This window comes from Esox lucius, chromosome 11 (assembly GCF_011004845.1).
Source record: "Esox lucius isolate fEsoLuc1 chromosome 11, fEsoLuc1.pri, whole genome shotgun sequence".
Classification (NCBI taxonomy): Eukaryota; Metazoa; Chordata; class Actinopteri; order Esociformes; family Esocidae; genus Esox; species Esox lucius.
In genome coordinates this window covers 32,820,793-32,874,710 of record NC_047579.1, presented here as the reverse complement: position 1 = coordinate 32,874,710, position 53,918 = coordinate 32,820,793, and the positions used below count along the sequence as shown (strand labels likewise).

At 39.4% G+C, this 53,918-nt stretch overlaps 6 protein-coding genes across 11 annotated transcripts; 3 read left to right on the top strand and 3 right to left on the bottom strand.

Annotated features, from left to right (window-relative positions):
* Positions 1-11,421: 11,421 nt before the first annotated feature.
* On the bottom strand, positions 11,422-13,211 carry LOC105026137 (small integral membrane protein 10-like protein 2A). The gene is made up of 2 exons (XM_010897393.3): positions 12,807-13,211; positions 11,422-12,536 (listed from the first exon to the last, which is right to left on the bottom strand). The coding sequence occupies exons 1-2, from the start codon at positions 12,984-12,986 to the stop codon at positions 12,516-12,518; spliced, it is 201 nt and encodes a 66-aa protein (XP_010895695.1). The 5' UTR covers positions 12,987-13,211; the 3' UTR covers positions 11,422-12,515.
* A 1,507-nt stretch (positions 13,212-14,718) lies between these two features.
* On the top strand, positions 14,719-19,770 carry rac1b (Rac family small GTPase 1b). 2 transcript variants are annotated; one of them, XM_029123187.2, is made up of 6 exons: positions 14,719-15,063; positions 16,562-16,633; positions 17,146-17,263; positions 17,480-17,542; positions 17,649-17,815; positions 18,130-19,770. In XM_029123187.2, exons 1-6 carry the CDS (start codon positions 15,029-15,031, stop codon positions 18,191-18,193), a joined length of 519 nt encoding a protein of 172 aa, XP_028979020.1. In that variant the 5' UTR covers positions 14,719-15,028; the 3' UTR covers positions 18,194-19,770. The 2 variants fall into 2 exon arrangements, with proteins under 2 accessions (XP_028979020.1, XP_010895696.1); XM_010897394.4 differs by having other exon boundaries at positions 14,720-15,063; positions 17,649-17,808.
* A 106-nt stretch (positions 19,771-19,876) lies between these two features.
* On the bottom strand, positions 19,877-24,871 carry stk19 (serine/threonine kinase 19). Of its 2 annotated transcripts, none has more exons than XM_010897396.4 (7): positions 24,749-24,871; positions 24,426-24,524; positions 24,185-24,330; positions 22,208-22,443; positions 21,808-21,905; positions 21,502-21,649; positions 19,877-20,133 (listed from the first exon to the last, which is right to left on the bottom strand). In XM_010897396.4, the coding sequence occupies exons 2-7, from the start codon at positions 24,520-24,522 to the stop codon at positions 20,088-20,090; spliced, it is 771 nt and encodes a 256-aa protein (XP_010895698.2). In that variant the 5' UTR covers positions 24,523-24,524; positions 24,749-24,871; the 3' UTR covers positions 19,877-20,087. The 2 variants fall into 2 exon arrangements, with proteins under 2 accessions (XP_010895698.2, XP_010895699.2); XM_010897397.4 differs by having other exon boundaries at positions 24,689-24,785.
* A 28-nt stretch (positions 24,872-24,899) lies between these two features.
* Positions 24,900-32,995, top strand: dxo (decapping exoribonuclease). 3 transcript variants are annotated; one of them, XM_034295123.1, is made up of 8 exons: positions 24,931-24,981; positions 25,521-25,550; positions 25,734-26,233; positions 27,282-27,508; positions 30,324-30,543; positions 30,841-30,976; positions 32,315-32,409; positions 32,535-32,995. In XM_034295123.1, the coding sequence occupies exons 3-8, from the start codon at positions 25,740-25,742 to the stop codon at positions 32,686-32,688; spliced, it is 1,326 nt and encodes a 441-aa protein (XP_034151014.1). In that variant the 5' UTR covers positions 24,931-24,981; positions 25,521-25,550; positions 25,734-25,739; the 3' UTR covers positions 32,689-32,995. The 3 variants fall into 3 exon arrangements, with proteins under 3 accessions (XP_010895700.2, XP_034151014.1, XP_034151013.1); XM_010897398.4 differs by lacking the exon at positions 25,521-25,550 and having other exon boundaries at positions 24,900-24,981; XM_034295122.1 differs by lacking the exons at positions 24,931-24,981; positions 25,521-25,550 and adding an exon at positions 25,551-25,637.
* A 6,208-nt stretch (positions 32,996-39,203) lies between these two features.
* On the bottom strand, positions 39,204-46,739 carry LOC105026142 (peroxisomal membrane protein PMP34). Of its 2 annotated transcripts, none has more exons than XM_010897400.3 (9): positions 46,343-46,739; positions 46,105-46,165; positions 44,233-44,299; positions 40,861-41,015; positions 40,359-40,475; positions 40,095-40,240; positions 39,893-39,988; positions 39,694-39,776; positions 39,204-39,467 (listed from the first exon to the last, which is right to left on the bottom strand). In XM_010897400.3, exons 1-9 carry the CDS (start codon positions 46,415-46,417, stop codon positions 39,320-39,322), a joined length of 948 nt encoding a protein of 315 aa, XP_010895702.1. In that variant the 5' UTR covers positions 46,418-46,739; the 3' UTR covers positions 39,204-39,319. The 2 variants fall into 2 exon arrangements, with proteins under 2 accessions (XP_010895702.1, XP_010895703.1); XM_010897401.3 differs by having other exon boundaries at positions 46,307-46,398.
* A 324-nt stretch (positions 46,740-47,063) lies between these two features.
* On the top strand, positions 47,064-52,920 carry anks4b (ankyrin repeat and sterile alpha motif domain containing 4B). Its single transcript, XM_010897402.4, has 2 exons — positions 47,064-47,929; positions 51,169-52,920. The coding sequence occupies exons 1-2, from the start codon at positions 47,769-47,771 to the stop codon at positions 52,310-52,312; spliced, it is 1,305 nt and encodes a 434-aa protein (XP_010895704.1). The 5' UTR covers positions 47,064-47,768; the 3' UTR covers positions 52,313-52,920.
* Positions 52,921-53,918: the final 998 nt, after the last annotated feature.

Below are 53,918 nucleotides of genomic sequence, written 5' to 3'. Positions count from 1 at the left end.
GGGAGAGCTGGCCGTTTCAACTATGGCCAGTTGCTATAATGTCCAGATACTTTGAGCTTTTTCTCCTGTCTGACATTCACAGTAGCCTGTAATGACCCATCCATGTCCCTGAACGAGACGGTTAGGCTGGGGGATCATGTCACTTTGCTTGGAGAGAGGAAAATGAAGAGAGGGAGTGGGTGAGCGCTGTGAAAATGTGTGTGTTCTTGTGTTTAGGAATTTCAGGGAAGGACTGGGAAAGGGGGAGCGGGCATACAGAGAAATGAGGGAGTTTGGGGGGGTCTACCAATCAAGCCCACGGTGTGAGTGTGTACGTGTGTGTGTGTGTGTGTGTGTGAAGAGAGGGGGTGGTGTTTCCTGTTTGGGGCCCAGATGTCCAATCCAATGTGTTTTCTTAGTTTTTCTCTCTTTTTCTCTTCATCTGGTGACAGGAACAGCAGTTTTAAAACATTTAAATATAGCACAATCTTAAGCAATTTTAAGTGGATTCATATATTTTCTGGTGGAAAAAACAAAAATACAGTCTTAGACACTGTTAATTTCTGACATTGGCACAGTGTAGTTACTGAAGCAGAGAACGGTTAAAACGCCTATCTGTCTTTTTTTTTTCTTTCCGTCTGTCTTAACCCCAACTCTGTATCTCCAACCTCTTGTTCACACTATTTCTAATTATCTTTCCCTCTCTCCTTCTCTCCCTCTCTCCCTCTCTACTTCTCTCCCTCTCTCCCTCTCTACCTCTCTCTCCCTCTCTACCTCTCTCCCTCTCTCTCCCTCTCCCCCTCTCTCCCTCTCTCCCTCTCTACTTCTCTCCCTCTCTCCCTCTCTCCCTCTCTCCCTCTCTCCCTATCTACTTCTCTCCCTCTCTCCCTCTCTCCCTATTTACTTCTCTCCCTCTCTCCCTCTCTCCCTCTCTACTTCTCTCCCTCTCTACTTCTCTCCCTCTCTCCCTCTCTCCCTCTCAGCCAGTTTTTTTCTCTCCATCTCTTTCTCATGTTGTGTTCCTTTATATAAATGTCATGTTTATGTGTTGATGAGACACAGTCATAACAGTGAGCGCTCAATAAGGCCCAGATATCCTGAGTGTAGGGGGGAATGTAAGCCAGTGGTCACTGTAAGTCATTTCTAAACTAAACTCAAGTGGTTAACCCAATTTGTGTGTGTGTGTGTGTGTGTGAATGCGATTTTTGTTTTTAGTATGTGTATTGGTAATATGTTTGAGTATATCTTCATCATATTTTTCATATTTTCTTTCAGTGACATTGTCCCTAAATTGACCCAATTACAGAAGATCTGGATCATGCAACATAGTAGATGGTGCAGCTGTCAGTAATGACACAGTGGATTGCCTTCGGTACACATTAGTGTGTAATGTATAAGTATTAAAGTAACTAATTATTTGACTTTGACAAACGCTGTAAATGTTTCACTTACACTGCAGTCTACGATGAATAACTGGCCCAACATAGACAGTAATGCATTTAATCTACAGTTGTGCTCAAACGTTTGCATACCCTTGGAGAATTAATAATATATGTACCATTTTTAAAGAAAACATGAGTGAGCAGGCAAAACACATTTTATTCACATTCAACTGTAGGTCATAACAGAATGGCACAATCATAAAACAAAACATGGCAAAAAAATGTCTGCATACCCTTAGTTCTTAATACTGTGTACTGGCCCCTTTAGCATCAATGACAGAGTGCAGTTTTTTGTAACAGTTGTCTATGAGGCCCCAAATTCTTGTTGGTGTTATAGCTGCCCATTCATCTTGGCAAAATGCCTCCAGGTCATGAAAAGTCTTTGGTCGTCTTGCATGAACCGCACGTTTAAGATCTCCCCAGAGTGGCTTATATTAAGGTGATGGCCACTCCAGAACCATCCACGTGAGAGTTAAACACATTGACTATTTTTATACAGACACTGATTGCAATTTAAAAAGCCACAGGTGTGGGAAATTCACCTTAAATTACCATTTTCACCTGTGTGTCACCTTGTGTGTCTGTAACAAGGCCAAACATTCAAGGGTATGTAAACCTTTGATCAGAGCCAATTGGGTGATTTCTGTTATCATTATGATTTAGAAAGGAGCCAAACAAATATGTTATAATAAATTGCTTCATATGATCACTATCCTTAAATAAAATGGTCAGTCATATTTTTAAAATCAATGCCAAAATATCGCAATTTCTGCAAACTTATGAGCACAACGGTATGTTACACTAAACCTCTACAGCAAATACGGACACATTGGTTTTATATTGTAACAGGGAGAGACACAGCAACACATGACAAGTGTTCAAGACCCTGGAGAACATACTATTAACAAATTAGTTAGGAAGATGGAAAGTAACTCCCAACCAAAAGATAAATGGCTGGGGCTGGGTGGAGTGGCTTTATTCACATTTTGTTGGGTACCTATCATACTACTACTTTGTACAATGGTATTATAATCACATTAGATATGTTCTCGATTAGGACCTGAAAGGTTTAGATGGCTCAGATGCATTATTGTTTTACACAGCATTCTCAGGAATCTCACGGTAGATTCAATTGACCAACATGGAGATAGATTTGAGATGCTTGTTTTTGGGTGAAAGCTATAGTCAAAATATGATGAGATTGGGCTAATTTTATTTTGTAATCTCTAGGCTATCAATATCGACAGTATTTATTTAACAACATATCTATCTATCTATGTATCATATTTCGATCATCTATCAGTATTTGAAAGCTAAAACTGGTAGACAAATGTGTACTAATTAAATTCCAGATGCATGTGAAGGCAGACAATTCAGTTTTTTCTCACTAATTGGTCTTTCAAGATTAGGATTAACTCTGACAAAGATATAATTAGAAATTATCTGATGTGACAGATCAGATACAAATGAATGGAAAAAATATCAGCTTTTTTTCTTGTATAAACTCAACCTTAGCTCAGCTGATTTACAGACTCAGATGTGACGGAGTCATTGGCATTGAAGTGAACACCTGCATTAAAGTCAAGTTAAATCTTTGCAAGGAATTGCTTCTATTCCCTCACTTCGTAATTTGGGAAGTAGTGCCACAGCAATGGCAGTGATCCTGATAGACCATTGGCCATGTAAACTTACTGAAAAGGAGCCAGGGGTGGACTGGGACAAAGTTTCAGCCCTGGCTTTGTAGCCACGCCAGCCCACATTACCACGCCTGCTCATCTCCACCCACAGACACACACATTCACTACTTACATTTGGGTACATATGGTAGAGCCACTACAAGAATATATAAGCAGTACAGTATATCACAGTTATTTAATTAATCTATAAGTGCCTGGCAGACGATGCTCACTACTTTTTAAAGAGCACATGTTTATAACAAATGCACACATACAGTACAATATGTAAAAAACAATGGCTGTTCATCTGAGTCTGTTATACCACTGCTGTATGCAGTCTGTCTATACATTTTGTCTGTTGTGTGCAGTCTGTCTATACATTTTGTCTGTTGTGTGCAGTCTGTCTATACATTTTGTCTGTTGTGTGCAGTCTGTCTATACATTTTGTCTGTTGTGTGCAGTCTGTCTATACATTTTGTCTGCTGTCGCTGTCTTGACTGTCATTCAACAGCAAGTTGTTCTTTGCTGTCACTGTCTGTTTGTTTGGTTCTACTTGTTCCTCTCTGTTGTCATTCTCTGTGAACTTTGTCTGTCTGTCTGACTCTCCTTGTTCCTCTCTGTTGTCACTCTCTGTGAACTGTGCCTATCTGTCTGATTCTCCTTGTAATAATGTCCAGTTTAGTTTAAATGTATCTACATTGTAGGTATCATTAGGATTATTATTATATGTGTTCCCCTCTACACTAGAGTTAATTACAAACCCAAAGTACATTTGTGTATCACTGTTTTCTTCCTACCTCTACCACACTCCTCCATGTCTCTGCTAGGCCTACATTAGCATCATTCCTCACAGAACTGGTACTAGAAGACCAGGGGATTCAGACAAAGGAGAACATGAGTAGGCCAATGGCTTATAATACCTTATCTAACAGGCTATACAGCAACTATTGTAAATTAGTGCCTTTCATGGAAGCTTATGTTCCATCCTAATTAAATAATTAATTACGTACTGTTTGTACCAATTTATTAAATGTTTTATTACAATAGATGACTAGCTACTCATGTTCAATGTAAAGTTCTGTACAAATGTAGTAGTAGTAGTAAACGACTATTGGTAACGTTTTCAACGTGTTAGACTATATTGCAAGTAGCCTAGTCTGTTTACCCCAAATCCCGCCTTACCTGCTGATATTTCAGTTATGCAATTCAGTAACACCCTAGCGAACACTTGTAACTACAAAAACAATTATCACAAAACAATTAAATATTGATATGGGAGTTCTACACTAATTAGCCTAAGTAGTTTAATACAATACACCTTTAAAAAAAAACCTGGAGCTAACTGGCAGAAGCAGCATGAACTGCGTGAAAATGACTTGAGCTAGCTGTCTTTTCTCTGTATTCCTTCTGCCTCTGCCGCACTACTGTCCTCCGCTGCAGTTTTAGCAGCAACTGATCTTTCATCTGTCCCAGTCTCAGACACAGCACTCAAAACAGACCAACTTAAATATTAACCTAAACAGCACTCAAAACAGCTGAACCTAAACCTTGCAAAAATTGTTCAGTAAATGTTACGCGTTTGGCAGTGTCAGACTTAAGAGCTCTTTTTATATTGCTTTCTTAAACTTATTCAGCATCGCCTTTCCTTTTTTTACGGTCAATTATCTAGCTATTGTTTTCCGTTCTGACAACATTAACCCAGCTTTACTGACTAGCAGCTCGTTTTGTACTCTCTTTGATGACGCGTTTGATTTGGACTGAAAGCCCCAATTTGAGCAACCTCTGATCGGCCAGGCCCATCTTGGGACCAGGCCGGCCGTTGCCTACTGGGACAAATGCTAAATATGGATTTTTACAACCACATTGATATTGTGCAAGTCTAAAATAACTTATTTATATACATTTAAAAAGAAATCTGACCAGTTACAGCTTCCATGTAAACTTACTGAAAAGGATCTACCATGTAAACTCACTGAAAAGGAGCTTCCATGTAAACTCACTGAAAAGGAGAAGCCATGCAAACTCACTGAAAAGGAATAACCATGTAAACTCAGTGGTCTTTAATATGCCCAGAACAGTGCTCCGCTTGTCTTTACCTATACCACCCCACACGAAAAAATCCCTTTTTTATCTACTGGCTCCTCCTCATGTGATCATAAATCCTGGATTAGGCCTCCCAAGTTGCGTAGAGATCTAAGGGGCTCCTTCATAGCACTCAGCTGGCCACCACTGTTCACACCCACCAAACACTTTATTAGGCACCTGCTTATTAACATAAATGGCCAAACAGGAAATCATGTGGCTGCAACTCTATATATTAAGGTCAAGAGGTTTAGTTGTTGTTCAACTAAACATTAGAATGGGGAATATGTGTGATCTAAGTGACTTTGACAGTGGATGTGGTGGTTCCAGCGTCTCAGAAACAGCTGACATCCTGGGAGGTTCTCACACCACAGTCCCTCGTTGTTTCTGAGAGAGGTCAGAGGAGAATGGTTGGACTCGTTCAAACTGACAGAAGCCACAAATACTCAAACCACTAACCACTCTTTAAAACAGAGTGCAGAAGGGCTTGGTTTTAAAGACATCAAACCTTGAATCAGATGGAGACAAATGAGGCTTTGACACGATACTAGACACCTGTACCTAATGAAGTGGTCAGTGAATGCATGTCCAAGTCTTCAAGATTGCTATTAGTGGAACAGTGGTTGAGAAGCCCCATGGGTGATGGAAATTGGACCATGTCGTACAGCGACCAGTATGACATTATTAGTAGGTATGACAGGATGTTCTCAGTCTCTGGCTTCTCCTTCAGGCTACTTGGATGCCTGCAAGCTAGGTGAGGTTGCCAGGTAAGTGAACGTGCCTCAAATACTGACCCTTGTGACTTCCTCAATGGAAGAAACGGTGCAGTGGCTTGGCATGGATGCCCATGAGGAAAGCTTGGTGGTTATGCCATCTCCTTCTACTAAAAACTATGGGACTTTCAATAGTTCCTCTGCTGTGGAACACGAATTCCAGTCAAAGGTGATTTACAAATTATAGAAATGATTATAGTTAGTTATATAGATATGATGTCTATGTTGCCCCGTATAGATGCATTCTGAGATTTCTGCCTCCTGGTTGTGAAGTGGTGCTGTCATTCTAAAACTGTTCCCAAATGCTATGTATGTGCCAGTATGTGCACCATCATCAAAACCACTTGGTTTTAAACATGGAATTTAATAGCTGAGGTATGGTAGTGATTCTACTTATATTTTAGGCACATATAAATAACATATTACACATCCAGGCCAAAATGGGAGGTTTACAAAAAAAATGCATCTTTAATCTTTTACCCCTATCACACTAACAAAACCCCACCACCACACTGCCACCCCATAATCCTTTTCTCACTGTATGCCTCAAGGGTCCAGCCTAGAAAAATCTGTTATGACAGCAACCCCATGACTCCATACAATACAATACCTTAATTATCCATTTACACACAAAATACATTTGGGGAACTGAATACAGAACATATTGACCTACTGCTATCAGTCTATCCATTGTATTGCATGAGCACTTCCAAAATAAACCAGAGGATCTTCAAGCATTAAAGGATATTGATGTTGGTCTAGACTGTTAATTTTAGGGCACCCCCAAGCCATTTTAAACCCTGACCAAAGGGTTTTTGGAGAGGAACAGAACTCATCAAAGCCATCCTTTCATTCTCCAATGTAAAGGAAATTACCATTCCATCTCAGAGCAAACATATGGTCCCTTTGGTGCAAGGCGAGTTGTTTGGTTCCTCTGATCAGCAGTATGGACAAGACTGACATACCTAAACCTCACATTTACAGAAATGACTCACTCTGTCTACATTAAAGACTAAGGATTGTCTGTGTTAAACATTTCAGATATGTTCCGTTTATTTTATGAATATAGAATTTGTGAACCCACTGTGTATATTGGGGGTGATGTATGGGAAGCAGCTTCCGCTTGGCTGGGTCATGAGGTGAATGGGTTGTAGGGGGTTATTTGGGTATGGGGATGTTGTTCAGCAGTTGGGGGTTGATGGCTAGGGATTTGATGGCTGATGGGGGAGGTGACCGCTAACCTGCCCTCCGGCGTTACAGTGGAGACTGAAGCATATGAAGTCGTCATGTTTCTCTGAGTGCTCAATCAGGTCACGTGAAGTCGGTCAGGAGTCCACTAAGCCCTGTGTCTGTCTCCCCTAATGGGAGGGAGGGCGTGTTCTCACCCTCAGGGAGTAAGCCAATCAGCGTCAGCTTGCAGTGACACAGGCAAAGCGGAGCAAGACTCGATTACAGAGGCTTATTCTGCCTTGCACATTTGCCCCTGCTTTGCATGCCCACCCAATCTAGGACAGCTTTTTCAATCGAGAATTGTTCACTCAGCCATATACGGCAAGTGTACCTGGATGCAAGTATGTAGAGATGTGGCATGAAGTTTTTTTTTGCCAACTTACAGCTGCCAGTGTGGATGGCGATGGTTGTAGCACTCTGTGCTCTGCCCTTCATTTCAGCCCTACAATTCTTTGTTCTTTGAGGTATGTTGCCTGTCCCAGCCGGGCCGGGAAGGGCAAATTCAGTGAAGCACTATTCAAAGTCATTTTGTTATTTTGCTCTGCTAGGACTTAGATGTGGATAGATGTGGAATACACAAAGTGAATGGGTCCATGCTTTTGACTGGTGCTGTATATTTCATTATTTCAGACATAATAAAATCAGGTGCTTTGCCCACTTTTTGGAACCACAGTATGTATCCTACTCTGTCTTTAAATTTGAATAATTAATTAACTACAACCGTTTACAGTTTAGTCATTTAGCAGACTTATCCAAACTTATCCAGACTTATCCAAACTTATCCAGACTTATCCAGACTAATCCAGAGTGTATACACACATTTGAAGAGATCTAGCTGGAGCACGTATCTCAATAAATGAGTTATGGTCAGAGCTACATCTATCTTGGTATTTGGTTAAACCTCTCAATGTCTTGCCAGATCCCTATCAGCTACCTCCAGTCTTAAATAATAAACAGAAGAGTTTTTCTGTTTTGCAATAAGGCTTCTTTCACCCATGCCACTCAAAACAACCATCCTATCAGTCCTTTACATTGGTGAATAGCTACTTCAATAAATTAAAAGTAGTTAATCCACTTTGTTACATATATTACTGTGATCTTTACACTCTGGTAAACTGGTCTTGCTACACATGCAATGCCAGACTCACTGACTGGTACCATCTTATCTATAAGTCCCTCTTGGGCAAATCCCTCCGCTAAAACAACTCACTCCTAACAGAGCTACTACTAACAGAATAGCTTCAAGATAGCTATTCCAAACAATTAAGCGTATAGAAATATAACAAATAGACCAGAAAAAACAACAAAACTGAATGGAGACTCAAGTTACATTTTCTGTATTCCTTGTAATCCAGCAGGAAAACGTCTGAAAAACCTTCCCTATAATAAAAAATGATGACTTTTGTAAATACATACTGATGAAGATGCTGTAATGTGATGGTCAGATGTGCAAAATCCGCTTTGAGCCAATGTGTCTCTTGAATATTTTGTCGTTAAGTTTCACAAAGTTACTATCTGATCTGATTTTGTCAATCTGCAAATATTTAATGTTTCAAATGTTTGCATATTATGGTAGATGTTGTCGCAGGTGTGAAATGCTTGTGTATCAGCTGTTAAACAATGCAGTCTATGTCCATTTAAGCTCTATTCCAGTTCAGTTGCACAGGTTGTTGAGGTCTAGCCAGTCTGACCACACTCCAAAGCCCAAGGCAAAAGTATCCTGTTTTCCATTGGCCGTCCTCCTGAAGCTTTTTAAGTTGTTGTGACTATCAGTGCCCAGTGGGTCCTTCCTCTTCTGTAAGTACACACACACACACACACACACTCGCACACACACTTGCTTCAGTTGTGATCAGTTACTATGTCAGATTTACATGCAAAGTGCCTATCACCTGTTCTCATCGTTGGTCAGATTTTGCATATTTCTGCCTCTACTTCCTTCTACCTTCTGGGTTACCAAGTGCCCGCCACAAATAGCTGTCTTTTAAGTTGAACCACTAAGTTAAATGATATACACTAATCAGCCTTATTGCCCACATGTCAGCATGTTTAGTAAACAAAGCAAACAGCATTTAAAATGATAATATAAATGTGTGTCTGAAGATTCCACTATACTATATGCTGCTCAGTTGAATGTATGGTTTAATCCTTCTGTCTAAAATAAATCACAAATCTCATAATCATATCCATATTACTAAGACTCAGTTTCCAATCTAGAAGGATCTTGTGACATCACAATTTTGAACTAATGGATTTGGGATTAAATACACTGGATTCAAAAATGTTTTCAATATACAACCTCAAATACATGTTTCATGCATGGTGAATTTAAAATAGTAATGCAGGACTGTATTATTTAGAAGTGTTGAGTGAGTGAGATTCTTGATCTTGATGAAGTAGTACGGCGTCCCTACAAAGCACTGAAATAGTCTAAAGTGTTTTGCTAGGAAAACATCCAATAATGAATGATGACATATTTAAGCAGGGAAATGCAGCTCAGAGCTATAGATATTTTGACCTCTGACAGAGACATCGGACTACACATACCAACAGTCTACACTTGCAGAATGTTTTGAGGAAAAATACATTATTAAATGAAATATTATGTAGAATTGTCACACTATATTTATGCTAACAGACATATAGACACTCACTGACACATGCCCCAATGCACTACTGTGCATTTGTGAGACCTCGTATGAACAAACGCACACACCCCCTGGAATAATAATGATCACTCAGAGGGATCAGGCCAAATCACATAGAAGTAGCAGAAAGCAAATAACCTTGTTGCGATAGAAGCCAAAAGTGAAATAAAATATTTTGCATCCTTCGTGTTTTTGAGTGAAGCATGTATACAAAATGTGGGTTGACTGTATTTGAGGGAAAATATAAAACGACTTATCCACTATCTATCTCTCTCTGTTTTAGCCGGTCCTTCATGTTAACCCTATTAAAATATTTTCCTATAGCAAATCCCAGAGATATAAATCCTCTTTTTTTGCAGAGGGGTTGGGGTTGTCTCATGGAGAATTATAATGCAGTTGCCTTGGCAACTCTTGATGGTTTTTACATGAGCCTGCCACTAAAATGACTGGGTCAGAAGTTTTCGTTTGGGTACAGTTTAACTGTGACTGTTCAGAGTCATCAGCAGTTTGCAAATCTACTTAGAGTGCAAGCCATAAGCCACAGAGAAGAGCCAAGAAGGACTGTTGGCTGGAGGTTACAGTAAAGGTTATGTTTCACCCCACACTAACACATTTTCACTCCAAGGCCATCTAGTTAAAGAGTTTGGGGAGGAGAGTATCTGAGATGAGGTGGGGGGGGGGGGGGGGTCACTATATCAAAATGGGACCAGATGACTCATGGCACTTTTTTAAAACACCTGCTTTTTTGTTCTCGAGTCTATTAGCCAAATAATATGATTAGGCTAATAGACTCAAGACCACTAGGCTAGACATGGACCACCGATCTGGCACGTCTGGCAAATCCACCCCTGCTTTCTGCCTAGCTGCCCCTGCTAACGATAATAATGTTCTGTTATAATACAATGACTTATTTGTATGGCTTTTTCCAACTACACTATACTTTCAATGTTATATAAGTTGTAAACATGATTACTGACTAAACAAATAATTTCTTTCTGATGTCCTTATTTTCCATCAACACAAGATCTAGGCGGCATGAGTTATTACTTTCAGGGTGCACCTAATTTGTTGGTTAGTGAGGAGCTGCTGCCCTCATGTGGACTAACATTGAACTTCAGGTTAGGTGCAGACAAAAGGATCAGAAATGCCTTGCTCCTAGAGAGCTAAGAAGGGGGAAAAAAACATCTTCCGGTGTGCACATAAAAAGGGTTACTATTCCAGTACATTTTCAAGCATATTCTTGGCCAGATCAGCTGCAGAAAATGTTGCTGTTCGACCATTAAGGAATGTATTGCCTCATTAAATGAAACCCTCTTTAACTTAGCCGTACAGTGTTTTCTTTGGATAAATGACCTCAGTAATCAGTTTTCTGTAAAATGATATGTGCTATGCCCTCTGGTCACCTAATAAGAGATTAAATGACAATATGAGTTTCAAAACAGGGTTATCAAAAATCGAACTACGGGAGAACTGACCAACTTACGTAAACATTACTATGGAGAATGGTAGACAACAGTGGTTATTGTGCAAGATGATGGAACTTTGTCATTTCAATACAATATAACCTGACACCATTGCAAAATTTCAGAAATGGTTGTTTAATAATTTATTGTTTTCAAAGGGGTACAACCATTTTACATTCATTACACTTTAAAACAGTGACTACATTAATAAAATTTAAAAAAAAACAACACCAAAAGGTATTACCAAGGAGTAAGACTGAATTAGTGTAGACCAAAGACGAAATCAACCATTTATTTGACCAAACACTTCCAAGTGCCTTGTTAGCTCTTTTACTGGTAAGTTTGTGACGTGTGTATCATGCAGCTGTCATATCTTTCCCGAATCCTTCATCTAACGTATGTTATAAGATGTTGAGAGAGGGATAGGCTTTGCTTTGCTTACATATACACTGCAAAATCCTATACCAAATCATTGTGAGGACATTACATAAGCCAACTGCTGTTTCTATTAATATAAGCAGAACAGTCTCACAGTGAAAGCTGAATATTTAACAGTAACCTTTCTGACCTATAAGGATCTCCCCACTTCTACTTTCCAACTTCACTGTTCTACCCCTCTCAAATGCAGACATTTCCCAAACTGCTCAAAAAGTGCCAAAACCACTGAGAAAAGAAAACATGCACTGATTCATGTCATGCTGTGGAAATACAAGCTAGTTGATAATTTCAATGAGAAACTAAATTGCACAGTTCTAGTTATGCCTTCGAGGATGACAAGTCAGGGCACCCATGAAGACACACGTCAAACAGAACTCCAAGAAGTAACAGAAAGGTTCCAAAAACATTGATTCCATTGTTGTCATCATTCATGTTTCTCTTCCCTCCTTTGGTCTGTAACAAACAGGTAGTGTCAAATTACACTGGTCACAAATCTCCTCTTACCGGATGGGTGGCTCAAGAATATCTGCCTATGAGAGTCTGTATGAGATGTACCCCAATACAACCACACAGACCTTGGCGCATCCCAGCAACCAATGTTCATGAAATCATCAGTGTTTTTCCGAAGCAAAGGCACCGGGTGTCTATTACAACGGGTGGCAGAGACAAATGTCGAGACATACTGCACAATTTCATGCTCGATTCCCATACTGGTACCCTCTTCCACATGGCTGATTTGAATGTGTAGTCAAGCAGCACCTAGGCCACTTCAGAAAGTTCCGACTCAGTGAATCTCAATATGAACCTGCAAACAGGAAAAAATGACATCGATCAGGACAATGATAACTGCAATAGTCAGTTTAATGCGTTTTCGTTTTATATTCCCGAACCAAACATGGGTGGTAGCTTGGTAAATCGGCTTCATCATACCTACATTTTATTGGATATTCCTAGTTTCTTTATTTAGCTGTCGAGTTAGCAATCGACCAAAGTTAGCTCAAGCAGCTAAAATGAAATGAGATTAAGATGTGTAAGAGTAAGGTGCAAGGTTACAGATATCGTTTGCTAAATGTACCTGTAATCGCACATTAAACATCATCGAAGCGATCAGGTAGAGGTATGGAAATCTGATTCTCAGTCGCCAGGCGAGATCAAAAAAAATCAACAAAGTCCTCGTCAATCCTTTTGAAAACACCCCATAAGTCCGACCAGCGGAGCCCGAAAAACGGAACACTAAATAAGACAGACCCGCCATAAGACGATGTCTGCCACGACGATTAGATTGTCCTTCGGAATTGAAACGAGCTTATTTGCTTGTTATCCAAACATGACAGTGCGTATTGCAATGTTTGTCTGTCGCTTGTAACACTCATATGTTCGTCTTGACGAGTTACAATACTCCACCCAAACGGAGACATACAGCGTTCTGTTACTGCTAGCTGCTTTAGTATTGCAGGACATTTAACAGTGTGACCCGCGGAAGCCGCAATCCAAATACATCCGGTAGCGTAATTATTGTGTAACAGTCTATGGGGTTCGTATAAACCAGATACAGTCCAGCAAGGGAGACATCACACTCTCAAATCTCCACCAGATTTTTTTTTATCCCGTCGAGTCGGGCAACTCCAGTAAACCTATTTCACTCGCACAAGACAGAAGCGTCCCCCGTCCGATCGCCAATTCCATCCGCCTCATTCGCCCTGTTCTGACCACAACGAAAATAATCCAGTGAGATAAAGTACTCTGATTTGAGTATCCTCCATTAGAAGGCCAATTTGCCACAAAGAGTTGCGAGAGCACATCGAGGCAAGGCAACCTATTTTTAATTATTATTACTATTATTATTATTGAAAGTAGGCTGTTTGGTGTTAAAATATTCCACAACAAAGATGGACAAAAAAGCACTAAAATTACATACACAGTAGATTAACAAAATACACAGAGGATTTTATTACAAAGGTCAAATAGTGATATTGGATAATAGTTGTTTAAAATGTTTTGATTTTTCACAGGTCATGCCAATTATAGATTCCAAGTCAAACAACCTTGTCTGACCCAAAACATAACCCTGAGTGGTGCTGACCCAATATGCACCACCAAGTGCAAAGCAATGTTGACAACCTATAAACCAGGATTTGTATTCTAAAGTTCTGGACCCATTGTGCACTTCCAATAAAATCCCAAATTGTAATTGTATTTTACAATTGCAGGATGCATTTGGACATTTACATTTTTGCATTATAACATCATGCCACACACAAAGCATCTATTGATGAGAGAGATTCAAACAAAAGAGTGCAGAGTGCAGTCTAAAAAGTACATTCTACCCTGCATCTCTCTCGAAAGTCTTGTAAAAATGTCAACATAGTTAATTAGTAAGGTCGAATTTACTCTGTAGCTAATTTAATAATTTACTAATGTAACAGGTTTATACAAAGAAGTGATTGCCAAACCCATTGCTCTAATGTTTTCATTCAACCAAACTTTTAGCTACTTTTTATTTTTTACATTTAAGTGCATTGCATTCTCTGTTGGAATTTTTTAATTGTTGTGGTAGCAGGATTGAGAATGATCAATGGAATGAATAAGAAACTTACACATAATTTATCAGAAACCTCTACATTGACTTTACAGTCCACTGTGAATTAATAACATTTCAATATTCTCACGTAAAGTATGTTAAAGCTGGAATACTAAGAAGGGACTTCCGTTTTGAACTTGAGAAATACTGATGAAAACAGCTTAGGTCTCCAATCCATCAAATGCACATTCATAAATTGTTTTATATATATATAGATAATTAGTGTCAGTTTCTTTATTCTGTCCCCCGCGGTCGGAGTTTATTTTATCCTTTTAGTGCATCCATGGGTTTAGGTGGTAATTTTGACATTTCATTGCGGTCTTTATATAAAATCATCTTTGGTGGTCCCGGAAGTGACTCGGTGAACAGATAGTTTCGGACGATTTCCTGTGCGACACGACTGTTGTTTTTTTTAACTTAGGGGTGGTGGCTGGTCTTTGCTCCAGAACTTCCAGTTAGAGAAAGCGTGGGAATGTAGTACTATAACAGGCTGAACAAAGTTTAATTTAACTTACCAAAGAATTTTGTTTGACTTTTTTTTATAAGACTCAGACTAACCTTGCTGATCAGTCATAGAGCAAATCATTCCAGACTTTCTTCAGACATTTCAAGTGTGAGGAAGTTCACACAAGAGTGGGTAGCGAAAAGCTAGCTACCTAGTTCCTAAGTTTAACAGACTGAAAGACGCCTCTGGCCCAGTTTGGTAGTGCGGAGCAATGCAGGCCATCAAGTGTGTCGTGGTTGGGGACGGGTACGTTTATGAAAGTTTACTATGAATACCTGTGACGCGTTAAAATCTGTCTACTACTCTCTTTGTAGGGGATGAATATAATTTAGCTACAGTACTAGGGTTAGTTATAAATAGCCAGCAATATGTGTGTTCATTTCTTGCTACTTACCTAGCTAGCTGGTATACTGTAGGTTTGTTTCTGTGCTGTTAGGCTAATTTACAAACTAACTTTACTGATATTGTGACAACTGTTGTTCTCCGCAAATCAGATGGTTCCTTGATTTGTGGTGCGTGACGTAGGGCTGGTCGTTATAGCTATATATATATATATATATTCCGTCTATTTTTTTCAATATACCATATGGGTGACAAAGCTTGTCACCGGTTTTTGATACGAGTTTTCTAGACAACGTTAGCACGTTACAGTAGTTGTTTCCCTATAAAGCTTTTACGTCATCTGGAGTTATGGAATATTTTAGTTGGTGTCTGAAATCAGACAAATCCATGAAAATAACTTCGTAAATCGAACTAAACCAATAGCCGTGTTTCACCAAGCAAAGCTAACATCTTAGCAGATAACTTAATTGTGCGTTGTTTGATTGCTCTGTTCTAAATGCACAACCATCATCGGTGGGACATAAAATAGTAAATTCAATAAGTACACCACCATAACTGTAAAATTACGTCCGGATTCTGAGACGACTTTACCTTGGACCAATATATCTAAGAAGAGTGGATTCACTTGAGGGGAAAAGCAAAGCAAGAGTTGTTATTCCCGGTTACTTGTTCACATAAAGCATGTACTTGTCGTTAAGCAGATCATTCGTTTTCTTGTGGATGTCAGTGTGGTGAAATTAAGTTAAGATAATGAATTACTTCACACAATCGTGGCTACATTTTAGCTTAATGCTTGATCTTTTTGAAGAGGGCTATTCCTCACCTGACTGGTAGTTGACCACTATTAACTGAGCCCTAGTAGGTAATGGACTTTAACTTGGGTATGGAGTTTTTCCAAAGAAAGACTCCTGGCCCTATATGTTGTAGTGTAAGTGCTCTGACTTACATATTGCATCCCAGGATTTTGCGGACTCAAATAATGGAAGTGAGAGTACACTATAAAGTATAAAGCCTCTGGTCTGGGTGTGGTGTTTATCGCAGGCAGCAGGAGAAATACGTCATTTGAACTCTGATTCATAGAGCAGTAATATAACTCTGTCTGTCCACTCCCATCTTTTGGCATCAGACATCTTGGCCTTTGCTCAGTCTCAGCCTAAGATCAAACTAAGATTCTGGGTTCCTAGCTGCAGGGCATGCAATCATTCAAAGTAGATTACGGAAGGTATGTTTTCTATCCACCCTGAGTCACATTTCTGAGGGAACTCTGTAATATACTAAGTGTTGTGGGTCTTTGAGGACCAATAATACCAGCAGGTCTGGTACCAGACTGTTATATTGACATGTAGCATAAAGGCCTAGTAATTGATGCAGTATGTTGATATGTGTTGTTTTACTCTTCCAGAGCTGTGGGTAAGACATGCCTGCTGATCAGCTACACCACTAACGCCTTCCCTGGGGAGTACATCCCCACCGTGTGAGTATCTCAATAGACCTGGAAGAGAGGTCTGGCCTGGGGACCCCGGGAGCCAAACACCTCCGGCACCACACCTTTCCACTTACTCTTAGTACAAGTTAGGGATGTGTGATGGTATGAGATGTTTGGTCTGCACTGTGAACACATACATAAAAGTATTACAAAAATTACATGGTCCCTCCATGTATTGTTCTGTTTTACCTTTTTAAAGAAATGGTTTTGCTGGTAAATCTATATATCTGTTAAACCCCTTGGACACTATCTCCTCAATTATTGTTCAGACATGGTAGAGCGGGTACATGGTTGTCTTTGCCTCCCACCTAAACCTGAAAAAATAATGTAATGTACAAAAATCCTTAGTCAAACAGTTCTTGACCAATTGAATAGTCAACATTTATTTTTCAATCTAATAGAGATATTGTCTGTTTTAAGACAATCAATGATATGCTTTGAGTTAATCTGATGCTTCAAAGCACACTGAATGCGGAAATATCGTTGACTGTTCCCTACAGGTTTGACAACTACTCTGCCAATGTGATGGTGGATAGCAAACCAGTCAACCTGGGTCTATGGGATACAGCAGGACAGGAGGACTATGACAGACTCCGCCCCCTGTCCTACCCACAGACGGTAAGACTGACAGACCAGACAGTGCCATGGGAACAGCTGAAAAGTGAATGTTGGAAATGAAACGTTTGTGCAGTTATGGAAAAGTCTTAACAAATATTCCTTTAATCTGTGGGTAAAAAAAGGGGAAGTTAAAGACAAGTGTTCATAAACACTTCTTTGCATTCAAGAAACATTGAGATTACAGAAGTGATTATTCTCTGTTCTCTTTCTCTCTAGGATGTGTTCCTTATCTGTTTCTCCCTTGTGAGCCCTGCCTCATTTGAAAATGTCCGGGCCAAGGTCAGTGGCCTTTGTTAAAGAACTTCCCATTACCAAATAACTAGTCAAGACAAAGGTCTGATTATAGCTTGTATATTACAACATCCGCTTGGTTGTCTCCTCCTAGTGGTACCCAGAGGTGAGGCACCACTGCCCCAACACACCCATCATCCTGGTGGGCACCAAGCTGGATCTGAGGGATGACAAGGACACCATCGAGAAGCTGAAGGAGAAGAAGCTGACCCCCATCACCTACCCCCAGGGTCTGGCTATGGCCAAAGAGATTGGTATGTTGTTTGTGGATTTGCCAGCAACCGCCTACAGTAATAAATGAAAGGAATGCGTTTGGGGTTAACACAGGTTTGGGGTAGTATGTTAAGGACAATGTCAGAGTGTGCATACCTTTCTAATTTTACCAACCATAAGGAGGTATTTTGGTAGTACTCATACTTTACTGACCAAATATTAATACTCTCGTATTCATATTTTATTTTGTAAAGTACATTCTCAAAGGTAGTGAGTTAAGAGTAACAGGATTCTCTTTTTTGCGCTTCGAGACCCATGCATTTGTGATAAGTCTCCTCGCTCTCTCCTGTCTTGTGTCCCAGGTGCAGTAAAGTACCTGGAGTGTTCTGCCCTGACCCAGCGCGGCCTGAAGACCGTGTTCGATGAGGCCATTCGGGCCGTCCTCTGCCCACCACCTGTCAAGAAGACGAGGAGGAAGTGCAGCCTGTTGTAAACCGGCAGATGGCACGTGTCCGGATCTGGGTTCCGGCCCGGGTTAGACGCTGACAGAAAAGCCTTTCATATAGCCACTACTATGTTAATCTGACAAACTCTTCCTTGGTTGAAAGAAACCGAACATAGTTTTAGGAATGGGTTTTGTTGATGATACCCAGTGTTTGTGCAGACACACATGAAGTTTATGAAATTCTTGAGGCCTTCAGAAAATCGATTTCCACCTGCTTCAATAAGATGGAGTTTTTCCAATTCTGCTTATTCCACCAGTAGTCCATTTTGTTTATGGTATTAAGAGGTTGTTTTGAGCAGAATGTGACATTGCCAAACTGCATACTGCAGATAGACATTATAGACACTAATTTTCAAGGTTTACACCTTAACACTGTATTAGTACTGGTAATATTTTCGCTTGAAGCGTACAGGGAATGCTTACATTGGTAGGCCGGCATATTTCTAGTCGGTGTTCTGTATGGAATTCTATGAAAAAATCAAGTTAATAGTAACATTAGTTTTATTGGCTCTGAATAATAATAATTTAACTACATGAATCAGTTTTGTGTTTTTGAGTTGAGCTGAGATTTTGAAGTATGGAAGCAGTGGTCCAATTTTCTACAACACTGTTGTGTACACATTTTGTTCTTAAGTGTCAGTTACTAACATGTCTGTCCCATAAATGTTAATTCAAGTCAAACCTGGGCATATTGATGGGGCTTAGCAGTCATCGATGAAGAAAAAGTGCTTTAGACCCACAACCTGAAGCCGGTCTTGACATTCTTTTACATCTGTTTATGCTAACAGTTGTGCTGTTAGACCACAGACTATCAGTATTTCATGTAGCACTGCACAGTTGGACTTACTAGTTAAAAAAATAAACTGCTGTGTCCACCTTGTATGACCTAAATGATATAGGTGCCTGGGAAATGGGAAGTCTGCAACTCTGATTAGGGTGTCTAGAATGGAGAGACAGTATGTCTCTTTATTTTTCTCTGCATTTATCAGCAATTATTTGTGCATCAATTTGTGTATTTTTGTAAGCCCATTTTATTGCAATCACCATACTTGGAAAACAAATTCACCAATAATGTATCATTTTAATGCTAGAAGAATTCTGATTACAAAGCTACTGTCATCTGTTATAATTACATGAATTACTTTGGCATTTCCACTGATGTTATTTATACATTGCTCACTGTATCTTTAAACTAACACTATGACTAGTATTGTTTATCTCCTAAAAATGTCTCTTCATTTCCCTGCAAGTCTTGTCTCTTAATTGTGCATATCAATGTGCTACATGTCCTGAAGAGTAAAACATCACTGCATACATTTATATTTTTTTTTGGCATTTATGAACTATTATATATCAGATGTACAAGTTATGATGTATCCATTGTATTTAGGCATCAAGCTATGCATCAACTGAAAGCCAATGTTGTGACTGGTTGCTTTTATGGATGAAGCTGTTGTCACTGAGTCAATATATTTGAATTAAACACTGTTCTACCTTGCCCTAAAGTGTGCATTTATATTTACTTAAAGCACATTTTCAATTTGTGTTTCTACCTACTAAAGACTATCTTGAGTCCACATTTCAATTGTTTTTATTACAATATTTCACAAACCTGACACTTTTGTATTTTACACATCAGGACATTTATAACCTGATACCTTTGTACAGTTGGCAGAAAATCCACAAATAAATTTTTCTATACAAGGCAATAAAGAATAACTGGTGTAACATGGTCACTTGCCATGGTCAGTTGCTCTGAGGGGTTCAGTGGAACATAACGCAGTTGTTGTATCTGTTAAGTTACAGTAGTTGAGTTCATTTGTCCACACACCTTAAAAGTGTTCCAGAAGTTGTGGGAATACTAAAAATAGAAAAGAGATGGTTAGTAGGCCAAAACATGACCAGTTGAATTAACTTCAGTCAACAACATTAGTTGATAACTAGGCACATTCGTTTTTCTTTGTCCAGTCATATATGCAGGGATACAGTATCTCACAGAAGTGAGTACACCCCTCACATTTTTGCAAATATATGATTTTCTTTTCATGTGACAACACTTGGGAAATGACACGTTGCTACAATGTAAAGTAGTGAGTGTACAGCTTGTATAACAGTGTAAATTTGCGGTCCCCTCAAAATAACTCAACACACAGCCATTAATGTCTAAACCGCTGGCAACAAAAATGAGTACACCCCTAAGTGAAAATGTCCAAATTGGGCCCAATTATCCATTTTCCCTCCCCGGTGTAATGTGACTCGTTAGTGTTACAAGGTCTCAGGTGTGAATAGGGAGTAGGTGTGATAAATGTGGTGTTATCGCTCTCATACTGGTCACTGGAAGTTCAACATGGCATCTCATGGCAAAGAACTCTCTGAGGATCTGAAAAGAATTGCTGCTCTACACAAAGATGGCCTAGGCTATAAGACGATTGCCAAGACCCTGAAACTGAGCTGCAGCACGGTGGCCAAGAACATGCAGCGGTTTAACAGGGCAGGTTCCACTCAGAACAGGCCTCGCCATGGGGGGTGTCATGATCTGGGGCTGCATGAGTGCTGCCGGCACTGGGGAGCTATAGTTCATTGAGGGAACCATGTATGCCAACATGTACTGTGACATACTGAAGCAGAGCATGATCCCCTCCCTTCAGAGACTATGCTGCAGGGCAGTAATCAAACATGATAACGACCCCAAACACACCTCCAAGACCACCACTGCCTTGCTAAAGAAGAGAAGGGTAAAGGTGATGGACTGGCCAAGCATCTCTCCAGACCTAAACCCTATTGAGCATCTGTGGGGCATCCTCAAACGGAAGGTAGAGGAGCACAAGGTCTCGAACATCCACCAGCTCCGTGATGTCGTCATGGAGGAGTGGAAGAAGACTCATGTCTACCTGTGAAGCTCTGGTAAACTCCATGCCCAAGAGGGTTAAGGCAGTGCCGTAAAATAATGGTGGCCACACAAAATATTGACACTGGGCCCAATATGGAAACGTTCACTTAGGGGTGTACTCACTTTTGTTGCCAGCGCTTTAGACATTAATGGCGGTGTGTTGAGTTATTTTGAGGGGACAGCATATTTACACTGTTAAACAAGCTGTACACTCACTACTTTACATTGTAGCAAAGTGTCATTTCACATGAAATAATCAAATATTCGCAAAAATGTGAGGGGTGTACTCACTTTTGTGAGATACTGTTACTCCTGGCCCCATTGACATGACAGTCTTACCATTCTACCAACTCTGCACCAATGATGTCATGAATGTGGTACTTGATCTGGAATTTAATGTGAGAGTTGGTCCGTCTCCCCTCCAGTTCTGCCTTTAAGACTTCATTATATTTCGACTTCTTGACCATGCTGAGGACAGCTTTACGGCCTGGGGAAGAAGGAACATAAACAATCAACATTCCCCTAAAGTTGTGCAAATAACTCACTGTGGACTGGATGCATATTAAAGACTCCACACATACATCTATCATAAAGAAAAAATGATTAATTTAGAAAGTATAAGTCTATATTCTTTTGGTGGCTGACCCTGTATTAGGTATTTGGTGAATTTGCCAGAGTTGGGGATGGAAAGCCACCAGCTGCCAGCATCCCTCACAGTTAGAACCCCTGACTTCACCAGTTGCCTGCGTAGGTTTAAGAAAATATAGTTAGAGACTTGCAATGGACTAAATGCATCTAAAACAGACTTTCTGATACATGAATAGGACAAGATGCAGCACAATTAGCCCCCACAAAACATTAAGGGTCTTACACAATGCCAGGTTCCAGTAAGGAGTTTATGCAAACACCAGGACTGAAAAGCATGTATATTAAATTGAGAATCTGCTTTGCAATTGCCTTTTAACCCAGGATACGTTTTAATTTGTGTCTGGTAAACCAGCCCTTATAGAACAGTAGAAACAAACAATTACAAAAGGCTTTTTACGTTATCTCTGAATCTGTGAAGAGGAACTTCTTGAGCATATTGTCTTTGTTGAAGCTCAGGTCACTGCAGGAGGGCAGCACTTTCTCCAGAAACTTCTCCACTGTGCCCTTTGTCGCTCTTCCCTCCTCTCCTGCCAGGACTTTATCCTTGTAGTCCGCAGTGAACACCAACCCAAAGGCCTCAGCGTCAAAGCCCAGCTGGAACATTAACAGCTCTCCCTGTTCAATCAAGTCGCTCTGACAAAAAGATTATGAAAACAAATGTTGTAGCTAAACAGAGGGACCACGCAATGCATTTAAGGCAATAGTCTATAACCAATTTGAATATTTCTCTAGGACTAAAAGTGTTAATCTTCCAATACGGTCCTGGAGACTTGTTTCATCCCATCACTTACAGAGTCTGTTAGAACATTCACTATGTTACAAAATGGTTGGTATTGAACAAAAATGGTTGGTATTGAACAAAAATGGTTGGTATTGAGGTACACAGAGTTTTTCAACTCTTTGAGTGTACAACATCGCAAGATGTCCGGGAATGCTTGCAAAGCAGACTGGACAGACCAGACCAAGGTTTGGGGTGTCTCAATATAATTGGCAAGTTGAGATCAAAATGACTGCATGCAACTAACAACTGACTGATCAACAAATCCCCTTTCATCATAAATAAAAAAAAATATATTTGTGATTTTATTTTGTTGCTAGCAGGTAGAGCTGTGTGACATGACCAAAATCCCATATCCCGATATAGGTCATTTCATATCTCGATAACAATACATATCACAATATAGAACATTCTGTAAATACCACATGGAAAGGCCGATATCTCGTTACATTTTGAATTACATACGCGACAAATAAAAGGTACTTACTCATGACTAGTTCTCCTTTAATTTAGAACATTTGTGAAAATGTTCAATTAAGCATGTAACAACACATCAAATCTTAATGTATAAAACAGAAAACACGTTTCAACTATAATTGCAAACAATAAATACAGGCCTAAAATGTGAATATGGTCAAAAATATCAAAAACAAACAACTATTTACCTTGTAGAACTGTTTGAATTGTAGCAGCAAACAGAAATGAATACAGCATAAGTATTGGTATATAAAATACCAAATGTAAACATGGAACACAAAAACTCACAACGCAAATACATAAAATATAACAAGTAAACAAAACACTCCAAGTTTGAATTATAGCATTATATGAAAAAAATCTAAGATATTTGGCCACAATGCTTCAAAAGATTGGCCTTGTGTTGCCGAATCTTAAGTAAGTATTTATTTGCTAGCTAGGCTACTAGTGGGAAATGTGCCTCATGCTGCTTCCACCATTCCAGTGGGTTTGTCTCAGGACCAGCCTCCAGGTGAAGATAGAGGTTGAGCTCCATTTCAATGGACTCTGCTTAACTGAGGGGTCATTTGGCTTTGCTTTGCTGCTTTTTTCCACATGACGATATACCATGACCTTTAAAAACATTATACGTTCTTAAGTCGTTTTTATAACATGCGCTCTGTCAAACGTATTTATAATCGTCAATCAATGTGGTAGTAGTGTGCTGGGGTCCAGTCAGTCAGAAAGAAGCAAATGTTAGCAAGTGGATGAAAGCAAGTGGACAACAAAATAAACAACATAAATTGTCTATCGTTTCTTATTACCCTATCGTCACACGATATATATATCGTCATATCGCACAGCCCTATTAGCAGGTAATTTACTTCAAGTACTGTCAATCTTTTCAATAGCCTACTTTAATGGTAAACACCTGAGTTGGTCTACTGCCAGCTGATTGTTGTCACAAACTAGGATTTAGGGAAGACCAATTTGGCATTGTTTTGGTATTAGTGCCTTTACTGGAGGGGTTTCACCTCTGCTAGGCAGACATCAGAGAATGTAACTAATGTCTTAATGATTTACAGCTGCATTTTTAAGTGGTGGAACTGTTGCCCAAACCAAAGACAAAAGTGTGCTTACCAGTTGCCTGTCCACTTGCGTCTTATCTTTGTGAATACTGTAGAGTTGGTGTTTTAGAACAATTTGTGGCAGAGCATCATTAAAAAGTTTGCGTGGGAAGAGTGTCATAATGTCCTGCAGGGTGGTTTTGACATCCACTTTTCCCTCTGGGAGAAAACAGGAAACAGATCAGTCAAACATACGCTGACGTTTGTGACTGACTAATTAACGTGATACAATTTGTATGTTTGAAAAAATATACCTTCTCCATTGTTGACTGCTCCAAACTGCTTCTCCTTGCCACCTTTACGTTTCTTCACTGTAAACGTGTCTGATATAAGGGCCCTTTTTCTGTTCATAACTGTATGGAAACAAAACATGCATCAACTGTTACGGACATCTAATACAAGGGCAAACACGGCAGCATTCCTGTCTACATAACTAACTCAGTTATTACAGTACTAGCTAGTTACGGTAAATGTCTAAATAGTTTTAACTGGGGTAAACGAATAGGGGTATTATTACATATTGCGTTCCTTTTCCGTAGCTACGTTAGTTCACCAGAAATAAAATGAATGTTCACACCTGATTAAAGTGGCGTGAACCATTACATTGGCAGCTCCGGATCTAACAAGACTTCAGTCAAATTTCCTCTTTTTCTTCTTTTTTTTTAACAAACAGCCTGGCAAAATTCTTCTTCTGTCGTTGAATGAAAACGTACCGCACGCTGGCCTCGAAAACTACCGCCACCTATTGCCCGGGTGGAATTATTGCACATCCCGCAAAACAGAAGTAGGCAGCTAGTTAATAGAACGACGGTGAGTAAATGTACATTTGCCACTATATCGCCGCTATCTGTTTTATCCTAAAATAAAATTGAGCATGCCTAAAATATTTTTGCATGCATATTGTTTGTGTTAAAGGCCATTGCTATATGTCTTTGTGCACTTAAATCAACTGCAGCTAACGCGCGTTAACTAGCCTACTAACGCATAGCTAATGTAGCCAGCTAGCCATATATTTGCATAATCTAGCTAGCTATATTGATATGTAGTATTAGGTGTTTAAATAATTTTATTACATCTGTTGAAGTGTGTTACCAATACATTGATGTTATCATCATTCTGTCTACTTCCATCACTGAGACTACTTTCAGATTAAATAGGAGACAGTAGCAGTGTTTGAAGCCGAAAGGGGTGGGTCCAACTCGCGTGGGGCGGTGTGTGTTTACGCTAGTAGTAGTAGTAGTAGTAGTAGTAGTAGTTAGCAAGACTTCTGTAATGTGGTTTGCACAGAGGTCTTAAAGTTGTCTTTTTATGTTCCTCTTAATCCTTCCTACCTACGATTCCGAATCTAGCATACAAAAATGCTGGTGACTACTAGCTAGGTAAGACAAATAATATGACTGACACATACTAGCTCCATCTATCCTTTAAGTTCTTCCAGATCAGTTAATGCGACAGGTATACAAATGGTAAGGAGAGTGAGTGACACACATGATATGAAATTATTTCTATTAGGTTGTTGTTTCACTTAATTGATAACCAGATATATTTATGCCCACCTATAGATAACCATGGACCGGCGCAACCAGCCCCAACACAGACCACAACATCCAAACGCTAATCACCACGACAACCACCAGTCTACTTTTAAGAGAGACGTGGATGACAGTGGGGGAGGTCACTTTCAACACAAGCGGTTCAGAGCGGGTCATCAGCGCCATCGCCAGGCTGGCCCTTCAACACCCCCATCCAGCCCCCCAAACCAGAGCCTGAGCGTACAACGACAGTTGTACGAGAGAGACTTCCCCTTATACAAACAGCCTGTGGAGGTTGGACATTTTTCCCTGGACTCTGAACGAAGGTTTTTTAATGACGACCGGCAGCTGCGTTACTATGTTGAGCCTGAGAAGAGCTGTCCTAACTTCAACCTTAGGGATGGATACAGAGATCGCTTCATCAAGAGGGATGACGGAGTGAAGGAGAAATTAGACCACATCCTTAGGTGGATCCTGGCAAATCGATCCAAGCTACAGTCAAAAGAGGTGGCTGCTTCGTCTTCACCGTGGTAAGCACACAAGGGGGGGTTTGTGTTGTCATTTCATTCACCAATAGCGACACGTGACTAAACCCTTGTGACCTTTTCCCACATTTGTTGTGTTGCATTTATATAATATAGTTACTATTTTTATTAGTACTTTTCTTGTGAATAGCTACACAAAATACACAAATTGTAAGATTTTATTAACGTTAATTAAAAAAAAAAAAAGTCTTGCCATTCCTTGTTTTGCCAAGTCAGTTCTAGTAAGAACTGTTACATGGCATCTCAGTAGAATTCATTGTGGTCTTAAAATTCAGGGTTGTTTTATATTATTGTCCTGTCTACAGGTGCATTTGCCTTCCAGCATCTTTTAGAAAGCTGACATAATCAGTTTTTTTCTCAATATTATTACCTGTGCTTTGCTGTATTATTTTTCTTTTACTCCAAAAACCATGTTGCCAATAACGCGCATACCCATAACATGATGTAGTCACCACCATGCTTGAAAACATGAGTGTTGCTCTGTAATTGTTGTTGCGTTGTTTGGGATTTTCCTACTTGGCATTCAGTCTGTGTATTGACTGGGTGTACTGATACACTCGACAGCGTAATTGTTCAGAGGCGTATGTGGTGCCTCCAATTATGTTTTTAACCCCCTTATTTGCATTAGGGGGCATTAAGAAACCTCCCTGCTCTTTGTGGTTGAAAACGTGCCTGACACTCATTACCTGACTAAGGAACAGATAATTGTATGTGTGGATAGGTAGTCATAAAAAATGATTGCCCACAAAAGTGACCCAATACAACATATTATGTGATTTGTTAAGTAAATGTTTTTTCCTTGGCTTGCCATAACAAAGGAATTGAATACCTTCTGAGGGAAGGTGAACAGATATTATCATCACTCAGTAAGGCCATAAAGATTTAAGAATAGGAATAACTTGTGATGGACCTGAAATTCGGCAAACATTTACAGTCCATGTCCTCAGTCATATCTGGGATTCCTAATCCCAAGTAATGACTGCGTAGAGCTGTGTGTTGTGTCGGATGCATAATCTTAGACTTCTCCTCGCAGTGCCTTAGGTGTAAACGTTGTAACATGGCGTGGCCACCTGACCAAGCTTTTGACCACGCCTTATGAGACCCAGGAGGGCTGGCTGCTGGCTGTCACCAGGATGGGGGGGACACTGTACATAAGCGAGGTGGAGACGGAGGCTGCACGCCGGGACCAAGAGGACCGCACTGAGAGGCACGAGGAGATGATGTACTGGGGGTACAAATTCGAACAGTACACCTGTGCAGGTAGGCTGTGGCTCCATGTACCTCCGGCTACACACTGAGGTGTTGTCACGCTTAAGGCTTGAACGTCATCATACCAGGGATATCACAATAAGATACCATCGCTCTTGGAGCAGGTGTCGATGCAATGTTGTTGTTCTGACCATTCTGTGTGTGTTGGGATTCGATGTTCCAAACATACATAATGGCTTACCTTATGTGTGATCCAGAGGGACAACACAGAGTCGTGGGAAAATTGAGTCAGGAATATTTGTGGGTTTTTGAGCAGGAACAGTTTGTGTGTGGCACCGACCGTTACAGTTAGCATTTGAGTCATTTAAACGACTCTTATCCAGAGCTTCTTACAGTTAGTGCATTCATTTAAGGTAAAGCAGCTAGTTGGCACAACCACACAACTCAGGACTGGTGAGTACATTTTAGGCCTATTCAATATTTTAGTTATCAGAAAAAGTTAGTGCGGGACTACAATAAATGTAGCAAGCATTAGTTTACAATTATGTTATGGAGGGGTTGGTTGTGGAGATATTTTACGTTGAGTTTTTGATTTTTTCAAAGAATTGGCAGAGTCTGCTGTCCTAGCTTGAAGTGGAAGTTGGTACCACCATTGGGGTGCCAGGACAGAGTAAGAATTTGCATAGGGGAGATTGTGAGCTGCCTTTCACAGGGTGCTATATCTTATTTGGGTTTAGGTCATGACTTTGACCATAAGATTTCTATACTATTTAAATGTTTTGCTTTTCAACCATTCTGAATTAGACTTGCCTGTGTGTTTTGTTTCATAGTCCAACTTTGTCCTGTAGAATTCACTTATACAGAGCAGAATTCCTAGTTCCAATGATTCTTATTCTTCTAGGTCTTCAGGCAGCAGAGCATTCCCAAACCACCACACTACTAACACCATACGTGACCATTAGTATGACTACTAACACCATACGTGACCATTAGTATGACTACTAACACCATACGTGACCATTAGTATGACTACTAACACCATACGTGACCATTAGTATGACTACTAACACCATACGTGACCATTAGTATGACTACTAACACCATACGTGACCATTAGTATGACTACTAACACCATACGTGACCATTAGTATGACTACTAACACCATACGTGACCATTAGTATGACTACTAACACCATACGTGACCATTAGTATGACTACTAACACCATACGTGACCATTAGTATGACTACTAACACCATACGTGACCATTAGTATGACTACTAACACCATACGTGACCATTAGTATGACTACTAACACCATACGTGACCATTAGTATGACTACTAACACCATACGTGACCATTAGTATGACTACTAACACCATACGTGACCATTAGTATGACTACCAACACCATACGTGACCATTAGTATGACTACCAACACCATACGTGACCAGTAGTATGACTACTAACACCATACCTGATCAGTAGTATGACTACTAACACCATACGTGACCATTAGTATGACTACCAACACCATACCTGACCAGTAGTATGACTACTAACACCATACCTGACCAGTAGTATGACTACTAACACCATACCTGACCAGTAGTATGACTACTAACACCATACGTCACCAGTAGTATGACTACTAACACCATACCTGACCATTAGTATGACTACTAACACCATACGTCACCATTAGTATGACTACTAACACCATACGTCACCATTAGTATGACTACTAACACCATACGTCACCATTAGTATGACTACTAACACCATACGTCACCATTAGTATGACTACTAACACCATACGTCACCATTAGTATGACTACTAAACCCATACGTCACCATTAGTATGACTACTAACACCATACGTCTCCATTAGTATGACTACTAACACCATACCTGACCCTTAGTATGACTACTAACACCATACCTGACCATTAGTATGACTACTAACACCATACGTCACCATTAGTATGACTACTAACAACATACGTCACCATTAGTATGACTACTAACACCATACCTGACCAGTAGTATGTCTACTACCGCCATACCTGACCATTAGTATGACGTTCTTACTTTGTAAGAACAGTTTTTTTTGTTTCTCATATCCAGAGCAAGTTTGATTTGGTGCATTTTAAGAAGTATGGGTGGAACAACCAAGAAACCCTCTGTGCTTGAAGAAAACGAGACATATAATAAAATCTGCGAGCGTTCATTTGGTTTTGTACACTGCAACATGCTTTATATTTAATTTACCACAGTGGTAGTTAGTTACGGAAATGGTATTTGATGTTATGTCTATAATTGTCCCCCGCAATGAAATCAGTCATGTTAATCAGGTAAAGTTATATAGGAATATCATGTAACATTTCTGGATGCCAAATCTAGCAGAATCATACGGCCTACTAATACTGAATGCAGTCCGGTTTAGTATAGCGAAAAATGAAAAGGTACATAAAACTGTATAGCCTATCATTATTTTTGCAAATATAGGTCTGTAGTTGACAGTATTTTATATGTCTAATATACACGCAAATTTACACTGTTTTTGTCATGCTGTACTGGGGAAAATAAACATTAAATCTTGACACTTAAGAGTGTATACAAACCCAAGCTTGCATGCCAGTGCTAGTGACTGGACAAGATTGCTATGCATAAAAAAAAAAAAAAGTTCTAATGTGTCCCTATATCTGGATAAGCACTGGCATTGTTTTAAATAAACATGAGGTAATGATGAGTCCGTCTTGTCATAGATCAGGAATGAACAAGATGACAATGAATTACCCTCGTCGTCATTTACCATCATCATTCATGGGGGACAACATGTTTACTCTTGCTTTCTTAATTTAGATGATGCCCATAGTCTTCCAGACCCAGGCGGGGTTGTGAACACCAACGAGGCCTTCTGCACTGTAGTCCAGACACGGCTAGCCGAGCACAGACTGCTTTTCTCTGGCGAGGTGGACTGCCGGGATAAAGACCCCAAAGCCCCACCTCCTCCTGCCTGCTACATAGAGATGAAGACCTCATTAGAGATCTCCACTCCCAAACAACGCAGCAACTTCCACAGGTAACTGGGAAATTGTCTTTTTATCCCAGATACAGTAAGGTGCTAAATTATTGGCACCCTTGATGTAATTAAGGCAGAAAATGCAGTATGAAATAAGTGATACAAAACTGATATGTTTTATACAAGTCTTGAGAAAATATTATCCTATCTTATAATACAATTTCTCATAGAACAATATGTTGTTTTTGAAATCACATGTTTTTAAATTATCCACCAACCCTTTCTTTGTGCATTATGATTTTTTTTTCTTGGGGGTTATTGTCTTGCTGGAGTGTTTCTTCTGTGTCCTTAATGCAGGTTTAAACTACTGAAGTGGTGGGCTCAGTCATTTCTTCCAGGGGTGCCAAGAATTGTAGCAGGTTTCCGTGATCATGACGGAGTGGTTGTGTCAGTGGAGACTTTCCACATCTCCAAGATATCTCAGCTTATCAAGGTATGGTTTATGTATTATCTTGGTTTTTTAAAAACAACTCTTAATTACCCCCACACACACCATATTTTTTTTTTTTAAATGCATGATAATTAATATTTATTTTTTCAATATTTCTGATTTATTTTTTACATAAAAATAATAGTACATTCATTTTTGCTGATTCCAAGCATACTCATACTATGACGGAGTTATCACCATAATGTGGAAGTCACTAAATGATTGTTTGTATTATTTGTTGCAATATTACTTATTGTGCTTCATTGTGTGTTTTACATTGTTTGTCCATTAAAATAACATCAGATTTATCAGTTATATAAATCCTTTTTAATGTTGTAAATGACAATTGTATCTGGAAACGGTTGATTTTTAATGGAATATCTACATACAGTAGGAGTACAGAGGCCCATTATCATCAACCATCAGTCCTGTGTTCCCGTGGCATGTTCTGTTTGCTAATCCAAGTATACTCAAACTCATTAGTCTTGATCTAAGAAATGAAGGCTATTACATGTGAGAAATTGCCAAGAAACTAAAGATCTCATAAAACATTGTGTACTACTCCCTTCATTGAACTGTGCAAACTGTCTCTAACCAGAATAGAAAGAGCAGTGGGAGGCCCCAAGTGAGCAAGAGGACAATTATTTGAGTATCTAGTTTGAGAAACAGATGCCTCACAGGTCCTTAACTGGCAGCTTAGTTAAATTGTACCAGCAAAACAAGTCTAAACATCAACAGTGAACAGGCGACTCCAGGATGCTGCCCTTTACCCCCAGTATTCTTCTGTCCAGTGTTCTTTTGCCTATCTTAATCTTTTCTTTTTATTGGTTAGTCTGAGGTATGGCTTTTTCTTTGCAACTCTGCCTTGATGGCCATCATTATTAATACATTTTCATGACAACCTATTTTAAACAAATTGTAAATGGTTTAATTAATCATTATTCAAATTATATATTTTTTTTCAAATTAACAAATGAGAGAAATTATTAATAAATTATTACCCTATTTAAAAATGCTTTATTGTGTAGTTATATCTTAAATTAATTACCTATATTTCTGTTATTCACTTTTTACTAATTTATAAAAGTGAAAAGAACATTCCAATTATATATTATGGGAGATTTTGTTTAGGCCAATAAAAAAATCACACAAAATTCTTTCAATTCTGCAGTGTAACAAACTCTGTGATCAAACTCCGGGTGGAGTGAAAACCTATTGTACTCTCTTATCATATGTAACCAGTCTTATATCAGTGTGTCCAGAGGATTCCTGTCTTTTTTACTTTTAAAATAATTAGTGCATGTTCGTCATAAGTGCTTGTCTCTCTTTTTTCCTAAATAGAATGAAACCAACTGCTGGAAGCCTACAGTCTGCATGAACTTCTGTTGTGACTTCTTGTCCTTCGTGAAGAGCATTGTCACAGAAGACAATCCCAGGTGATTCTCTTAGCCTTTCCTTTCTGCCACAATGGGGGGGGGGGGGGGGGGGGGGGCTTTTGATGAGAGGTTTCCTTAGAAATTGTATTTCTCTAGTTAATGTGTTGGCTGTTGTTTTCTGTCAGGGAGGTGCATCTGTTCTCATGGGAACCACACAGGGATGTAACCTACTCCATCCACAGAGACTCTCAGTACTCATTCCTACCAGACTGGTACATCAGGGAGATGACCAGTCCCGCCAGTCGTGAGATACACCACCACCACCCACCTCAAACTTGATTTAGACCAATCCGGACCAGTACCCATGTTCGCAAAGCATCTTCGAGTTGAAGTGCTTAACTAGGATTTGGTCTTTCCACCTATTTGTTATGATTTAGAAGGGAAATCTGATCTTAGATTGGCACTCCTACTGTTTGATTTTTTATGCATACATCCACCGGATTGTCACTTTTTTTAACTGTTTGGACTTGAAGCAATAATGCTGAAATATGCTAGTTGAACATGATGTAGAAACACCTTAAGCATTCTGAAAGAGTTGGAGGACTATGACAGGATGGATTTTTATAATAAAGAACTGAATATTGAACTTACTGTATATTTTTCTCCCCCAACTTTGCTTAGTTATGTAGTGTGGAGTCAGCAGTCACAAACCAGCTATTGGTTAATTCTTACATATAGTAGCCAAATGTCATAGAACAAATGTCTTCCTAATGGTTTGTAACAGCTTTTTTAATGTGATGTACAGAATCGTGGAGAAGTATTTTGCTGTTTCCGATTTTCTTTATATTTGCATATTTTGACAGTGAATGTTAAATGGTCTTCAAGCAAAACCAAATATTACATACAATGAACTTGTGAGAACAATATAAGCAACCATGTCATTATTCACTTAATTAGCAAAATGATGCACCCATGTGAAATGGTAATTGCCCTCTTATACTCTTTAACTGGTTGCAGCACCTTTAGATTAAATGACTGCGACCAAACACTTCAAGTAGTTGTTGATCACTCAGGACTGCTTTTTTTGCTACAATATCTCAATTGGTTTTGAGTCTGGATTTGAGAAGGCCTTTCCAAAAAAAAAAACATTGTTGTTTTTCAACCATTCCTGTAGAATTGTTTGTGTTTTGAATAATTTTCTTGGTTGACCCGGGTACACTTCAGCAAATTGACAGATGCCCTTATATTCTCTTATAGAATTCTCAGACCGAGAGAAGAATCCTAGTTCATTTAATGATGGCAAGTCTTTCAGGTTCAAAGGCAGTAATGTATTCCAGAACCATCACACTGATTAGCCTCCATCTATGTGTGCGCCCAATATGTCATACCATTTTAGAATGTTGTACACATTAGTACCTAACACTAAATGGCACCAAATACCAACAATTATTCACGTGGATGTGGTCTGGCACATCATCCATTAAAATCAGTCAAGGATATTTTAAATTAATGTTGGGGGGGCAGAATATTCTATAAGGCAGAATATTGTGTCTGAATTGTGAGTTCATTGCAGGGCACATTTATTGTTGAACTGTATCACAAGAAATGAGGCAATGAGACATTTTCTGTTGCTGAACAGTCCTGCAAAAAAGCATACATAAAACCCCTGTATTATAGACTCTTGGCTTTTATTATAGACTCTTGATTTTCTGTCAAACAATACATAAACTGAGTTTGTTTGAAAATAAAAACTTGGTACAAAGTACATGCATAATCTAAGTAGTTCCATTAAACAAATTGTGCTTGTGTTTTCCCCAATGGCATCTACACAGAGAAATGCTGTTACATAGTAGTTACAGTAGTCACTTCAATGTACATTTTCATACCAAAAATTACTCTATTGAAACTATACTATACAAATAATAAAAATGTCCAAAAAAAAATGAATCAATCCAGTGGATGACAGATTATTATGCAAAGGTACTTTTTTGCATGTTTTCATGTAGTGAATACAAATACAGGTCAATTTGTTTTCTTTGTATTTTCAATTTTGAAAAAAGTCCTGAAAACTGTTTTGTTTTCTAGTAAGAGTATAACTCTGGTCCTGGCACTGGTCTGCTTTCTAGCCAACACCTCATAAACACAAATCTGGTAAGATTCTCCCAGTGGTCCTTAAATGTCCTGGAGATGTGCAGCCAGTCCATGTATTAGATGTATTCAACAGTTAGTACACCTGAATCAACTTGTCAGCTAATCATAAGCTAGTTCAGGGCTACAACAAAATTCTGAGATGGCTGGGGGTTGCGAGGTAATGTTTGAGAAACATGGGCCTAGGCTACCTGATGAGATTATTATGTATAAGAGTTACTTTTATGTCATATATCAGGGACACATGAATCATCTCCCAAGCATAAGCCCCTGAATAGCTTAATTAATTCAGAGTGTCAAGGTCATACCACAACCATGTTAATGCACTGTATTCTATTTATAGTCCAACAAAACAAATTAAATACAGCAACAGATAGCCCTGCAGTTCCTCACTAGCTTATTTAGCCATGAACTAAAACCTCTAGCTTCTATTGCCACACATTCATCAATGGCATTCTTACACAAGTCGTAGTCGGAGGACCACATAACCATTGCGTAATTTCACTTATTATGGCTATTCTTTAAAGATGACTGCAATTTTTAAATAATACATGTTACAGACATTTTACAGAGATCAGCTTGACTCCCGAGTCATTACATTTGGCACACATGCTCCGGGATAACTCTCACTAACCCATGCAATATCTGAAACGCCAGTGACACGATTTTGACTAAACTTAGGTGAGTAATGTGTCTTGTTATAGAGATCAGCCTTTACAAAATTACACTAATTGGCCCATGGTGCACTACTATACAGTTTTAGCTGAAGACCAGAACAGTCATTTTGCAAATATAGTGAACATCTGAATGAGAGCAAATACTTTAGTACATTCATGTAAAAAAAATTATTCACTTTTTAGATTTTTCCTGTTTTATTACTTTATTCAGCGATTTTAATGTAATAGTTGCAGTTTGTAGTGGCCCATTCTGAAATAATTTAACAGCATTTCCATGAAAAGATGGGTAAAGCAATAACCCATGTCAGCACATTGTCCTTAAAATGGTGTTAGACATTATGCAACATAAAAAACTGTAAACATTTGTACTGTAATCCATGACAAAGGGACAATTTCAAGTAAATGTTGCACCAGCAGTTTTAACCAGAGTATTTTGTATGTAAACTGTACCATGTACAGAATGCAATGTCATTTGTTACAATAAATTAAATTTTTCTTTAATGAAACATTAACTATGCTGAAAATGTAGAAAACATCTCAGGTAAATGCAAGGAATTCCATGAAATACAGAATTCAAATTAGTTATAAATCTGTAGAATGCCTAGTCCTGGAGTTCTCTAATATATCCTACTGTAATACATCTACTGTACTGTATTGTTCCTCAAGTCAGAAGTGGAATAGATTTCAAACCAGTTAGTACTATACACTAGTCATAAAATCTTTGCAACACCACAGATGGCAGAGAACAAAACTGTAACAAACCCCACCCCATGACAGTCTTGGGTATGTCAGGCAGTTAGTTGTATAACCTACTAACAAAACCAACAGATTTGACATAGCCTCTGCTGATCAGATGTGTTAGTTTAACCATAGAATTTGACAGAAATTGCATATCTATATCATCCAGATTATGGTGTCTGTGGCAGCTCAAGTGAGGTCCTCAAATTTTCAAGTAGTAAATGTTCTACTTAGTTTATTGGCTGATCCTTCGTAATGACCAAGGTCCAACTGGGTCATCAGGAGGGATCAATCAATACAGATAAATCTTTATTGACTGATCCCAGTTCACTATTGACTGACCACCAGTTAACTATTTCAAAATGGTGGAGCCCTCTAGCGCAAAAAAATGCATTTCATCCAAGTTGAGTCTTCCATTCAGGTCTAGTCATAACAATAATATCCACAGATCAGGTCTATCACAGTGGTTACTTCTTGGTATTAGAGGCACTTCGCATAAGGAAAGTGTAGTCCAAGAATTACACAATAATATGTTGGGATTCATTGGACCAGGCAATGTTTTTCACTCCTCAGTTGTCCAGTGTTGGTGATTCCATTGGCCCATTCGAGCCAGTTACTCCTGGAAGTGAAACTAGTTATGGTGGTCTGATGCAGTATGCCATCAACGAAGGGCCGATGGGTTGTAATACACTGCAGTTTTCTATGTCAGTCTTTATATAGGAAACCAGAGCCATGTGGCCCAATCTGTAGGAGCAGTCAATTTTTATGAATGGGCTGGTGTTCCTGTAAACTGGCTACTGAGTGTAGGTTGTTAAATCTTTGCAGTGAAATACAAATTGACCCTGTCAAGTGAACATGCAGTAATTCCTCTGGTTTTTCTACTTGAACCGTTTTCTCAACTCACACCACAAATGAGACCACTCAATCAAATTTCAATCAAATTTATTTATAAAGCCCTTTTTACAACAGCAGTTGTCACCAAGTGCTTTACAGAGACACCCGGCCTTAAACCCCAAGGAGCAAACAACAGTAGTGTTGAATTTCAGTGGCTAGGAAAAACTCCCTGAGGTCGAATTTTAGGAAGAAACCTAGAGAGGACCCAGGCTCAGAGGGGTGACCAGTCCTCTTCTGGCTGTGCCGGGTGAGATACCACTCAGAAGATCATACTGTAGTATCCAAATGGCAGGGTGGTGCTTGCTCTGATACCCAATCAAAAAGTTTGGAGTTTAGTCCTGCAAATATTACTTATTAAATCGTATGCTGAACCAGTGTTTTAATAAATAAGGCTATACGTTTTGGTCTGGTCCAGTGCTGCAAGGCCCTATTAATAACAGATGCTCTTTAAAGGTGGACTCAGCAAATTGCCACAAGCAGCATCGCAGATGATGACATGAATGTGATCCAAGACTTTGATCTCAGTCACACATCTGTATCTGCACATATGCACAGGTTTGCTTTATGCTGTAAAAGCTACAAAAAAGTTGAAATTGATCAGTGTGTTTCAGTTAGAAAATTTACTGACTGTGAGGCTTACTGCATATAGATCATTTTGTGGAGTTGACCTTTAAATAAGAGATTGTTTTCAGAATTAAGACATGTCAGGATTGGTTATCTGGCTTTGTGAAATCAAATCTAGGACTTAACATGGGACCCTCTTTTTGCAGGTAATTGAGTTCAATATGTTTTGGTTTAAGAAGTCAATATAGTGTGAAGAAATCACACTAAACAGTCTCCCGTTAACCTTTTTTTTTCTGTCCTGTTCCAATAAGATCTGCAAAATGGCCAAGCATATCCTATAGGTGAAGAAAGCATACATAACAGTACATAACTAGAAAGCTTGACTGCCAGAAGAAACAGATTAAAATATGATGCCATTCATTCACTTATAACAGTGACATCATAGAATGTCTATGCTAGGCAGTTACAGTGGGTACAATATGTATTCACAACACTGATTTCTTTACATGTGGTTGTGTTACAATGAGATTCAAGTGATTCAATATGTTTTGTTTCAATATTTACATAAAATATTACAAGTTCAAAGTGAAAAGTAAATTTTTTCATTACATTTTCTTTGTTGAAAAAATATAGTTGTTACACAAATATTCACCCCTTTAAGGCAAGAATAAATTAGTTCAGTTGAATCTTAGCAAATTATATAAGTCACACAGATTCTGTAAAATAATACAGGTTGACAAGTTTTGAGTGAACACCTTTCCTTCATCATACTGCTCAAACAGCATCAGTTAGGTCCCTCAGTCAAGTTCTGCATTTTACCACAGTTTACAGATTACATAGTCTTTTTTTAAAGCCTTATAAGAACCAGCAGTGGTTGGTAATTGGGCAACAAGATATTTTAAGTATCATTAGGTTAATAATGCTGTGGATAATGTATTAAACCACCCAGACAGATACAGTATATTTGTCATAAAACAGGATTAAAACTACTCAGGGATTTTACCATTATAGTCATTGACATTTTAAAACTACGTTGTTGAGGACAGACCAATAACATTGTGTAGACTCCACAATAATGACCTTAAACAACAGATTGAAAAGAAAACATAAGCAAAATAAAAAAATCTTCCAATAAATGCATCCAGACACAAAAGTAATAATGCAAAAACATGGCAAATGTTTTTGCCTAAATGCAAAGCCTTGTGTTTAAGAAATTAAACATATGACTGAGGAACTCCTTATTGTACAGAATGGTGGTGGCTACAACATTGTTGTTACCTAACCTGTAAACAACATTTCAGTCTCCTTTACCTCAGACACTCTGACAGTAATTCACTGCTCAGCAGGACAACCACCAACACTTGCTTACCTAGAAAACATAGTATGTTTGTTTGGAGTTGCAGTTCTGATTACATATCCTTAATGCTGTCTTATCATTATCCCCAACAACTTGACAGGGCCGGAAGAGATTAAACAAAATAAAAAATGGGGGAGCATTTTATAATCCAGATGAGCAAAGAGCTGTGGCTAAATCAACATACTGCTGTTACTGCTGCCCTCGATGTATTTACTCTAAGGGGGAATACTTATCCCATCAAGGTATATTAGTTTGTTATTTATTTGTTTTTTTAATGAAAATATATCTTCAAATTTGACACTCAAGTCTTTTGTGGAGACTGTTGACAAAGAAATTAATATGAAAGGGAGGTAAATACTGATTATATCTGGAGTATGGCACATTTTATAAGGCCACATACAACCATTTCGAGGGAGATTCGTCAACCATGCACTAACACCTGAACCAACCTATCAAGGTCCAAATGAGTCTTTCAGTGCTGGTCAGGAACAAACCCCTTCACATCTTGTAAGCTCCTCTCCAGGACCAGGGTTGATGGTGACCCGGTTGTACAGCTAGTGAAGGCTGAAGTCTAAGTGTTAAAGCTCACAGCTCAGTGCTTTTGTTTCTTGTTGATGCCCATGATTTTAAAGGTGGCTGCAGTGATCTTCTCATACACCACAAACATGAGGGCTGCTGTTAAAACCGTCTGGAGGAGTTTGGCCTCCAGGCCTTTGTATAAGCTCAAAGCACCGTGCTTCCTACAGGGTAGAGGACAGGGAGAGAACACATTAATGGATCAGCATAATATAACCATTAGCACAAGACAGCCTAAAAAAATACTGTACCTAGGATAGGCCACTTGCCATCCAGAAGGTAAAGTATTCACCTGAGCACAACAGCAGCCAAGGTCAAAACTAGAAACCACCTCATCCACCCAACCAAGGTTGTCAAACACAAAGTTGTGTGTGGGGGTCTGTCACTCACTTCATTCTGTCCATTAGTAGGTAGACTACTTTTTGGAGGCTTCCCAGTAGACCTCCCTTGCCCTCAGCTTTGTGCTGCCCGAACTGGGGGTTAATAAATATATTCATTTATAAACAAATTAGCTGAGAACATAAAATATGATGGAATTTATATAGTGTCTTTTCCCTGTTTATACAATTGTGCATGTCTACTTGCATACCCTTAGAATGGCCTGGACAGTCTGCAGGGGATAAGTCGCGGTGGCAGCAATGGCCTTGGCCACAGCTCCAATGAGAAAGATCTCCGCAGATGTAATCTGTTAGCAGACCAAACGACAGCTTAAACCTTTCGGCCTGATTACATGAAGATATGCCGCAGGGGAGTAGAACCTTGTTCCTCCTCTACGTCTCACGTTCCCTCACCTTCCTCCCTCCCCGGCCTGCTCTCCTCTTCATGGCTTCGTAGAACATGAAATGGACTGCAGGGTTAAACACGAGCACTAAAGAGGCCAGTGTTCCGTTCCACAGAGTCCCCACACCCTCACTGGCAATGATCTGGGAGAAAGCATCTGCAACAGAGAATATGGAGGACAGTAGAGAATATTTTGTTGGAAAAAGAAAAAAAGTGCACAAATACAGAGGCAGTCCATCGATGACAAACGGACACACCCACACACAGACACATACCAAAAATGCCTCTGTAGTGGGTCTGCTGGAGGTCTTTGTTTCTGAACTTTGCCCCCTGCAGCTTGAGACGGGTGTTGACCACCCACATGGGGGTGGTCAGGATCACGTTCACTGCGCCTATGGGAGAAACACAATTCAAACAGACAATTAAAATATTAGGGTCAGAAATATACGTCCTTTAATCACCTATTAATCACCTATTCTTCCCTGATAGACTTTGGGGCCAACTACACAGACTCCACTTGGCTTCTTTCCCAAAAACATGTGTTGTTGGTACAAGTGGTAAGTAGGGTTGCACAAATCAGCACTATTTAATAGATTCCCTGGTTTTCATGAAATACCATTTGCTGGATTTCTGGAAACAGTGTTTCTTGAAATGTATTAAAAGTCCCAATCAAGTAGTAGCCCAGTAGCTGCTAGTTTGGCTAAAACAAAAACTTACTGAAATGTCATGCACTGTAAAGGACCTATAATAATCAAGATAGAAGTAAGTTGCTCTAACCTGAGATGAATCCCATGAGCAGGTCTGTGCCTGGTCTGGACTGACCATTGTTGGACACCATTACTTTCTTCAGTGTGTTGAATGTATAGAAGTAGACAAAGTTGGAACAGCACAGACTGGAGATGACTGGGAACCAACCTCTGTACAGAGACACACTGGGAATGGAAGGGAAGGCAGAGGGAAATCAGCATAGTTATTGTTCCATATTAATCCCTTGACAAGGAGGTTTTCTGTGTATGTGATCTGTGAAGGAAAACCTCCTGGCACAACACAACAGCATGACCACAGAAATACAATTGTTGGTATGGAACTGTCACTGAATTGGAAGGAAATTCCACTCTACATGTTGTTGCTGGTTATCTCAAGTTCAAGTGTCTGCAATGCTAGCCGAGGTCAGTGAGCATGCCCTCACACACCTTGACCCACGTGACTTCCATGTCAGTGACTTCAGGGACAAAAGTCAAACACTGAATCTGAATCTGACTGATCATGAATTTAGCAAACTGAAGACAAGACTGGAGGCAAAAAGCTCCCTAAACTATCAGGGACTGAATATGGCTACATTATACTGCAGGCCTGGCAGAAAATCACCAAGGAAGATTCCAAATAGACAGTAAAAAAAACAATACATCACTGTACTTAACAGCGGCCTCTGTAATTATTGGGACAGTAAAGCAATTTTTTCTTTTGGCTCTTAGTCCATAGTTTTGTATAGATTCCCAGCTTTGTTTGTGTACATATTGTTTTCACCATTTAGAGATGACAACACTTTTTATACATCGTCCAATTATTTCAGGACCCCAAATGTTTGGGAACAGATTAATACCACGTCCATATTAGGCACTTATGTTTAGTATTTGGACACATATTGCATGCAAAAACCGCCCGATGTCTACAACCCATTGACCCGACCAGTCACTGGGTATCTTCTCCAGTGATGCTCAGTCAGGGCTTTACAGCATCTTTAGTGAATGAAAGGCATGCTGTAGCTGCAAAGATAGCATATTTGCGTTCTGTTTTGATGTATGATGAAGCACAGTCCAATGGGGGGAGACATTTGATTTACTTTACTACACGGCTTCCACCATCAGTCACATCGTCAGTGAAGAGTGTTTTAGTGTTTCAGTGGAAGCCATACATGCCCATACCTTACCAACCCCTCCACCAATTCGCACATGAGTGTCACAATTCGTAGATGAGTGATTTTCCATGGGTCTTGGGGAAATTGCTTTTTTTCTTAACATTTATGTTGCCAACACACATGAAAATATGTAAATAAAATATATGTAAATATATTGATGAACGACGTGGGCCACCACTCAGAGACCCAACTTTCTAAATCCTTTTTCCCACAGTGTTTCAACTTGTTACTGTTGGCTACTTCAGTGCTGTCAATTGTGTACAGTGGATATAAAAAGTCTACACACCCCTCTGAAAATGCCTGGTTTTTGTGATGTAAAAGAATGAGACAAAGATAAGTCATGTCAGAACTTTTTCCACTTTTAATGTGACCTATAATGTGAACAATTCGATTGAAAAACAAACTTAAGTTTTCAAGGGGGAAAAATAAAAACCTTACAATAACCTGGTTGTATAAGTGTGCACACCCTTTTATAACTGGGGATGTGGCTGTGTTCAGAATTAACACATTCAAACTCATGTTAAATACACACCTGCCATCATTTAAAGTGACTCTGATTAATCACAAATAAAGTTCAGCTGTTCTAGTAGGATTTTCCTGCCATTTTCTTAGTTGCATCTCAGAGCAAAAGCCATGTTCCGCAGAGAGCTTCCAAAGCATCAGAGGGATCTTATTGTTGAAAGAGAGAAGGGTACATAAGAATTTCCAAAGCATTAGATATACCATGGAACAGTGAAGACAGTCATCATCAAGTGGAGAAAATATGGCACAAAAGAAGACATTACCAAGAACTGGACATCCCTCCAAAATTTATCAAAAGACGAGACGAAAACTGGTCAGGGAGGCTTCCAAGAGGCCTACAGCAACATTAAAGGAACTGCAGGAATTTCTGGCAAGTACTGGCTGTGTGCTACATGTGACAACATTCTCCCGTATTCTTCATATGAATGGGCTATGGGATAGGTTGGCAAGACGGAAGCCTTTTCTTACAAAGAAAAACATCCAAGCCTGGTTGAAGTTTGCAAAAACAAACATCAAGTCCCCCAAAAGCATGGGGGAAAATGTGTTTTGGTCTGATGAAACTAAGGTTGAATTTTTTGGCCATAATTCCAAAAGGTATGTTTGGCGCAAAAACAACAATTCCCATCACCCAAAGAACACCATACCCATAGTGAAGCATGGTGGTGGCTGCATCATCTTTTGGAGCTGTTTTTCTTCAGCTGGAACTAGGGCCTTAGTCAGGGTGGAGGGAATTATGAACAGTTCCATATACCAGGCAATTTTGGCACAAAACCTTCAGGTGTCCGTTAGAAAGCTGAAGATGAAGTTCACCTTTCAGCACGACAACGACCCAAAGCACACATCCAAATCCACAAAAGCATGGCTTCACCAGAAGACGATTAACGTTTTGGAATGGCCAAGCCAGAGCCCAGACCTGAATCCAATTGAACATCTGTGGGGTGATCTGAAGAGGGCTGTGCACAGGAGATGTCCTCACAATCTGACAGATTTGGAGCCCTTTTGTAAAGAAGAGTGGGCAAATATTGTAATTTCAAGATATGCCATGCTAATAGACTCCTACCCATAAATACTGTGCTCTAATAAAATCAAAAAGATGCTTCAACAAAGTATTAGTTTAAGGGTGTACACACTCACGCAACCAGGTTATTGTGAATTCTTTTTTTCGCCTCAAAGATTTAATTTTGTTTTTCAATTGAATTGTTCATGTTATAGGTCACATTAAAGGTGGAAAAAGTTCTGACATGATTTCTTTGTCTCATTCTTTTACATCACAAGAACCTGGCATTTTAACAGGGGTGTGTAGACTTTTTATATCCACTGTATATACCCAATAATCTGTCAATGTAGTGTATATTCCTTGTTTTACATTTAATTTGTTTATTTACTTTTTTCAGCATTTTTGGAAAAGGACTGTAAGTAAGCATTTCTGTTCGTTCTGTCTACACCACTTGTGAATGAAGCATTTTACATACTATAAGTCCTGGCTACTAAACATGAAAAAGCAGCAAAAAGCATGCAATGTCCATTATATTTTTTGTTGCTAGGTGGCATTGTTGTGCCTAAGTAGCTGTTTCATTTTCTATTTAAACACCTGAAGCTGCAAAATAAATCACATTAAAATGTACATAAACCCATTTTGTTTGACTCTGATCACACATTGACCCCTTTTACTCATAGAAAGCATTAGTACATTGCCATACAATACTCACAGGCCTTCTTCCTTCGCTATTTCAGTCAGAAGAATGGCAGTGGATCTGGACTTCCGACTCTCATCCACTACAACAGAAAATGAAGGTGTTATTTTAACATTATAAGCAGCATGCAGCTCTGGGATACTCATGCAGTAGTGAGGTCTTCTGGCAAATCCTTCAAGATTTTACTCTTGGGCTACCTTTATCTCTGTGTATATCAGTGATGTTTCAATTGCTAATTGTAATTCTCTCATCCACCTTTATGCTAATGCCACTGTCCTTTATACGACATGCTCCTCACTGACCACCCTACAGCATGGCTTTAATAACATCCAGCATCCTTGACGTCCACCTACTACTAAATACCCCCCAAAAAGGAATGTACACTATCAAAGCCTCCTTCAAAGCTCCTAGAAATACGTGGGTCAGATGTAGAGTATATCAACACCTAAAAATATGTGATTGATATATATGGCTAGACTCCTCACTTTCATTCAATTCCTATACCACTCATCTTCAGTCTAAAGCTAAACTCAGAATTGGTTTCCTGTTTAACCCATAAAGTATCCTTTATCCACAAATGAATCCTTTAAAAAAAGGACAATTTTGTCAATCCTGAACTATGGCAATGTTGATTTTTTTTTAATGAGAATTGGTTCTCAATTTACTTATCTGCATAAATTAATATAAATTCTTTCACAAATGCTGACATATCCTAAAGGTGTTTACCATTTTTTTTCTCCATAGAAATTAGGGATAATGGAAGTGCCACATAGATTCAAGCTGACCTCCAGACACAAGGTATGATGGTGCATTTTGAAACTTTTTGTCACAGACTAAGTGAAATGGCGTTGTATTGTAGAAGGTCCACTGCTGAGAGATGTGAGAAAGCCTGAATAATTTGCCAAAACACACCTGAACATACCACAATCCTTCTGAGACAATCTCCTGTGGACAGGTGAGACCAAATTAGAGGTTTCTGGTAAACCTCTCTATGTTTACAGAAAACAAAGCATTCAAAGAAAGGAACACCTTCCCAACAGGCAAACACAGAGGAGGTTCAGTGACATTCTGAGGTTGCTGCCTCTGGCACTGGGAGCCTTGAATGTGGGCAAGGCATCATGGAATCAGGAGATTACCAAGGCATTATGGAGCACAATGTCAAACCCAGTGTCAGTAGGATGGGTCCCCATCAAATGTCATGGGACTTCCAGCTGGACAAAGACCCAAAACAACCCCCCCCCCAAAAAAAAGCACCCAGGAATGGTTCAGAACAAAATCCTGGACTGTTCTTAAGCCAGTAATTAGTTCAGATCAGTGAAATAAATAATTTCAGAAAAATTGGTTAATTTAAATTTAGGTTTAATGACAATATCAGATATTTGAAGAAAGTACAAGGATGCTTTTGGGCACGACTGTGAAACGTTTCAAAATGTTTTACTTTGCTTATGAGGATGCCTGCTGTGCCCCGTGATTTTAATGTGTGAAACATAAAACACTAGGTGATAAACATTTATATGCATAATTATGCATTTATGTGCTGTAGCCTACAAAACAGACCTATAAGGACTAAATCCACTTCACATAGGCCTACTATAGTTCAAAATCAAAAATTGTTCTCCCATGTGAAGACCACTGACCTATCAGCGTAGTAGGTATTTAACAAGAATGTTTGTAAAATTGTTGTATAAAAACCTGCGGGATATTTTATTTAAATATGATTTAAATAATATTTTGTAATATTGCATTACCCTAGAATTGCCATAATACCAATCTAAAGTTAATTTCCCTGTGCCAGGGAACTGCCCTTGACTTGAGTTTAGTTTTGTAATTAGAACTCAATGTTCTAGCAGACAAGAATGGCCCCACAATTGAATTCAAAAACCTCACCTTGAAGTCTTATTCTGGCTGTATCCAAGGGAAAAAATACGGACATCGCTGTCATACTACCCTGAAAATAAAAGCATTTTGACGATAGAAATAAGCCAGCAAGGAAAGTTGGAGTTGTTACAAATGTATAGTGTGTCAAAACTAGACATTTCAATTTAACTATTAGGCTAGTACCGTTGATCACTTAATTTAATTAAATTACATTTTGCATGACTGGTCAACGTTGAGATTTCCTTACCACGGCACCTGCCATTGCATGTACCAGAGTCTCGTATGACAGCAAGCTGATCGCGGAGCCGCAGTTTTCGGACATAGCTGCTCTTTTAGGAGCACAAACCTTCCAGGTGTAAGGCTAAATCGATCGCTGATCAACCGACAGTTGTTTTAGAACAAGCGTCACGATTCTTGCCGTAAGACTGGGTGTGGTGAAGTAACTTAAGTTTCTCAGCTATCATTCCATGTTTAAAGTCTAGATGTGCTATGTGGAAAAGGAAGTAATAGAAAAGTATACGATTTTACCAAGATATACACACACTGTCGTTGCCAATGAAAGGCTATTGAAGCCGGTTTGGGAGAACCTATGAAAGGAGTTGAGCGGAGCCAAGCACGAGCTAGCGAGATCCAATTGGATAATATTGGCGCGTTCTCTCGCGTTCGGAAACGCCTACACTGTAAAGTATGCGTGGTGTGTAAAACAATTTCGCTCTTTAAGAATCTTTGGAAAATGTCAACTCTATTAGTAATGCATTCTACTATTGTAAAACATTGATTAATATCGGCAGAATGTATGCCCAGTTCAATTTCACTTAATTTACTTTCACTGCCAGTCTACTAGGCTTCCTCTCCTCTGAATGGAACTGATTATCCGATGCTTCAGGTTTAAACATCCGGTGGGCAATCTGGCTCTGTGGTATAGACCTTCAGACCGCCAAGCAACTCTGACACTGCAATAAACAATGTTGTGGGGATTTTGGTTTCCCCTTTCAGTGGTGGGAAAATGCGGATAGCTGTCTCAGGTCATTACACATGGAGAAAAAAATAACAGTCAATTTCGATCTTTTTAAGGGAATGGCTCTCCATGAGCTCAGTCTGGTCTGCTTGGTGCAAAGAAAATATGACGGAGTGGGAGAGAGGGACGCCTTGCTTCCTTTTCCGACACTGATGCAGAAAAGTGCAATACTGCCATCGACTGGAATGGAGTTGTTTCTATAGGCGATATCTTTATTTTTTGCACGCAAGGTTAAAGCGCCCCCGAATAACCTATATGATATTTTTCTTCCTACGATATATTAATGCAAATGTAATTGCACTCATTTTATATAATTTCTGTATCATGTCCGTTCCATAATTTGATAGGTCTAAATACAGGCAAAATAGGCTCTAATTAGACTACATCTCTTTGAACATCCATTAGATACTCCAACGTAGGCCTACTTCATGGGACAGCGGGCGAATCCGTACTGGACTTTGCTTTTGTTTTATGGCATTCAGGCGGATGTGATGACGTCCACTGCTCTGAACAAACCATTCACATCTATCACAAATGCGTAATTGTCGCGCTACGACGTGTGGGGATGAAGAACAAAATGCTAGACTTCTGCTGAAAGACGTGTGATTTTTTTTTATCCATTTAACTTCACAGTGTACTGTTCTAAACCCAGGAAATGTCTAGGTATCACAAAGCAGCGATTGACGGTTACCTGGACCTCCTGAAAGAAGCCACCAGGAAAGACCTCAATACTCCGGACGAGGATGGAATGACACCCACACTATGGGCTGCTTTTCACGGGCACGTCGAAGCCCTTCAACTCATATGTAGCAGAGGGTAGGTTATGCTTAACTCTGAATAGGCGTTTTAATTGCATATCAGCAATATCCTTGCTTACAATATTCTTGCGATGCTTTGAAAGCTAATTTGAGGTAATTCTTTAACTTAAAACTTTTTTTATATATATAATTATTTTAAATTATAATATGTAAGAAAATCTATGAATTTTATTATAGAAAAATCGGACATGTCACTACTGACATTGGGAGAATGGACTGAATCTAGGGAAATAAAACAACATTCAGCTTTTATTAACCTACAAAATCAACACAAAGCCTATGCTACTTGCATTGTACCATATTAGTACTGTTATACTGCGATCTGTGTTTATGTCCTCTGATGACACATTTTATGTTGGGAGGGATACAGTTGGAGAATAAAAAGTTGACCTGTACCCTAATCCAATTCACTTCACTTCTGCTCTTCCCAAACATTTGGTTGAAGAGCAAAGGTGGACTTAATTGTTCATTCATGTGATATAAGGAGTGACCAACACTTTATTCCTGATGCCAATAAACCAGAATCCTTGTTCACTTCACTCATTTACCTTTTTTTAGGTGAGAGATAAGTGCAGTTTCCTCTGTTGAGGACAGATTCTTCTGAGAAAATAGATACACATGTATTAAATGCGTTATGAACATCAATAAGATTTTTAACAAATTGTATTCTGTTTATTGATTAGAAACTTAACTGCTATGCAACATCCAGTGTAATAAATGCACTGTGTTAGACTAGGCCCTAAATTTTGCTCTAGGCTGTTCACAGACACCAAGGATAGGCAAAGACCTAGGTCAGTTCAATTTCGCTTAATGCTCTGTTCTTAGATGGGATTGTGGCCACAACTGAAGGCACCAGGCCTCAACCAATCTTATCTATGGGCCAGCTACAGATAGCTCCAAGGTGAAGTTGCTTGTGTCTTTTCTCTCCTTACAGTTGGGGCAGAACAGAAACAAGTGGAAGCTCAGATCAGGAGGGCTGTTTACTTGGACATAGAAATGTGGTGGCCATGACAGTGTGGACTTGTTTTCTTGTAGCCTATGTATTTTGAGCAGAAGACATAATATTTTGGGACCTGACAAGGGAGGGGTATAAAAAGGACAAAGCAACAATGTGACTTTCAGAACAACCTACAGACTTTTGTGAGTTGTTCTCCAGGCAGCTGAAAATATTTAATAAAACTATTTATCTTATCTGCCAGTTATCTTGATTTGCGAAGTTTCTTCAGAGTATTTTTCCTGGTTTTTCCTAGTAAAGTGGACTTTTTCACAGCTCTATGGCTCAACCTCAGATTTTTCAACTACAACCATTGTTTTCCAGTAGTGGCTGATAGACTACCTTTTGAACAGTACCATCCATTTTCCATAATGTTCATGTCACACTCTACTCTTGCTATGCATAATGCGTGCATGCCACACTGAAATCCACAGCCCTGAGACCACGTTTTCCCATGAGCACAGCCAAATATTTAATCATCCAAGGCAAATCATGTTTATAATGACAAACAATAGATCCTTTAATTTTCCCTGCATTTTGTGTTTTCATACTGCAGAGAATGTGTAGGCTAACTGCGATCAATATGAGAACCAGGTCAACGGCTTGATTATTTAATTAAAACGTTAGCGATAGATTTCAAAGTTCAGACAACATTTGTATTGGTGTATGTATGGATGACATGGAAGTATGTCACCTTGTAACAATGGTAATCTGAATTCTGTACGTAAACCACACCTTTGTGATAATTTACATGATTATTTCAGTCATTTAGCAGATCAGCATATTTCCATGTTAGTCATCAGCAACAACCTTAGTTTTATGATAACCTGTTGCTAAGATACTGCTATCAGATGTTTTATAGTTATAGTGTTATGCAACATAGAAGGACTTTCATTCTTAATGGGTCACCAATTAGCTCATATACAGTAAGGAACGGTTGCTAACTTCATAAGTGTAGTGTTCGTGAACGTTTCGCTGTTCATTAATTATATATAAAAGTAATAACTCATTGCTTCATATATTTGGTTAGGTATGTCTACAGGTTGATTCAGATGTACATTGAGGTTCCAGTTTGGATATATTTGGATAGTGACCCATTTATTCTGTACTATAGCACTTTTGAGTGACTGTGAGGTTGAAGTTCAGACAGTTCAGACTAAATGTTCATCCATATTGGGTGAACTGCTTAAAAAATGATTCATTTACATTATCCTTCCCAGTACGAGACCATCTGATCGTTACGGTTTTCACTGCCATATTGGTTTAGATATGGCCCACTGCCTTACAGTTAACTGTGACCAGAATTTGAATTCTGCTTGTGGATTAGACCAGGGATCCTGTGGAGGGCGGTACAATTGACCAGCACCGTCAGGGTTTTGGGAATTCATAATTGAACATAGTTGCCTTGCCACACCTCACTTTAGTGACTCCTTGTGGCGGCTTGGGTTCCTGTGAGCTCAATCGAGATACAAGGTCAGACAGTTTGTTTCTTCCAGCACATAAGGATTCTGGTGCAAAACGTATTGAGTGTGCAGCACGACATGAGCCAGCGAAGGTTAAAAATGCCAAAATACACAACTACACTAGAAAAGTCACATTCTGTATAAAAAACATTTGAATTACAAAGCAACAACAATAGTTATAACATTGTTAAGTAGAAAAACAAATCTGCTAGGTAGTCCTGTTCAGCTTTACACATCAAATGTAGGGTCCATTTTCACCTCTTACATCACTGTTTGGGTCTTCACAATGCAGAATCAAACTGCAAAATACTGTAAAGCCTGATATAAGTTTACCAGTGTTCACCTATCCTCCATCTTGGTCCTACATAACCCCAAAGCAAGATTATTTGTGACCCATCCCACCCCGGTGACCTACTGTTAAAAAATGGACTAACATGGACTAATAAGCACCACATGTAACAATTACTAGATTTGCACCATTACAACAAGTAGAATTCAATGGATGTGTAAATGTACTTGGCAATAAAAGGGGATTCTGATTCTGACAGGCTTTCATCCTGCTGTATTGCAACCATGTCAATTTCTGATGTGACTTCTCTAAAATGTTATTTTTCCTTAACAGAGAACAGATATATACACCTTACATACATAAATAATGAGCAGATGTCACTGAGATAAAAATTATGATTCAGTCTTATGACTTAAATTTTTTTTGCTTAATCAATTGGTCTCTTTTGCTTGATTCATTTATTGATTGACAGATGTTTCTGTTTGATCCAGGGGTGACCCAAACCGGAGTGATATCTGGGGCAACACACCCCTGCACCATGCAGCCACCAATGGCCACATGCACATCCTCAGCTTCTTGGTCAACTTCGGTGCCAACCTTTTCTCCCAGGACAACGACTTCCATACAGCCATGGACATTGCAGCATCACGCGACCGAATGGACTGTGTACGTTTCCTGGACAACGCGGCATCACAGCAGACCACCCAGAACCCCAGAAAGGTGGCCAGGCTGAAGCAGGAGGCCCTCAAGGAGGCAGAGAGGCGGGTGAAGCTGTGCGAAAAGGTCAAGAAGAGGCACCAGAACAAGATGGATAAGATGTACCGAGGATCGGTGTCAGAAGCGAGCATGGGGTCACAATCATTCTCCAAGACAGGCACCATCAACAGTGTGAATGAGCAGTTCTCTAAGCTTATCGCCTCTGACACCTCTGGCTCTCTCACGGCCCGGTCAAAGGGAACTCTCCAGAGGATATTTGGTAAAAAGGATAGAGGAACAACTGAGAAGATGGGAGGAGATGGGAATGTCATCTTTGTCAAGCAGGACAACGGCACTCTCTCTGGAAAGCCTGAGTTCATGGAAGTATTTTCAGAGCAGGATGAGATTGATGAGGATGAGGGAAGATTTGCAGATGATTCTGACAAGGAGGATGAAGATGATGGCCCGGGAGCCAAGGAGTCCATCTTCAAACGGCCGGGCCTGGGGAACATGGTCTTCAGGCGGAACTTCTCTGCGGAGATGGGAATGGAGCCTGAGCATTTCCCCAGTGGGGACACTGAAGACCTGGGCTCCCTCATCCGCAGGGAGGTGTTTGATACAAAAGTGGAGGATTTAGGTTTTCCAGAGGATGGGGAGCATGGTGACCTGCCATGGAACCAGGAAGAGATCGGCCTGGATGATGACCAGGACGAGGAAACCTCCCCACTGGATGCCTTTCTCTCATCCATCTCCCTGCCTGACTTCTCCCCAGCCTTCACAAGGGAAAAGCTGGACTTGGAGGCATTGATGCTCTGCACCGACGATGACCTCAAGGGCATCCGTATCCAACTGGGGCCTCGCAAGAAGATCCTGGAAGCTGCTGCTCGCCGTAAGAATGCACTGGAGAAACCCGGCGCCATCAAGGAAAGCTTCCTGTGATAAAAGGACGATACTAAGGCAGTTCAATAGCTAGAGGCATATAGTGACAGTACTTTTCCATGAAAAGAGCACTGATGACAAAGCTAAGAAAAGTGGAAAGAAATATCAGTTTATTTTCTATACCTTAAAGAATATATTAAATTCTTTAATAATTTTCTCACCTTGGAATTATTATGAAAGGCCAGGGGATAATATAGCCTTTTATTACATTACTATAGCCACTGCAGGATGATGTTAGCATTGAGTAGACCAAAACAATGGGCTTCAGATACCTGGCATTGTGACAAGAATATTGTCAATAGAACTAATCAGTTATCCAGTTTAGACGAATGACCACCACTTCACAATTAAAGAATAAAGAAAAGTAGGAAGGAACAATGTCAGATTCCCAACATAATTTGATTTGGAAGTTATTTCTTACAAATGTTGTTCTGGTCTTGATTTTCTTGTTGATTTTAAATTATTGATAGAAAGGTGAAATAATTGTCATAAATTGAGTTGTGCCAAATTGTATGAAACTTAGATGAGCATGTTTCAATTACTGAGATTTTTATGACAAATTGGAATGAATAAAGCAAGTTGGTTTCAGTATACATTTTACTGTGATATTTGGCACTTTAAAGTCTCCTTTTTTTTTTCTGTACCACACGGCCTAACCTCCATAAACTCTACGCATACGTTGACCCTAACATAGGGTCATAGGCTCTTTAACATTTATTAGACACAAAGCATTTCATTTGATCGGCAGACTGAATTCTAGCAGGATGTGGTCCAGAGATCATTCTGACCCAGTGAACCAGGTTATGAAGGGAGGAGGAGTCAGCCTGCTTCTCAGACAGACAGCTTTTGATTCTGGGTACAATAGAGGACGTAGAGAGGGGGAAATAGAAGTTCTTGCCAGTTAACTAGTCTACATACACGTGTTGTTACACTGGGGAACAACTTGTCTCTATCATGATAATTAAGCATAAATTGTGACCAAAAGCTTTCTAGAAGGAATCTATTCAGTTAAAAGTGGTATTTGAACCAGCATATACACATTTAGTTCATTAGTATGAAATTGGACTATGTTATACAGTGGATACAAAGACTACTAACATACATTTGTTCTGTGACGTAACCATCATTAACTGGAGTGATATAATGGCTGTTGATGGCAATATGACAATCAACTTTACAAAATTTGGGGAGTTACATGGGTGAAGTTTCATATTAGAAAAATATTACAGTCAAGCAACCAAATTCTAACTTTTTGGTCTTTTGACTTATCACAGCAGTTTGTTTCACTGAGACCTTAGTGAAACAGTTAGTGGGAGAAATGGGCTGCTTGTGTTACCAACTCAACAGATAGAAGCAATGTTTTTTATATTCAAATTGCACAGGTGTATAAAGCGTCAGACTCTATTTATGAATAGAGGGGACCGGTAAGTGGGATCAGGATCAACATTTTAATATGATTTTCCTGCAGCTTTGCATGTATATTTACAAAAAAAGAGACTAGATAGGCACATGAAAACCCAACTCCATGTAAAATGTTATTCAGTACATTAACAGTGCTTTAAAAACTGGTCCCACTTTTTTAACACTTGAAAAAAAAAATAAACAT

Excerpts from the sequence above, each read along its gene's own strand:
- LOC105026137 (XM_010897393.3), bottom strand. The coding sequence starts at position 12,986 with ATGGCGGGTCTGTCTTATTTAGTGTTCCGTTTTTCGGGCTCCGCTGGT. Across the intron at positions 12,537-12,806 it reads TGTTTAATGTGCGATTACAG|GTTCATATTGAGATTCACTG; the intron begins GTACATTTAGCA and ends TCCTGTTTGCAG.
- anks4b (XM_010897402.4), top strand. The coding sequence starts at position 47,769 with ATGTCTAGGTATCACAAAGCAGCGATTGACGGTTACCTGGACCTCCTG. Across the intron at positions 47,930-51,168 it reads CAACTCATATGTAGCAGAGG|GGGTGACCCAAACCGGAGTG; the intron begins GTAGGTTATGCT and ends TGTTTGATCCAG.
- stk19 (XM_010897396.4), bottom strand. The coding sequence starts at position 24,522 with ATGAACAGAAAAAGGGCCCTTATATCAGACACGTTTACAGTGAAGAAA. Across the intron at positions 21,906-22,207 it reads TTCACAGATTCAGAGATAAC|GCAACTGGTGAAGTCAGGGG; the intron begins GTAAAAAGCCTT and ends AAACCTACGCAG. Across the intron at positions 21,650-21,807 it reads CACCAAATACCTAATACAGG|GCCGTAAAGCTGTCCTCAGC; the intron begins GTCAGCCACCAA and ends CTTCTTCCCCAG.
- LOC105026142 (XM_010897400.3), bottom strand. The coding sequence starts at position 46,417 with ATGTCCGAAAACTGCGGCTCCGCGATCAGCTTGCTGTCATACGAGACT. Across the intron at positions 41,016-44,232 it reads ATAGCGAAGGAAGAAGGCCT|TGTGTCTCTGTACAGAGGTT; the intron begins GTGAGTATTGTA and ends TTCCATTCCCAG. Across the intron at positions 40,241-40,358 it reads CCACTACAGAGGCATTTTTG|ATGCTTTCTCCCAGATCATT; the intron begins GTATGTGTCTGT and ends TCTCTGTTGCAG.
- rac1b (XM_010897394.4), top strand. The coding sequence starts at position 15,029 with ATGCAGGCCATCAAGTGTGTCGTGGTTGGGGACGG. Across the intron at positions 15,064-16,561 it reads TGTGTCGTGGTTGGGGACGG|AGCTGTGGGTAAGACATGCC; the intron begins GTACGTTTATGA and ends TTACTCTTCCAG. Across the intron at positions 17,543-17,648 it reads TTGAAAATGTCCGGGCCAAG|TGGTACCCAGAGGTGAGGCA; the intron begins GTCAGTGGCCTT and ends GTCTCCTCCTAG.
- dxo (XM_034295122.1), top strand. Across the intron at positions 27,509-30,323 it reads CGAACAGTACACCTGTGCAG|ATGATGCCCATAGTCTTCCA; the intron begins GTAGGCTGTGGC and ends TTCTTAATTTAG. Across the intron at positions 32,410-32,534 it reads GTCACAGAAGACAATCCCAG|GGAGGTGCATCTGTTCTCAT; the intron begins GTGATTCTCTTA and ends GTTTTCTGTCAG.